This window comes from Mytilus californianus, unplaced genomic scaffold (genome assembly GCF_021869535.1).
Source record: "Mytilus californianus isolate M0D057914Y unplaced genomic scaffold, xbMytCali1.0.p SCAF_16, whole genome shotgun sequence".
Taxonomy (NCBI): Eukaryota; Metazoa; Mollusca; class Bivalvia; order Mytilida; family Mytilidae; genus Mytilus; species Mytilus californianus.
This window is the reverse complement of record NW_026262648.1, coordinates 2,670,823-2,742,911: the sequence shown is the minus strand read 5'-3', so window position 1 is coordinate 2,742,911 and position 72,089 is coordinate 2,670,823. Positions and strand designations below refer to the sequence as shown.

General features: G+C 32.2%; 1 protein-coding gene and 3 long non-coding RNA genes across 5 annotated transcripts; 3 read left to right on the top strand and 1 right to left on the bottom strand.

The window, feature by feature from the left end:
- Positions 1 to 2,612: 2,612 nt before the first annotated feature.
- LOC127726082 (uncharacterized) lies at positions 2,613 to 5,564 on the bottom strand. The gene is made up of 3 exons (XR_007993319.1): positions 5,391 to 5,564; positions 3,557 to 3,747; positions 2,613 to 2,941 (listed from the first exon to the last, which is right to left on the bottom strand). It is a non-coding gene; the product is annotated as an uncharacterized LOC127726082 (long non-coding RNA).
- Positions 5,565 to 19,122: 13,558 nt separating this feature from the next.
- LOC127726084 (uncharacterized) lies at positions 19,123 to 23,282 on the top strand. Its single transcript, XR_007993321.1, has 3 exons — positions 19,123 to 19,256; positions 19,628 to 19,647; positions 22,887 to 23,282. It is a non-coding gene; the product is annotated as an uncharacterized LOC127726084 (long non-coding RNA).
- An 11,152-nt stretch (positions 23,283 to 34,434) lies between these two features.
- On the top strand, positions 34,435 to 37,602 carry LOC127726085 (uncharacterized). The gene is made up of 3 exons (XR_007993322.1): positions 34,435 to 34,535; positions 36,517 to 36,627; positions 37,515 to 37,602. It is a non-coding gene; the product is annotated as an uncharacterized LOC127726085 (long non-coding RNA).
- A 15,481-nt stretch (positions 37,603 to 53,083) lies between these two features.
- Positions 53,084 to 71,277, top strand: LOC127726077 (uncharacterized). 2 transcript variants are annotated; one of them, XM_052233413.1, is made up of 8 exons: positions 53,084 to 53,508; positions 57,245 to 57,335; positions 60,046 to 60,180; positions 62,037 to 62,234; positions 63,916 to 64,038; positions 67,593 to 67,655; positions 69,417 to 69,495; positions 70,740 to 71,277. In XM_052233413.1, exons 1-8 carry the CDS (start codon positions 53,410 to 53,412, stop codon positions 71,104 to 71,106), a joined length of 1,155 nt encoding a protein of 384 aa, XP_052089373.1. In that variant the 5' UTR covers positions 53,084 to 53,409; the 3' UTR covers positions 71,107 to 71,277. The 2 variants fall into 2 exon arrangements, with proteins under 2 accessions (XP_052089373.1, XP_052089374.1); XM_052233414.1 differs by lacking the exon at positions 69,417 to 69,495.
- Positions 71,278 to 72,089: the final 812 nt, after the last annotated feature.

Genomic DNA, 72,089 nt, shown 5'->3' with positions numbered 1-72,089 from the left:
AAACGGGACCAAAAATTAAAAATCTAAATACACGGTCAGATTTGGCATTACAAATAAATATGGTCAAAGATTTTACAAATCTAATGCGCCATACTGTGCAATTAAAGATTACTTCTTGAAATTTTTCAATTTTTGAAATTTGAAAAAAAAAATATTTGAAGAATAATTCTTTTCAATTTCTGAAATCTGAAATGAGAAAAAATTGACCCCCACCTTTTTCCCCCAAAAAATTCTTTCCCTCAAGATATGGTCATAATCTCAATTCAAATTTCCAATGGAATTTGCAACCATAATTACCCATTTAAATTTACCATAGTGCTAACTTAATCTATTTTATAATAGAATTTAAAATATGGTGTCAAATCTTTCATATGGATTTTTTTGTAAAAAAAAAAGATGCAACATTTACAGATATATTTACTGGTCTTCCTTTATAAATATGCATTTCTTTAAACATTATTTAAAAGCAGTGTAAGGGAAGTAATCAAAATGTTGTATGTGGATTACCTCCCTTACACTGTTTTAAATTGTCTTAATTGTTCATTAACCATTACTTTATACATAATTTAAAAGCAGTGTAAGGGAGGTAATTCAAATGATGTATTTGATTGATCTCCCTTACACTGCCTTAAAATTATGTTTTGTACTAAAGTATTTGTCCATATAAAAATGCTTGTTTTTTGCCCCTTTTTTGGCCCCTAATTCCTAAATTTTTGAGGCAATTACCCCCAAAATCAATCCCAGCATTCCCTTTGTGATATGGAACCTTGTGGTACAATGTCAGAGAGATCCATACACTAACACACAAGTTATGTCAGAGAGATCCATACACTAACACACAAGTTATGTCTGGAAGTTACAAAAATGCTTACTTTTGGCCCCTAATTCCTTAACTGTTGGTACCATAACCCCCAAAATCAATCCCAACCTTCCTTTTGTGGTATTGAACCTTATGGTAAAATTTCATAGAGATCAATTCACTTAAACTAAAGTTAGAGTGCGAAAACCAATGTGTCTTCGATAAACGACGACGACGATGCCGTCATACCAATATAAGATCGCAAAATTTTTTTGCGGTCGTATAAAAACTTGACACTGAGAAATGAACCGTGAAAATGAGGTCAAGGTCAAATAAAACCTGCAAGACAGACATGTAAATCATAAAATATTTCCATACACCAAATATATATACTAGTAGTTGACCTATTGCATATTGGATTAGAAAAAAAGACCAAAACTCAAAAACTTAACTTTGACCACTGAACCATGAAAATGAGGTCAAGGTCAGATGACATCTACCAGTTGGACATGTACACCTTACAATCATTCCATATACCAAATATAGTAGACCTACTGCTTATAGTATCTGATATTTGGACTTGACCACGAAAACTTAACCTTGTTCACTGATCCATGAAATGAGGTCTAGGTCTGACAGGCATGAGGACCTTGCAAGGTACACACATACTAAATATAGTTATCCTATTACTCATAATAAGAAAGAAATTAACATTACAAAAAATGTTAAACTTTTTTTTCAAGTAGTCACTGAACCATGAAAATGAGGTCAAGGACAATGGACATATGACAGACGGAAACTTCGTAACATAACGCATCTATATACAAAGTATGAAGCATCCAGGTCTTCTAGCTTCTAAAATATAAAGCTTTTAAGAAGTTAGCTAACGCTGCCGGCAATGGATCACTATCCTTATGTCGTGCTTTCTGCGACAAAAGTGGCAGGCTCGACAAAAATCAATGAAATATTCAAAGGATACAATGAAGCTAGCCATATGAAATATTTTTTTGTATGTTGTGCACCTCTTTTCTCCTTTCAGTGGCAGGGGCTATGTTATATGGTTGGCTGTATCATAACTTGTGATAGGATATAGTTATGCAGTGTTAAATGCCGGTCCCAATGGGACACAGATCCCCAGGCAACCCCAAATTGATAGGGATAAAATAATTAAATTATTTCACTCAATCTCAACAACAGGACAAAAGTGAAGGAAATCAATCTAAGCATACTAGATTATTTAAGTATGTGATACTGTGGATTCAGTATTATTCGTTGGATACCAATTTTCGTGGGTTTTGTGGGTACAGGTGAACCACGAATTCAAATGTTCAACGAATTGAAATTTTTATATAGGCTTTGTATACAGAGATTGCTAAACCACGAAATCAAATATCCAGGAAAACGCAAGTTTTCCTCGATCCACGAAAATTGATACCCACGAAATTAAATGAATCCACAGTATGTGATAAATATTCAAAAGTGAGATTATTTGATCAAATCTAGCCTTATGATACAATTTCTTGAAAAAGTATTAAAGCAAAATTGAGCTCTTCTACAACATATGGGCAAATGTCTAATTTTCCATTAATAAAGTCCAATAATTCTGGAAAGGCAAAACTTGAATTCGCCAAAAGCAAAGTGAGCTTTCTGTAAATTACACTCATACAAAATAAAAGGGAAACACTTGAGGCCAGAGCTGAGGGAAGATATATTCGGTTGTCAAAAGTATACCAGTAAAATAAAACATATAGAATCTTATTTATTATATAACAGTGATATTGCTTTGATAAAAAATTTCATGAAAAAAACTGAGTCAATAATCTGAATTTTTTACTAAATATTGTAACATTTCACTTATGCACATTTTAATGTTTATGAGTCTGTCATATTTAAAAATCCTCTTTTTACTACACTTTGGAGCCCATAGTCTGCTAAAGCTTCATTTATTTAATCCTGCATTAGTTCAACAAAAATGTCTGCTAATAATCACTTGAACCACCTGAGTTATTTGGTGGGGTTACCTTTCTGTACATGAATATATCTCTCTTAATAAATTTCGTATACATTTTGTAAATTGTTGATTCCAGGTATTAAATTTTTTATCCTCCAGTAAAATTATTCTCTGACACGATGTGTTGTGTACTGAAAAAAGAAAATATTTTGTTATTAAATTAAAGTTTGTTAATTCAATCAAGACGTAATGAAGAATGATAATTATAATATATTGTATTTCATTGTTATGGCCATCTATGACCCCAATACAGTCTGCTTAAGTCATTCTCTTATCTGAAAATAATGACAAATTCATTAAAACACTTCATTAGGATATAATGCACATCTTGTAAGAGTTACTTCCCTTGTATTGTTTTTAATCATTTAAATTAATTTTAAATTACTGTACCCTTCATTCTTGAAATTAGGTTTTAAATCCAAATGAAACAATATTGACATTTATACAGCATAGATAATAGAATAAAATCTTTAAACTATTAAAAGTATACCATTTGGCCTTAAAGTCTGAATGATTCCTTGGCCTATATCCTATAAATTTTAAGTTCCAATCCCAATTTATTACATTGGCAACTTTCATGTCTGACTGTTAAATGCAGAATATTTTCAGTCTGTTTCCTTATGAAAACAGTTTAAATACCATGTATATTATGTTTTTGTTTCATATTTGGGGGATTGAAATCATAGCACATTGTCAATAACCCACTTTTGTAACCCTATTAAAACAGACAATTTCAGATTACTTACCCTTAATATATTGTAGTCCTATTGTTTTCTGTTAACAAAAATAATTTTGCTTTCAACATCACTGGACATTCCATTTGATTACTGTTTTCTTGTTGTATGTACAGAATATCATACATGTACAAGTATTTTTGTTTGAATAAAAAAGTCCTCTGTTTTGAATTTTTGATCTATAGTGAACATCTTTCTCCATCCTGTAAATATAAAGGAAATTTACATACAATTACTATTAATGCTTATTTACTAAATTATTCAAAGCAAAATTAAACTTTGCATTGTTATTGTCAACACATGAATACAAATTTGCCAAAAAAATTACCAAGAAAATACAAGTATTTATTAAGTATTATAGATAATTATGGCAATGCCCCCAGCATTTTTGCTCAATACATGTACATAAAAGTTTCAGACAAAGAAAACATTTCAAAAGTCTTGAAAAATAATTTTTTGGTTTAACAAGGATCAAATTTATGTTATACCAAACCTTTTGATAACATTTTTATATTTAATAGTTTGCATAAACATCATAAGATCATAACATGTCTATTGTACAATGCAAGCTGAAATTTTATACATTTTGGGGGCACTCAAAACCCAGTTTTATTTTAATTTAAATCCTGGAACCACCACTGTCATGACTGTATTGTCACTAAATTGACACCTTGAATTTGACTATATTAATGAAGTTTGAGAAAGTAATATTGTTAATGGATTATCATTTCTAATTAGATTGTTTATATAATCATTGGAAGAATATAACATGTCAGATATAACATGTATAAAGAAATTGTAAATTAATTAGTTTCCGGGGATTCATGTAATGCAAAGCAGCATGTGTACAAGCTTTTCAAATGGGTGGGTAATTGGTTAATTTCAATGTGTAAATTTCTTTTATAATTTTAGAGTTATGATTTAGAGGATGGCTATCTTAATTAATTTTTTTTATGGGAAAGATCTGGTACATGTCCATGTAATCATGGACCATGGTGATAACCGAACATAAAATAAACATTGCTCTGACAAGAGTGCTGACACAGGATGAACATGAATATTCTGTCCAATAAAAAGGAAAGAACAATTGTGTACAGATTGAAAAAAAATTAATAAGCCATAATAGTAAAATAAGAAGATGAATATAATGTCCCCTTAAATTCCTCCTACCCACCCACCCACATAAAAATAAAAATTTTCGTATGAGTATGGATAGTGAACCCCCCCCCCCCCCCCCCCCAATTGACAGAAACAAGTGCTTGTGATTGATTTCCCTTTGTATTATATGTTAATATAGTAATGAAAGTCTTTTTAAATATTAAATTTTGGTGTATATGAAATGGGACGCCTCTGATTTGATAATGGACTTTTGAGTTGAATTTGAGACGGTCAGCAAAATTCATGTGTATTTGGGGGAGAAATTACCCCCTTTTTAGAGAACTTAAAGTCGGCATTACACGTGATCATCCGTGCTTTCAAATTTGATTAATTTTGGTCCGCATTTGCTGTTAGAGGTTCACAATGTTCTATTATCTGAGCACGAAGTGATAGCGTGAATATTTTCCAGGGAGATTGTGAAGAACACTTTGAAAACGGATGTTGACAACTTGTGTGGGTATAATATTCCCGGAGACAAGGACGGATACCTAAGACCGAAATCCGAATATAATTCACCAGTGGTTGGTGTAAATAGTGTATTCAATATATGTTAAGAAATGATGAAAAATGGGATTTCAATTTTCATGTTTCATATAATTTTACACTTTATTTTTGCCGTTTAAATCATTTTTTGGGATTCCACTTTTTTGAAAATAATTAACTTGGTATAACTGAAATAATCCTTTACCTTTTATGTTGTGTGGCATTAAGTTTTAGCATCCAAGAATGTCATAAATGCATCTTTACAGCATGGAATGCCAAATCCAACGTCAAACAATGGCCGCCATTACGTGTTGTCAACGTCGTCTAATGAACCGTATCACTGAGCACCGAAATCAATACTCAGGCGCTTCCGGTTGTCCTACTGAACCGTTATTCATGAAAAGTAAAATCTGGTTATAAAGCGTATAAGGAAGAAGGTACATATTTTGATGTTTTTTAATTGACTGTCTCGATTCGCTTGATATGTGTCATAATCTTGAAATAAAATGTTAAACAATGAAAAAAGAAAAAAAAAAGAAATGAAAATCGTTAGTAATATTCTGCCAAAACATATTATATATAAATTTTGTTTTTTTAGTTCAGTGGAATTTATGGCAAGTCTTCCAGCACGGATGCAGGTAGAAATGTTGAAAGACGATTTAAACAGAAATAATGTTTCAAGAATTTATATAAGCTGGAATCCATCTGGTTTGCAGTCAGCTGATAATATAATGTGTGTATGGGGAAAACGTCATAATGGGTAAGGTTTCTATATTTTATTATACAATAGTTTTCGGAATATTTATTTACACTTTACTTTCGCCAAAAAAGTCCTGAGAGCACACATGTACACGTATCTTGTTGTGACTTTATACCGCACCTGGCCGAAAGGCTTTTATTGAAACTTTTCAACCAGTTAAAATGAAATTGCTCCTCTGAGTGTCTAGTTTATAGTTTGTTCATATTGATTTAGTTAATCAGCCAACATGACAGCCATGGCACAATATAGAACATGACGGTAAAATGCCAGTAATTGTCTAAAATCTTGAAAACCATAATCGACAAAGAAAATGTGAAGCTGGAATTGGTTCCGAATGTCAGCCATTGTATATAATCTACTGTATCTACTCTTTATATGTATACAATTAGCATACGATACTTTGTAATATTGCCTTTATAGATAACGTTTGATCAATTTTAGAGTTTTTGATATTATCTTAAAAACTATAATAGGTAGATTGTAAACAGCAAAATTGATCAGCAATACAAGATCTACTAAAATGCCGAAATGACTGAAACCATCAATTTAATTCTTATAGGACACATTGCCTGATATACTAGTAATATATTTTAACATAAGCAGTTTTGCCTACAATCTTGAAAACTAAAAACGATATACAGAAACTGTTAGCAACGAAAGATATCACAGTATAGATATACCTTTAAGACTGAAGCCACGGTTATCTCTGCCATTTGATAACGATAGGGAAAATGCCCAAAAACCCAATCTCTTTTGTTAACCCATCAAAAGGATCAGATGAAACGTTATTAAGTTAAGTGTACTTTGATACTGATTTTTTATGAACAAGTTAGAGAGAGAGAGAGCTAAATTGATAAACAAATACACTGAGATCTTTAAACGATAACTTAATGCTTTTCATCTTCGTACTTTATTTTGCCTTCTTAATGTTTTTGATTCGATCGTCACTGATGAGTCGTTTATACACGAAACGCGCGTCTGGCGTACAAAAGCTTAATCCTGGTATATATGACGAGTTTATTCATTAGTCGTTAATATTTTGAAGTCTTCGTAGAAGAGAGCCATTTGATTATTGTGAGGGAAGCTTTTAAAAATAATTCCCCCAACTTTTTAAGTAATCAATATGATATATGTTTGACAGATGAGCATCCAGACTCCTTAGTTTTAAATCTGGTTAAATTCATACCACCCACTATCTGTGGTATATATTAAAAGGGCAGTCCGTCCGTGATTCCATCTGTCAAACTTTTTTTTTATCCGCTACTGATCCTGAACAGAATTTTTTGAAACTTTCACAGAATATTATTGAAATGATGAACTTTTCAACCTCCAATTTCGTTTCTTCATCATAATGATTTTTGGATAACTTTGGCATTGTCAGTTTGTTTTCGATCTGTGAGTTTGACTGTCCCTCTGGTATCTTTCGTCCCTCTTTTGGCATGACATGGATTTTGTCATATATGCACACTACAGTTCACAATCGTATGCGCTTCCCCTCCTAAACCCGTAAAAAGAATTTGATGAATCGTTCTAAGAATTCAGAAATAATGTTCTGGTTTCCCAGAGCAAATCCTACACATTCTCATTGCTTTATCTTGGGGAGCGGACAATTCCAAAATTATATCCACAACTCCTCCTTGTTAGAAATCATTGAAACTTTCACAGAATGTTGTCAAGGAAATTACCATAGAATTTACTTGCTCAGATGTATCGTATTATTCTATAAACACATGATGATGGCAAGTTGGTACACATGAACGAAATATTTACATTTAAAAAAAGAAATGAAATAAAACACCTTATAAAGAATATTTTCGTGAATACAATTCTGCGAGTATCAGTTTGAAATAAGTGATATTCATATTTTAATTTTGAAGTAGTTGACTATGTCGACAGATCCAGACGATGATAAAGAGGTCGATAACTAATAAACATTCAAACATTAAAATCGTCTACAAGGATAGTGAGATGTTAAATTATTAAGTAACAGTGTACCATGTGTGTTGTTCACTGCTGTTTATCACTGTGTCATATTTGTAATATATATTTTTATTGCTATAGCATGTATGTGCTTTTTGCATGTTAACTCATTCAATCAATTCAAAACACTTCACTACGCATTTAGCTGCTGTTTTATACAGAGAAACAATAGTATTTTCTGTCAGTTATATTTCCGCTCCAACCTATAGAACCATGGTATTGTTATTCGTTGTGTTCATACATTTGCTTGTTATTCATTGTGTCTACACGTTGACAGTTAATGTGTATGACTTATCTTAATTATCTAATCATACATATCATTAACTGTTTGTCATATAGAATAATATATTATTACAATTTCGACCTAATTGGTAACAAGAATTGAAAAAAGTTTTTTTTTTCTATCTGAAATTCGACTCCGCTTGTACAGCCGATATATCTGTGAAGGACAAGACAATGTTAATGCAGCTTGCTTTGAAGGAACTGCGATTAACTTTTTTATCGTCTGTGTTAGATTGTATGTTTGTTTGAATTTAGTAGTCAGTTGTGTTGTATGTCTGAAATGTATGTTTACACAGTTTTGGCTGCTGGATCCCAATTATTGTCACATTTACCCTTTATGTCGTTTTGCTCACCTAATTTTGTCAATATAACTAAACTATAAACAACTGTGATACAAGTAGGAGGTTTAGCTAGGTATAAAACTAGGTTTAACCCACTATTTTCTTCGGAAAATGCCTGAACCAAGTCGGGAATATGACAGTTGTATTTCGCTCGTTCCGTTGGATGATAACGTTTGATTTTGTCTTCCACTTTTGGAATTAACATTGGAGTTTGGTATTTTTGTTATACTTTTTAGTACGGTATGATTTAGTACTGTTTTTGTGTAACTATATGGTAGCCATTTTTTTTCTTGCATTGGTTAACTGATTAGTGGAACAACGACTTTTACCACTCTTTAACCATATCATCCACCAATTAATCTTTCCCAATCTGACCAGTTTGACAATGTCTACCATAAACATTTCTGACACAGCACTTACTGTTACCAAAAATAATAGTTTGTCGAGTGCATGATATTACTAAAGACGTTTCTTTGGATATATCTGTGTTGTATTTTCGCTCTTTTTTTAGTCTCTGTGTTGTTTCGGTCAGTAACGGTATCGTCTATCCAATGTCAGAACATTATTCGTTTCAAACGTTCATATTCGTTCATGAATTGGGGTTAGATAATTTTTATATACCGATGGTTTATATTCGGGTTATATCTTAGGGTTAGGCATGAACATTTTACTAATCCACTTTTGTGTTATGTCTTGAAGGTTAAGCAAGATACTTTTACTAATCTGCTATTGTGTGATGCCTTAGGGTTAAGCAAGATACTTTTACTAATCTGCTATGTGTGATGCCTTAGGGTTAGGCAAGAGACTATTACTAATCTCCTATTGTGTGATGCCTTATGGTTAGGCAAGAGATTTTTATTAATCTCCTATTGTGTGATGCCTTAGGGTTAGTCAATAGAATTTTACTAATCTGCTATTGTGTGATGCCTTAAGGGTAGGCAACAGACTTTTACTAATCTGCTATTGTGTGCTGTTTTAGGGTAAGCCAAGAGACTTTTACAAATCTGCTATTGTGTAATGCATTATTTATTGATTATGTGTTAATGCTTTTTAGTTCTTTAAAGACGTTTCTTCATTGATATCGTAATGTTTTGTCCTTCAGGTAATTTGGTTTTGATTTTATATCTTTTATGGTACGGTAATTTTATTCAAGGTTCATGATGATGGAGAGCTTTAAACTTTTCTATTGTTGAAGGCTATCTTGTTGATCTGAATACAAATAATAAATAAAATTGCGGGGATTGTGTCAATGAGACAGCAACCAAACAAAAAAATAACAAAAAGATGTGGAATATTTTGTGTCCTTAGTTTGACTTAGTCCTCACATCTTTGTATAATTCATATGTATGAGACTTATTTTAGAGAAGCACATTACATGTTTCAGGAAAACATCTTTACCATTTAGAATAGAGACCAATAGTTGACAGTACGATATATGTGCATTTTTGTCTACTAAAATACAATAAAAAGGACATAACCAGAGTCCTCGTAATATCTATTCTATCAAATACTAATTCTGTTCTCTTTTTTAACAAACAATTTCAAAAAGACCTTTTCTTACCTTATATTAACTGTTTGTGTGTTTTTCTCTTGAAAATACTTTTGCTGCAATGGATAAAAAATCATATTTCTATGAATATGTCATTTCTTACTTTTAGAATAACATCTGATACTCGATGTGTAGTCGGATTGATAAATGGTAAGGTCATTATATCATATGAAAAAGAAATGCTTACAAATACTAAATAAAACAAAATGTGGCATTGCAGAGGTGTTACTTGGGAGGGGGAGAATAAAAAATACTTGAAAATCGGCGTTTTCCAGTCTTGATATAATTCTTTTGTCTATTGGGTCGAATTGAATTTAATAGAAAATCCATGATTTTGAAAAAAGCAAAAATGAATACTTTAAAGTATATTACTTGAATTATTAGTTTGTAGCTACTAAACAACTGCTTCATGTGTAAGTCGACAGGGACTACATTCTTGATGCGTATAGCAAACCCACTAACTTGCTAGATGTTGGGAGTAACTTGGGCGTGTAAAGTTAGATTTCTGCATTCTTGAAATATCTAGTCTAAGCTATTGTAACATATTTAGAGTTTCATTTTCAATATACAATAAATGGAATATTTCCTAAATCTATCTTTTGCAATATTCAAGTGAAAGTTCTAATAAGATCTCATTAATTCGAAAATATAAGCATATTCATACCACACCTCGTTATTTTTATATGATAAAACATTAAAAGCAGAGGCGGATCAGCAATTTTTAAAAGGGGGTTCCAACCCAGGATAAAGGAGGGGTTCCAACCACATGTCCCCATTCAAAAGCATTGTTCGTCAAAAAAAGGGGAGGGGGGAGGGGTTCCAACCCCCGGAACCCCACACACCCCTGGACCCGCCACTGCAACGGATTCAAAACCATGTCGAAGAAAGACAAAGACCATTGCCAAATCTTTCAAAGAACACCATTCAACTGTCCGCAATAAAGCGTCAAGCATACTGCCGGTTCATAATTTTCCCTCGAATATACGAATATCCGATTTTATTTAAACTCTACTTCGTGACATTATGCGACATGTAAGGAGGATTGTAGCAAATACTTTGTTTCAGCGATAGCTAGGACTGACTGCAAGTAACATGCAAATGTTACTCAGCTGTTCAGATGTGCCTTCATTTCTTTTGCGAGTTTTGTTTAGTTATGTGTCTCCTTATTTGTTTATATATTTTCGAGTTCTGTACGACATATCATGTCATAAAATGGTACGTCAAGGTATAAGGTATAAACAAACAAACAAAAAATAGAAATTATGATGTAACGTTTTTATTTCAAGATTTTAATGACTGTGACATAAAGCATATTGTATGTAAAAACAATGGAACATGCGTCAATCTATGGCACAGGACAACATGTAAATGTCAACATGGCTTTAAACCAAAAGACTGTGCAGATAGTAAGTATCCTTTTCATATCAATGTAAAACAGGGGGAAGATACCAGTGTTGATAAAAAACAATGTCAACATGGGTATTAACCATAAGACTGTACAGATTGTAAGTGTCCTTTTCTTATCACTGTAAAACAGGGGAAAGATACCAGTGTCGATAAAAAAAAAACAATGTCAACATGGGTATAAACCAAAAGACTGTACAGATAGTAAGTCTCCTTTTTACTTATCACTGTTAAACAGGGGGAAGATACCAATGTCGATAACAAAACAATGTCAACATGTCTTTAAACCAAAAGACTGTACAGATAGTAAGTATCCTTTTTTACTTATCACTGTAAAATAGGGGGAAGATACCAGTGTCGATAAAAAACAATGTCAACATGGGTAAAAACCAAAAGACTGTACAGATAGTAAGTATCCTTTTCTTATCACTGTAAACAGGGGGAAGATACCAGTGTCGATAAAAAAACAATGTCAACATGGGTATAAACTATAAGACTGTACAGATAGTAAGTATCCTTTTCTTATCACTGTAAAACAGGGGGAAGATACCAATGTCGATTAAAACAAACCAATGTCAACATGGGTATAAACCATAGGACTGTACAGATAGTAAGTATCTTTTTCTTATCACTGTAAAACAGGGGGAAGATACTAGTGTCGATAAAAAAACAATGTCAACATGGGTATAAACTATAAGTGTACAGATAGTAAGTATCTTTTTCTTATCACTGTAAAACAGGGGGAAGATACCAATGTCGATAAAAAACAATGTCAACATGGGTATAAACCATAAGACTGTACAGATAGTAAGTATCATTTTCTTATCACTGTAAAACAGGGGGAAGATACCAGTATCGATAAAAAACAATGTCAACATGGGTATAAACCATACAACTGTACAGATAGTAAGTATCCTTTTCTTATCACTGTAAAACAGGGGGAAGATACCAATGTCGATAGAAAAACAATGTAAACATGGGTATAAACCAAAAGACTGTACAGATAGTAATTATCCTGTTCTTATCACTGTAAAACAGAGGAAGATTTCAGTGTCGATAAAAAACAATGTCAACATGGGTATAAACCAAAAGACTGTACAGATAGTAATTATCCTTTTCTTATCACTGTAAAACAGGGGGAAGACATCAATGTCAATAAAAAACAATGTCAAATGAATAACCGTTTCACAGATGATATCGGATATGTTCCTTATGTCGTAACTACAATACCCTTCCCGTTTCACGAATGTGACCTACCGAATTAGACTATTTACCGGATATGTAATAACATAAGCAACACGACGGGTGCCACATGTGGAGCAGGATCTGCTTACCCTTCCGGAGCACCTGAGATCACTCCCAGTTCTTGGTGGGGTTCGCGTTGCTTAGTTTTTAGTTTTCTATGTTGTGTCATCTGTACTATTATTTGTATGTTTGCCTTTTTATTTTTGGCCATGGCGTTGTCAGTTTGTTTTCGATCTATGAGTTTGACTGTCCCTCTGTTATCTTTCGTCCCTCTTTTCAACATGGGTATAAACCAAAAGTCTGTACAAATAGTAAGTACCCTTTTCTTATCACTGTGAAACAGGGGGAAGATACCAACGGCGATAAAAAAAAAACAATGTCAACATGGGTATAAACCATAAGACTGTACAGATAGTAAGCATCCTTTTCTAATCACTGTAAAACAGGGGGAACATACCAGTGTCGATAAAAATACAATGTCAACATGGGTATAAACCAAAAGACTGTACAGATAGTAAGTATCTTTTTCTTATCACTGTAAAACAGGGGGAAGATACCAATGTCGATAAAAAAACAATGTCAACATGTCTTTAAACCAAAAGACTGTACAGATGGTAAGTATCCTTTTTTACTTATCACTGTAAAACAGGGGGAAGATACCAATGTCAATCTAAAACAATTTGTCTAAAGAAAACAGACAACTTAATGACTAAAAGAAAAACCACGAAAAGGCAAAACAGTCAACCAAAAAAAAAAACAACATAGGAAACTAAATAATAAGAACACTGAGCCCCAATATAAACAAAGGGTTATGTTAAATACATTTCATTTCTGTCGCAGATAAGTATGTTGTTTCTGGTAAAAAAAAAATACAAAAAACAATTTTTGTTTCACTTTCCTCGTCTTGAAAAATATCAATAAACTTACATTTATTTCAGATCTTTGATTTTAGTAAGACTTTTATTTTTCAAATTAAGAATACTTTATATGAAAAGATTTGATTTTAATTCGAATGAACTATATTATGCAGGAGTGACATGTGCAGATTTTCCATGCAAGAACAATGGTACATGTGTAGATACTGGAAAGGCATTTATTTGTGCTTGCATGTCAGGTGAACAAATTAAATTCCAAAATCTGAAAATATATTCATTTTTATACCTTACAATATTTGCATTAATACATATAACATTAAATGAGATTTACACAAAGCCAATTTTCTCTGAATTCTAATCTTTAACGTTAAATCTGTCCGAGTTGAACGAGAAGTAGAGTAAATGCAATTGAAGAACATACTTACCAATTCAGCACTGTTTATTGGTATAAATATTAATTTCGTTATCAGTAAATTAAAATAAAATTGAGAATGGAAATGGGGAATGTATAAAACCATACTAGATATATATATTATACACATATGAACATTCACGGTTCTACAATCTGTCGATACTTTTATTTTGGCACCAACTGGTTATGTTTTTCTCTGACTGTAAATGACGTCTATACAATAAATCCATTGGTTGTTGGATGTGTACTGATAGATATTTTGAACTTATATACATGCTTTCTTTATAAGTTGTTATTGGTTTTTAACAAGATTTCAATAAATGCGAGTACTCTCAGATCTGTTCTTTGTGTCTTTTGTTGTGAGGGATAAATTCCCTGCCACGTCCGGTCTGTGTTTTTGTTTAATGTTTTTCTGCTGTGTATTGATCTGATGTGTTCAGCCCATTTCAACTGAATTTTACAGTTTGTGCTTATGTTGTACTGTAACACCACTGTCCAAGATTAGGGGAGGGTATGGTGCCAGCAAACATTTTTAACCCGCCTTTCTTCATGTGCCTGTATAAAGTTAGGACCATGTATTTCAGTGGTTTTCGTTTGTGCATGTCTGTCATATTTGATTTTTGTAAATTGTTTTGTTCTCAATTGAATTGTTTCATATTTTTTCATGTCGGGTTCTTTTATAGCCGACTATACGGTATGGTTTATTTTCTCATTGTTGAAGGTCGTACTATTGTCTAATGGCTTACATCCACTTCTTTTGAACTTTGGTGGATAGTTGTCTCATTGGCAATGGTACCGCATATTCATGGTCTCCTTATTTTTATATTCATGCGTTTTACCTGCGGCAACATAGTCAATAAGCCAAAACTAAGTGTCAGACTGTTTGTTTAACTTTATGACATTATACTTGTCACAAACAAGAGAGATATATTTCTGGAACGTTTATTCCGTCAACTTTTTATAGTTAGATAAGACATATCAAATATCAATAATCCCAGTGCAAAAGGAGCAAACATACCAATGAAGAGTATTTTTCCACTGATATAAAATTGAATTATTTTTTTCTTTTAACTTAAGAAAAGTTTCTGCTGGGGCAACTATATTCTAATTTTGAAATATCAGAAGATGTATCACTAAAAAAACTACAGCAATCGAAAGATGAGAGGTGGTATATATTTCCATACACATGCATACAGAACTACGTAGGCAAAATAGTCATCCTTGTGCACAAATTTATTAATTCTGAATTGGCTAACTTGCTGATTTCAATTCACAAGGGAAAAAGCTGAAATACATACTTTTGACTAAAACAATTTTATTTTCCGTCGGGAATCAAACTCTCTTTCTATAATGAATCAAACACATCAATTAAACCTTTTGGCTACCAATTTATATTTTATACAATATAATAAGCATGCATTCTTGTTGACCTCGTCATCCAAGATTATTGTCAACGGAAATGAATACAGAATTGAGAAAGATGAGCAAAATTTATATGTAAAAGATACTTTCGTTTTCTTTAATAACACGAAAAGTACCAATGTTACTGCACGAGATGCAAATTTCCATAATTAATGTCTCTTCAGTGAAGATCGAAGCCATCATAATTTTTGAAAATCCAAAACGTAATACAAACGTTGAAGGGTTAATAAAACAAAAAAGAGCAAAAGAAAAGCCGATACCTTATAAAAAAATCAAATCTAAGATTTAAGTTTGAAGTCACGAGGTTAAGACGAATTTAAGAGTTAATGTTAGGTTTAAAATTAATAAACGTAAGTTCGATTTTCCGTTTCACTTTTTCAGCTTATATAATTAGCTGACTAAAGGGTCAAACTGCGTTATTTTAATCACTTGGTGTCTGTCGTCCGCCGTGGTTGTCCTCCGCTAACGTTTACAAAAATATTCTCCTCTTAAATTACTGGAGCAATTGGAACCAAAAGTGGCCACAATCATCATTGGGTATCTAGTGCCCAATGTTCCTGCATTTTAACCAACATTGCCGACATGGCTAAAAAAAGAATATAGGAGAAAATGAAACTTTTGTTTATAATTTTGAAAAACCACTATTTAAAGAATAACCTAAAGAGGCATAAATCTGGTGATTTACCTACTGATCATTTACACCAAAACTGTCAGCCGACTCTTTATAGGAGTTATCGCCCTTTTTTGTATTTTTGAATATTATTTTGAAAACTTTTATAGATAAAGAGAAGCTCTAGATTGTAAAACCTTTCATCAACGCATGATATAAGAAAAATCAAAACATTGTTGAAATCGTGAGTCGGCTTTTTTTTTAGAAGTTATTGCCCCTAATTGACGATTTTTACCAATTTTATGCGTTTTTTATTTTTTTTATCTTGGAAACTATAACAGATAAAGAGAAATATAGATTCCACCACTGTAAAAAATGTGTTACGATATTTTTCAACTTTAAGTGCGATGCTTGCCGATCTTTTTAAATAATTAAAGTTTAACTGTTGAGAGTGGAGAAATATCGTAATACACGAGTTATAGTGGTTGAATCTACTTCTCTAATGACTTTATCCTTACTTTGCAAAGTTGAGTATTTTATTTGTGACGTCTTCAGGCATGGTCGCCTTTTTTCATGACGTCACAATATTAAATTCAGAAGAAACCAAGAAAATTTGACGTCATAATTAAATTTCGACCAATCATTTGCCGAGAACAAATATTTCACTAGTGAGGTCAGGAGAACAATGTTTTCACAATCGGTTGTGAAATGTGAAAATAGTTAAAAAATTAGAGAAACTTAAATTAAATTTAACAGGACAAGATCTTTCAATTTGTTTACATTGCCGAAATCGTAGGTTGATTCTTATTGAACTTGTTGCCTCTAAATGACAAGTAAACACCGTTTTTTAATTTTTTTTTGTATATTTGGCCAAACATACAGTAGATAAAGAAAAACTATTACCAGCCTACAAAAAAAACAGGATAATTTCTACACATTTGTTAAGATGACCAAAATTATCAGTCAATATTGTGTAGGAGTTATTGCCCTTTAATTATCTTTTTTTTATCCAGTTTTTGCATATTATACAAAAACTTAAATAGATTTAAAAAGAAATGATGAATTTTACCTTTTTTATATGTTATGCAAAAAACTATAGTAGATAAAGACAAACTGTGAAAGCAAACATGATCAGTAAGACAAGATCCACAAATTGGTCAATACAGCTGAAAGCCTACTTCTTGTAAAAGTTATTGCCCTTGAATGACTATTTTTACTCATTTGTTTTATTTTGGTCAAGAACTATGGATGATGGACAGAAAAGGACAGAAAAATTAGCAGCAAAACAAGATTTACAAAACATAGATTTAAGTCATGAATTATATCTTAGTCTTTAATGTTGAAGAGCGGCCATTATTGAAAATGCACATAGATCTTGGTCATAGAACAGAAAGTTTTCTGTGATTGTTTTGGCTATTTCACATATTTTTAAAGGTATTATTACACTTTCGAATTTGTAATCGGAATTTCAACAGTTTCTAAACAGTATACTTCCAAATACATATTTGTATCTAATGAATGTAAATTTACATATATATATATTTTGTAAAATACATTTAAATTTCTAATTATAATAATTCAACCGAAATTCAAGTCAGGAAACTAATTGTTCGTTCAAGTGCGTAGGATTTTGTTTTTTATATTTTTATCATGATTTCAATCGTCTTATTGCTTGTTTTTGTCAGTGCATAGTTTAAGAGAATTGCGTGGTTATCGAAGCTTATCGATAAAAGGGCATAATTAAGAAAATAATTATAAAAAGACGTCACAGCAATTGTTCAAATAAAGGGCACAATGGATAGGCGTTACTTCATAAAAAGACATTTTAAGTACATTTAGCCAGCTCTCGGTACCTTAAATCATTTTCTAGTATCTTAATTGACGTTTAGAAAACAACAACCAATCAATCTAATAGATTATCATTTAGTATTATCCACTTATCGTTGTGTTTGTTGGTATTGTTGAAATAAGCGCCTCTTGTGCACTGCATTTTATGACGAATTTATACTTACACCTTTGGTAATATAATTGATGAGAAATAAAAGAAGAAAGGTTGAGCATTCTGGAAATTATTGTTACATCACAAATGTGTCTGTCCCATTTAAGAAAATTCTTCAATGTTTGTGTTTGTTTATTTGTTTGTGTTGTTAATGAGAGATCGTTGTTTTTCGCTGTTTAATTATTTTACATTTTGTCTGGACGATTTAGAGCTTTACATTTAACATTTTTGATAAAAACTTTCTGTTGACCTTATGATGTTCCTTTTGGTCCTGAAATTGTTTGCAGGCTGTCTTATTGACATATATCCCATTACTCCTTATTTCATAAAATAAAATATTAATGCCACTGTCGGAATGAGGATTATCTGATTATACGCCAGTTTTTTGCGGGGCTCGTTTTGATCGATATTTAGTTTTCTGTTAAGTGTGATGTGGACTGTTTTTTTTCACTTTTCGTCGTTTTCTATTTGCCATGGACTGTTGTTCTTATACTTCTGATTTTTTGTTGACACCCTTTGTATGGTATTTTCTTTTTTATATCATGAATGTAATGATGCTAGCGTATTTTACATCTGCTTCAAGTCATATCTTCCAGACTTCACGTCGTTGATCCTTTTTACATAAGACGCTTTGTTAAATTGATTAAATTCCAACATAAGTGAACAAAACATAAGACTTCATGTAATACGTACATCAACATCTCGTTTAGTAATTGCATTGCAAGCATGTACATTGTATTTTATTTTTAGAATTCTTTTGTAAAACATTTTCATGTAAATGAAAACAACAACGTGTATCAGTACACAAAAATATGATCATGCCATTATTTTTTTTAAAGATGTTTTCGATCTATTGACAATTCTAAATAACAAAGAAACAAAGAAACCTTTGATATATTATAAGCTATATATACAATACGTTCTATATATTTTTGTGCTAATAGTGCAAATTTATAAATCTTGCCAAAATTATCGTTTAGTTAAAAAGGAACGTATTATTTTGCAGCTAAGATTTGCCTGTCACAACATAATGTTCTTATTGATACTTAAGGTTATACTGGTGTCGACTGTGAGACAGAAATAGATGAATGCTCATCAAACCCATGTAAAAACGGCGGGAGATGTGTTAACGATATCAACAAATTTTCTTGTTCCTGTCTCCAAAATTATACCGGAAGATACTGCAATTGGGGTAAGAAGGAAAAGTGGAAATTGGACGGGGCGATTTTATTGATTTTCTTCTTAAAACTCAATTTCTAGGCAATCATTTAAAGCAATTATCTATGGTCATTAATTTCTTGTTTGTCTAGTTTGATAAAATAGGTACTAACAATTTTAAAAGTAAGGGCTTTTCCTGTAATAGTTAACATCATTTGAACACCAACTATTATATTCTTAATGCACTTACAACAAATTACTGGTGTATGTATGTCGACAATGTTTAAAACAGTTATTGAAAAAGGATAAGAATTCAGAAATAAAATACCCGACTGTGCTTAAGGAGAAAGGAGCTTCTTGAGAGGAAACTTAAAATACGTAATATATATATTTTTTTCATTTCAGACCCACAACAAAAACAAAAGGTATGTGCATATTATTGTAGTCATCCAATTTAAAGTTTTTGATTTTTTGCATGATTATTAAATTAAAATATAACCCTCACCTTTATTGCAAAAAGTTATAACTGTTTGCTGAGGTTAAACACTGGATGATACGCTACCCTGTATAGCTCATTTCTAAAGCAAGTGCCCTCTTCATGTTACATGAACACAAACTCATTTATTATACTTCACGTAAAAATGCAATATTTTGATTGGCTTATACGAGGGTGTTAATTTACTCTATTCTATGGTAAATACTCTATTACCCTTCACGGAGACGCTTGATCAAGTGTGCGCTTCATTAAATACGGATGGTTGTTATGTACAAGACGTCATAGTTTATTACTTTGAATTTGAAATTTAATCGACAGTAATAACAGAACATTCAGTATAATATATTAAATAATACATATCTGAGAAGGTGATAGAGCAGATTGTTACCCCTCGAAAAAACATTGTCAACCTTGGCTTCGCCTCAGTTGACAATGTTTTCTCGGGGTAACAATCTGCTCTATCACCTTCTCAGCTATGTGTTATTTATATAATATTACAAAAAAGGCGCAAGATACCAAGGGACATTCAAAATGCACTAGTCGTAGGAAATCTAACAACGTCATGGCAAAAAAAAAAAGAAAGACGACGAAACAATAAACAAGTACGCTTATAACTATATAGAATATTAAACCACTAGTGACATTCGTCATGTTGCTCTTTGTAAGTACAAATTCTGAGGTCCGAGGAAATCACAACAATAATGATCCAATGAACTAAAGCATGAATTATATACTCTTCCTAAATGTTGCTCATACTATTTAATGAATTACTTTTATTGTTTGTATGGTTTACTCGATAATAAGAGATACATATGTATTTTCAATGCGATTCTTGATTCTAGTCATCAGTTAACTCGTACCATAATATGGTTTGAAAAGCCTATATATATATACATATAAAGAGGCAACAGTGGTTTACCGAAGATAAAAATCATAAATCCGTTTTAGATATATACGACCAAGATATTAAAACTGAGATCGTATGAACGCAAAACGGAACGAAACACAGTAAGCGGCCCTTGCTATGCATGCATCACCCGATAAACAAATCCAACCTCAGTCAAAATATCACGATAGGGGAATGGACACTCGGTTGGTTTACCGATCATATTTGTTTCTTCTTGTATCTTAATATTTTGACCGCGAAACATGTCCTCCGTGAGTATAGACACGGACACGTCGTATCGCTCACCGATTAGAGATGATGACGGAAAAAAACTTTTGTAATGTCGATTTCAATCGTTTTTCCTCACAACCCTGCTGTTAGCACCAGCTCACCCATTCAATAGGAGCATGCCTGAATTGCCTATCAATTGAGATGTAACTGCCATAAGATGGTGCAGATGGTATGTTACTTCTTAGAAATGGGAAGCTAAAAATGAAAAAAAAACTGTATGCGTTACATTTGTCGGAGCACTGTTCGAAGTCCTATTGGCAATATCCTAACGGTCATGTGAGAGCATTATAACCAATAAAGGCATACAAAGAGTATTCACAATCAGATTATATCAAATTGGTTAGAGAGGTTCAATATTGTTTTAGTACAATTACATAATGTGTCAACTGGAAATTTAATATGAAAAAGTAAAATTATAAAAATATCGAACTCAAAGGAAAATTCCAAACGGAAAGTCCTTAACAATGGCAAATTCAAAAGCTCAAACACACATCAAACGAATGGAAAACAACTGTCATATTCATGACTTGGTACAGGCATTTCCTTTTTGTAGAAAATGGTGGATTAAACCTGGTTTTATAGCTAGATTAACCTCTCATTTGTATGAAAGTCGCATAAAATTCCAAATGTATAGTTTTTCATATGTCAGCATCAATCCTCTGACAACTGGAATGATGGTATCATTGGGACATACTGTCCATCTTTAGCGTACTAACTCAGATGTAGAAAAATAAATGTTCGACCCGGATTTCAGCGCGCACGGCAAGTGTTTCTTGAACTAATCATTCAACACTTACTCAAAAACATATGTCTTGAAAGCCATCAATGTAAATTAACAATATCTTGCAAGGTTACAAGAGTCGGCATCACAGCTTTTTGCAATTATGGTCTGGGTCCGCTTCTTGCACAAAATTATAACGTTGTTCTTAAACAGCAATTTTAAACGATGCATGCAAAGAACAGCGTAAAAACTTCATGAAACGTAAATAAAGTAAAACAACAAATCTATCATTTTTGCAGATGTTCCTTACTTTATTGTTTATTTGTTTCCTACTGTTTACGGTCCTCTGGAATATAATGAAAGACAATTAAATAAATAACAAAGCAAGTCGAAATATACAGACTAGTATGCATAACAAACCGGAAGCAGATTTGTTTTTATTGTGCAAGAAAAAAGATACTTTGCAAATATACGGAACTAGAATTACACTTTTCATCTTGTTTATTTGGACTGGATGATATATTGCACGTTGCTACGTTTTATATTAGTAAATTGAAGATTTGCATAATTTCTGTAATAGGTTATTCGTTGATGACTTTTTACAACCCCTGGATGGTTACAACTGCTGGTAGACGTTTCGCCACCTCTAAGAATGTCACCAGCCGAATGAATAGTCAACTCGTTGTTTCAGACATAAATGTAATACTAATGCAGTCATTTTCTGTTAATTTACTGCGTATAAGATGGCAAAATTATTTAAAAAAATATTTTTCTTATCCTAGGCATGACAAGAGAAATTATTTGCACAACTTTTGGAATTTTTGGTTCTAAGTGTTCTTCATCTGAACTTCGTGAATGATTTGACTTTTCAACAATCAACAAGTCAGGAATACGACAGTTGTTTTCCATTCGTTTGATGTTTTTGAGCTTTTGATTTTGCCAATTGTAAAGGGACTTTCCGTTTTGAATATTTTTGTTGTTTTACTTTTTGATTCCAGTGCCTCTGATAAGTCACATCAAACGCCCAGCTGTAGAACGTATTTATAAGCCTGATACTTTTGAAGAATTTCAATATCACTTGTGTCATCAACTCATTTCTATTTAAGTCTTGTATAGTTGGTGAATATAAGGAAGCATACTCAGTAAATCAGTTATAAACTTATAGAAGCTCTGAAGGCAACGGACAAACAAAACGATTTCTTCAACTTATATTTTCAGAAATCGATATTTAATATAATTCAAAAACTTGATTAACTAGTATTTTTTTCAGAATTCAGAGATATGGCCATTGGTGGTTGCCTCCATTTGTGGAGCGGCAGCACTAGCCGGGGCAACAGCTTGTTGTTGGTGGTGTTTGTGTGGAGCGGCAGCTAATCGGCGAAAGCGAGAACGGGTCCACCCAAAACCCCGTTCCGTGGAAAATAATGGAGTTGCACATAACAATGTTACATCAATAAGGAAATAAATTGATACTCAAACAACACAGGGAGCCAAGAGTCGATTTCCCCTGACTGGTACTGAGTAAATCTGCATCAATAAGAAACCCTCTGTTCATTGGCATGCATACTTTATCTTCTGTTATATATTATCCTAAATTTCTATATGTACTGAATGGATTCATTTGTCAAGTAGATATCTGTGTCGTCAATAAATCATGTTTTTACGTGTTTTGTTTTAAATAGTTTTAAACACTTCGGTGTTGACATGAATATCAATTATATGGTCATTTCTTATAAACTAACTGTTTGCAAAAGTATGAATTATTCGAAATACAAAGGATTTTCTTATCCCAGGCCTGGATTACCTTAGCCATATTTGGCACAACGTTTTGGAATTTTGAGTCCTCAATGCTCTTCAACTTTATACTTGTTTGGCTTTATTACTATTTTGATCTGAGCGTCACTGATGAGTCTAATGTAGACGAAAGCGCGTCTGGCGTATTAAATTATAAGCCTGGTAACTATTTACTACCGAGTACGTCAGTATATTTACGTTTGAGCGTTCTTGAAGAAGGTAAATCCCAGTTTCTTGAAGTGTATTGAATATTCTATGAATTTTAAAACTCATAATAATATTTTTGTCAAAACGAGACTTTTCTAATTAAATTCTGGAATAACGTCTCATAATGTTTGTCTGAAGCAGAGTTACTACAATAAAATACTTACATCTAAACACGATCAACATCATGCATGTGATGATTACCGGCAAAAATACTCCACGGGAGCATTCCAACCAAATACAAATAACACTTAATAAAGTTGGTTTCTCCGAAGCGCATTTATTGATTTATCTTCGTTAGGAAAGCTAAAACTCAAAAATCTGAAATGCAATGGTGAATACATTCGAATACTTGAGAAAAAGTGATAGAAAAAAACCAACAGACAAATAAGTGTCAAAAGGAAAAATCAATGTACAGAGCTCTTCAGTTGTACTAATGAAATAGGGCGTAAAACAAAGTGTCCATATTTAAGATTAAGCGATAAAATTATCTCATTAAATCTTTGAAACATGGCATAAATTTCCCCTTAATTGAGTTCTTTAACGAACAGAGCGATAATACCTTCTTACGTATATCTTAAATCTATTTTGACCTAACAAACTGCGTGTTCAAACATCACGCACAAACAACAGGACACCTATTAAGAAATTTGTTGTAAGGTTTTTTCTCTCGTATAAACAGCTTGACACGTGTCTCAAAGTCAAGTTGTCTGATCAGATTGAGCATGGTTCCCGCTCTTGATTTGTTATTTGTCCCTAAACATGCAGTTCAATTTTTACATGAAATTGGACAGTTGTTTGTTTTCCTTGGAAATCTTATCTTCTGAAATACATTATTGAATACATAAAGCAATCCACAGAAAAACAGAGATTAATGAATAACTTATCTTTTTTTCTTCGAATGTCAAATATTTTATACGTATTCAGGATGAAAACAAATTGACAATAAATTCGATATGATTAATAATTGCATGCTATTGTTTCTCCTTAACATCATAATAATCTAACCACGTGCACCAAAGAAAAAAAAGAGAGAAAGAGAGGTTAATACATGCAGAGATGAACATAATGTTGAAATAAACCGAGAGTAAATTGCACTGCCTTTCTAACAATTATGTTCAATTACAGTGAGTAGAGTTTGTTTAAAAAAAACGTGAAATGAAATTGGTCATGAAAATAATAAGCGTTAACAAAAACTAACAATCAACTGACATTATGACATCAACAATATACAAGCTGTATTTGGCAAAACCTTTCGGAATTTTGGGTCTTCAATGCTCTTCAGCTTCGTACTTTATTTGGCCTCTTTGACTTTTTCGATTTGAGCGTCACTGGTGAGTCTATGGTAGACGAAACGTGCGACTGGGATACAAAATGTTAATTCTGGTATCTATGATAAGTTTATGTCAGTTAACTGCTAGTAGTCTGTTGTTATTTATGTATTATTGTCATTTTGTTTATTTTCTTTGGTTACATCTTCTGACATCAGACTCGGACTTCTCTTGAACTGAATTTTAATGTGCGTATTGTTATGCGTTTACTTTTCTACATTGGCTAGAGGTATAGGGGGAGGGTTGAGATCTCATAAACATGTTTAACCCCGCCGCATTTTTGCGCCTGTCCCAAGTCAGGAGCCTCTAGCCTTTGTCAGTCTTGTATTATTTTTAATTTTAGTTTCTTGTGTACAATTTGGAGTTTAGTATGGCGTTCATTATCACTGAACTAGTATATATATTTGTTTAGGGGCCAGCTGAAGGACGCCTCCGGGTGCGGGAATTTCTCGCTGCATTGAAGACCTGTTGGTGACCTTCTGCTGTTGTCTGTTCTATGGTCGGGTTGTTGTCTCTTTGCCACATTCCCCATTTCCATTCTCAATTTTATTATATATAGAATATAGAATACAGCTATAATCCGTTTTCGACAAAATATCATTTATACAGTTTTCCATTTATTTGAAACATTTAAACAGTATTAACTTCATGATAAGTAAATCAAATGGTTATATTTCATTACTAGCAATTTAACACATTCAATGGTAGTGCTTGGAATAGACGTTTCATTTTAACCCCAAACTTAAGATAGAAAATACCAACAAAAGCTGTTGATTTGAACAATTGATGGAAATATCTGGAAAACCCAATTTTGTTGTTTTTTACTTAAATTCAGATGCTGTGCATGTATCTGTTTCAAATAACTATAAGCTATAATTTATCTATTTTTTACGTGCATATAAAAACAAGTTCAAGTCATCGAATCGAAAAATCCATTAGGAAAGTAAATTGGTAGTAATTATTTTCCCTTATTGGTTTATTTGAACCATATTAATTTTTAATATTTAATTTACCACTTATGAGTTTCTTTAGAAATAGTAGAATGTAAAGGCTAATAATTATTTATTGTAGGATAACTAATGTATATTTCCTTTTAAAATGCAAGTTCCATTACTTCGAATCAACGCAAATGACTTCGAACCCAATTCTCTTTCAATTTGCGTCAATTAACACTTAATACATGATTGCCATAACTACTTTTATTTCTGTAGAGCAGATCAAATATAACATTTTTTTGTTCTGTAAACGGGATACACAAACTTAAGATGATTAGGACTATTTTTTTAATAATTTTAATTTCTATTTGTACAGCAAACATAGAAGTAGGCTCGTTAACAAGTAATACATACAGAGATGCCTACGTTATAATTATTTATGACAAAACAGGTCTAAAAATGTGTGGACGTTACTGCAAAAAACAGGAATCTTGTGTTAGTATCAACTTTAACCCCGAAACTCTTGTTTGTGAGCTTCTGAAGGCCGGCGGAACTAGTATGACAAGAGCCGGTAACTTCTATAGCTCAGATATTACGAGCTGGTCTATGGTAAGTTTCTGAGTGTTTTATTTATGTTCAGTGTAAAAATAAGACGATGTGGTATGATTGCTAATGACACAGCTCTCCACCAGAGACCAAATGACGTAGAAGTTAACAATAGGTAACCGTAGGGCCTTCAACAATGAGCAATACCTAAACCACGTAATAAGCTGTAAAAGGCCCCGAAATGACAGAGATTAAACAGATCAAACGAGAAAACTTACGGCCTGATTTATGTACAATATAATAAACGAAAAACAAATATGATAAACAGCAACAAACAACGACTAAATTCAAAACTACTGACTTACGACAGGCACATACAGAATGTGTCGGGGTTAAAAATGCTTACAGGCGGCAAACCCTCCCCCTAATCTTGAACAGTGGTGTAACAGTACAACATAAGAACAAACTATAAAAATCAGATTAAAAAGGCTTAACTCTTCACATCGACACAAAACTAATACACAAAAGACACACATTACAGATCTGAGATTACTCGCAGTTACTGAAAGCTAGTTCAAAGACAAAAACAACTAATTTAAAAATTATGCATTAAGACTAAAATATCAATCAGAATACATCCAATGGATTAAGTGTATATACGTCATTAACAGTCTGAGAAATCATAACCTTGAGCAATGCAAACATATAGGTATCGACATATTGTAAGACTGTAAAGGTACATATGTGTATAACAATAATATTTAGTTGAGTTTTAATTAATTGATAACAAAATCAATATTTATACCCATAAAAACAATATTCACTACAGTGTTGATTGGTAACCTTTTAGAACAAGTTTATTCAAAGGATCGATAAGTTTAAACGGATCGTATCTAAATTTACGGGCTCGGTAAACACATCACCGTAAAAATTAGGATTTGCTATTCCGTTTGTAATAATTTTCTACAGGTACAGCCAACTTCCAAACCAAATCTTTGTATCTATGAGGAATTAAGTAAAAATTTTAAGTAATTTGTGGTAAAGAAATCCTTTACCCAATAATTTAACAGTTATACATTAATTGCGTTCACTAAAAACGAAAACGTCTTTACAGAAACGGGCATAGCGAATGAGTTTGGATATATAAACACCGTAAGAAGGTGTGAAAGGAACATTAACGCCCACAGAAGAAAAAAATAACAAAAGGGAACGAAAAAACGTCCTTTTTGTCGTAAATATTTTTACACAAGTTCCCGTGTAAAACTGAAATATCTAAATTTAGGAAATGACAACCTCCAATAAGTATATCAAGCATGTTTACCCTTTTCATTTGAAAAGAAGGCTTTAAATGAGTATATGTCAGATTTTTTAAACGACTATTTAATTGAAAGGTAAAGTTTAATTAGAATTACCTACCGAATTAGACTTATTACCGAATTTGTACTCACATGAGCAACACGACGGGTTCCACATGTAGAGCAGGATCTGCGTACCCTTCCGGAGCACCCGAGATCACCCCAGTTTTTGGTTGGGTTCGTGTTGCTCAGTCTTTAGTTTTCTATGTTGTGTTTTGTGTACTATTGTTTGTCTGTTGGTATTTTTCTCTTTTAGCCATGGCGTTGTCAGTTTATTTTCGACTTATGAGTTTGAATCTGCTATTTTTGGCCTCTGATGAGTCCATAATGGGCTCTATACTTCATAGTGTTTTGATTCACCAATTGGATGTTCAACTTACTTTTATATTCAGTGACACACTTTACAGAACAATTACATGTTTCGCATCTCCTATTTTATATTTTGGATATATATTTTTTTCGTTCCGATAGCACAAAATGATCTTTGACAATAATGAGGAAAAGAACGGATATTTTAGACGAGGCACAAATTCAGATAAAATCAGACAATACAACATATAAAACAGACATTCAGAGTACCCGCGTGACCTTCAATGCTGTCAGGGAACTATAAACAAATACGAAAAAAAGTAAAACAAATCAAATCAAAGGCCACATCATAATATTGGAAACTAAACATTCTACCGAGAAAAGAACGTACCATTGACCAACAAATTCCGGGCTTCGGACAGGCACATAAGATATGCGGCGGGGTTATTACTTATTTAATTGGATCCAAAACCTCCCGCTTTGTTTGGTCAGAGGTGAAATGAGAAAGACTCAGGGAGGCACTTTTAAAAAAAAATACATTAGAGTCGAAAACCGAAGCGTAGATTAACAAAAGAGAAAATTAAGAAGAAAACACGGATCAACGCAAGTACTCCGACAGGTTAAGAAGTTCCATCTTCCTGCAAGACACTCGATGTCTTCCCCCTGAAGATCATGTTTGGGAACGGGGAAAATGTATCAACAACAAAGGGACAAGGTCTGATGTCATTCTGGACAAAGACAACTTAACGATCAATCAGTTCTTGATGACGACCATAGAACCTACGAAGGGATGACAATAATTGTGAGATAACAAACCCGTATGTTTGGTCAAATGTGAAATAAAAAAGACCATAGTGACGCATAGTAAAACTGCATTTGAGTCGAAAACCGAAGCGCAGATCAACAAAATTGAAAATAAAGAATCAAATACAAATCCAGGGACAAGAAAACAAGGGCCATTTTTCTTAGAATAACAAAAGCTATATGTGAAAACACGGATCAACACAAGTGATCCGACAGGGTAAGAAGTTCCATCTCGACGTCTTTCTCGTGAAGATCATGTTTGGGAACTGGGGAAATGTACCAACAGCAAAAAAACAAGGTATGATGTCTTTCGGGACAAAGACAACTTAACAGTTAATCAGTTCTTGATGACGACCATAGAACCTACGACGGGATGACATTAATTGCGAGATAATAAACCCACAATTCGGTCCTGTCCAAAAAGACTCTGTAACTGCTCCCGTATAATGATTAATTGAGAGGTATAAACTCTATACGCAAGTGCTGGTGGAATATTGATACGGAGAACATGCTTTATTTATTTGATGTTATTGGCTTTGAACTAGCTTACAGTAACTTAGAGTACTCTTAAATCGGTGTTTGGTGTTTTTTGCCTTTATGTTATTTGTTTTGGTGCTGCGTGTCGTTATATGGAGTCAATCAATTTTCAACTGATTTTGACAGCTTTTGAATTCTTATGTTGTGCTTTTACATCAATGTGCAATGTAAAGGATTTGAGCACTCACAATAATGTTTTATCCGGCCACGTTTTTATGTGCCTATCCTAAGCCAGGAGCTTATTATTCCAGGATGTCGTTAGTTGCTGTTCGTCATATTTGCTTTTCGTTTATTATTTTATTATAAATAATGCCTTTGGTTTTTACGTTTGAATTGGTTAACTAATCATCTAGGGAGATAAACAGCAGAGATCATAAGTTCATATAATCATGTCAATTGTTAACTATCTTGTGACGTTCATATTTGTAACATTACATTCACTGACAATAATGCTTTTATAGATTTTGAATTCTATAATTCTAACGTTTTTGCAAGACGAATGGTTTAATTAATCCCCATACGACTCATATTTGTTTTTATAACTTCAGGTTTTGAAACAAATGTCATGTGCAATTTTATTTTTTTATCAAGTGAAAAAGACTACGAAATAAAGTGTTGGCCTAATTGTAATTGTATAAAAGTTCCAATAACTTGATGAAAACCCTAGATTGAAATCTCTAGTTGTATATGAAGGATTAATTTTTGTTTGATTAACGTTAATCGATATTTATAACATAATGAAAGTGTTTCTCGATGGTTCCTACTATACTTTAGATGTAATTTCAAGTGATGTAGAACTTCCGTACACTACACGAAAGACACAGGCGACACTCTTCGTATATTACTCACCATGAACCAACTTTTAGCTCATATTTATTAATAACATAAACAGTACCAATTTTTCTGCACCAGATGCGCATTTCGACAATCAATGTCTCTTCAGTGATGCTCGAGGCCAAAATGTTTGAAAATCCAAAGCTTATTAAAAATATGAAGAGCTATAAACAAGAAAAGGACCAAAAAGTATAGCCAAAGCCGGGAAAGGAATCAGAGCTTTGCATGAGGGAGATAAATTCCTTTATTTTAAATAATTTCCAAAATTTTGTAACAGCAAATTTTAATAACATAAAATCCTTATTTCCATGCCAGTACCAAAGTACTGGATACTGGGCTGGTGATGCCCTCGGGGACTATCCACCAGCAGAGGCATCGACCCAGTGTTAACATAGATCATAAAAATTCAAAAACATGAAATCCTACAATTTTTATCGGTCATAAGAACTTTACTTCATTTGTACATAATTTAATTTTGGATGAAACACATGTTCTGATTGACTGACAGTTTTTAGTCTATCAGCTCATATACGTAATTTTGTCACGAAATCGTGACGTCACCAACGTTTTTTCATGAAACACTCCTTAAAAATAGAATTTAGAATTAATTTATAAGGAATGACTGTAATATTTTTTTCTGTCTATTCGAAAAAACCTTAAAAATGTGGTGCACACTTTTGAATAACCCACACCACATTTTTGATGCTATTTCTTCATAGACAGAAAAAAATATTACAGTCATTCCTTAAATATATTCTAATACTTTATTACAAAAGATGAAACCTGTCATTGTCTTAATATTGAATTGATATTGCTGACAGATATTGTTAAAATGATCATCTAGTGTTTGACTCATCAATTCAATGAGCTAAACCTGAAATAAGGTGAGTGAAACATTATTGAAAGTGATATAGTAAAACGTGTTTGTTTTTCTTAATATAGGATATTAATCCATGCAATCCTAACCCGTGTACAGAGGAGTCTAACTGTATGCTATCAGTTAGTGGTGGATTCTATTGTCAGTCTTTACGTGAGTAAATGTTTACAAACAGAAGTTCCGTTTGTATCTTTTTTTTTATAAATCCGAAGATCAAATTTAGAATGCTGTTAAACCACTTCGCATTCAAATACCGATCCTCATGGGTAGTCAAGGTCGTTAAACACCCCATAGTAGTAGTATCAAATATGATTTGCGCAATATTTAGTGTAGTTGTTCAATTCATACAAATGATGATATATTGACCTAAAGAAGAGTCATTTAATTGCTTCATCTGCTTTCCTTTCGTATGAAAACAACCAATGCCGTATAAAAGCAACCCTGGTCATTTGAAAGCAACCAAATATTATAGAATCATTAGCTCCGCTTACCTAAAACAAAACGCATCAAAGATAACAGGCGTATAACTTTGTACACCTGATTCGCGTTTCGTCTACAAAGGCTTATCAGTGACGTTCGAATAAAAACAGAAAAAGGCCAAATAAAGTACGAAGTTGAAGAGCATGAAAAGTAAAAAAAATCTGAAAGGTTTTGCCAAAATCAGATAAGGTAATCTATACCTGAGCTAAAAAATCCTTACTTTTTTGAAGTTTTGTAATCAGTTATTTTATAAATATGACCATATCAATGATAATTCATGTCAACACAGAAGTGTCGACTTCTGGATTAATTAGTCAACAGTATTTTTTCGCATTGTTCGTTTTCTTCAAGTTCTTACAATTTCTAATCACTTGGAACTAATAATAATTAAATCGCAATGAAATAAAACAATGTCATCATATAAAACTACATTTCTACATATTAACAATAAGAATAGCAAAAAAAAAAAAAAAAAAAAAACCAAAACGTGTGTAACATTCTGTTTCTTTATTTGCTTTCCTAGATAGTATAATTATATCATAGTGTGTTATCTATTTCTCATTATCTGCTCCTGCTTAATGGTTAATGAATAATGATACTATGTTGTATCGATGACCCAAACCAACCCGTCCCAGAAGTCAAATGATTGTTCAATACTCAGATTTGTAAAACGACATACTCACCAACTATTCATTCCATTTTACACAACATTTAGTATCTACATGGCCCTTGCCGTTTTAGTTTTTGAGGCGGCGATAATGTGTTACACTAACAAATGAGATTTTGTATTCTGTTTATCGTTATTCAAATTCCTCTCTTTGACTCGGAATGTATATAAATATTATTCCCCCTCACTCTGGGCAATAATGGTGGTATTTTACAACCAATAATTAAATGACTTTGACACGTTTGACGAAGGGGAACTTTCTGTTGTTACTATTGTCTGTAGCTTTAGCTCTTCAACTGTTTCGGTTCTTATACATCCTTGGCTTTCAAATATTCGGCTTTGAGCGTTCCTGATTAAGGTAAATCCAGAAAAGCGCTTCGGACACATGAAATTTAGAAAGTGTTGTTTTCAATTGTTTATTCTATACACAGGTATACAGTGTGCCAACAGGATAGCGCGTACAAAATCTGTATTGCCAGTGTAAAGATTGAACATCATGAACTGTTAGTGGAAATATCATATCTGTAAGCATTTACTTCTTTCTTTACAGTACAACCTTGCACAGGAATTGTGTGCCAACATGGTGGCACGTGTAAAAACGGACTTTCTTCTTTTGTGTGTCAGTGTACAGTTGGAACATCTGGAACTTACTGTGAAAGTACTATAACATTCTTTTATTTGTGTCTTGTTTTTCGTTTGATAACATTTAAAAATGTTAAAGCAAAAAATAAACTTCAAAAAATAATTATATCTTTACTACACGCATTTCCAAAAACAGTTGTTATATGTAAATACTTATTTAGTTTTTATGTAACCATAATTTCCTTGAAATCTCCTTTAAATATCATATCTAAGCGAAAAGGAGTTTAAAATAACTCCTTGTTGTACGAGAATATGATATACTTATATATTTCAGCAACACCATGTTCGTCGGATCCATGTTTAAATTCAGGAACATGCAGTTTCTCTGGAACAACGTATTCTTGTACATGCACACACGAATATTACGGTACACAATGCCAGTGTAAGTTAACACAAACGTTATACGTAAAAGTATGTGCTGCATAGAGCGTTCCCATTTCTGAGCAACCAAATCAAATGCTTGATATATTTATTGACAGCTCAATAATATCTGTCTACAAAATAGAAACTAAAATTTTAGATAATGTACGTCTTAACATTGCTATGGCTCACTATAAATCTATGAATAAGACTTCGACTGCGGAGATGCACAGTACAGATGGTACGTTTGTATATTTTAAGTAACTTGGATGCTGTACATTATAGTTACAATGTATTAACTGACGTATATATATGAATTATACGTATAAAACCAGTGTTGTCATTCTTGTGAACAATCCATTAATAATGTTTACGCTTAACAGGAACAGAGAGGGTGCAGAATTTTTTAAAGTGGAGGCTTTCATAAAGTTTAAAAATGTAGTGATGTGTTACACACATGTATGACCTTAGTTTTAAGAGCTTAAGTTTACGACATCTATTTCCACTCATGAACATGCACAGCGGTAACATTGATAACACTGTCCTCATCATATCTTGTTAATGCATTTACTCAAGGGTGAGGCATCTCAAAGACCCACCGTCTTGAATTTTACACTATATTGACACGTCTATAGATACCTATCTAACAATTCTAATCAGTGTACATCGATATAACTAAATGATATACGACCACAATTCAAAATGAATAAATGGATATTGGCAATGTTGATTTAGATGCTCTCAGAAAAAAATTAACATACGCATTTATGGCCAATTGTGAACAACAAAATACCACTACAATCCAATTTTTCGAGTGATTTTCATAATTTCGTCATTCTATGCTATAATTTCTAATGAGCAAGTCAAAGTAGACAAAATCATGTGTACTTATGTTTTGTCGGACTAGCATACTCTCTTCATTAAACAATGATACCATATTTAACTTTTTCTTCAATATTTGTTGAGATATTTTTTATCCCTATATGTTTACTCGTTGATGACACATTATCTAATGCAATTGACATTTGTTGTATATTATTTGATTAAAATGACAATAATCAAATAGTTGCTTATGTTTTACATGTAACAACAGTACTTATATCTTCTTATATATTTAATGTATTCGGTTGTAGCACACGCATGCTCACCAAATCCATGTCTCAATGGCGGTATTTGTACATCTACTGGCGGATCGAGTTACAGCTGCGATTGTTCATCTGGATGGTATGGATCAACTTGTAACTGTGAGTATTTCAGTTTTAGATTAAGCCGAAACAACTGTACGTGACATCGGGGACACAACAGAGTAATATGATGACATTCGTTACATGACCTAGTATTGTCAACATTCAGCTAATAAACGATAATTAGAGACTATGTTAAGGCCCCGGAATGATCAGTTATTATTCCTTTTTATTTTGTATATAAAATCTTGCAATTTTCAATAGGAAATTGAAAGTTTAAAGTTAACCCACATTTTACTTGCATTATTTCACCTAATGGAAAATTTGTAGAAATATTGGTATCAAATATAAGAATTTAAACCATTGCAATGACAGACCTGTCAACTTTACCGATTTATGAGGGATATCCCCATGAGAGGTGTTGACCTGAATTTGAAATTCTTAATTTTATAAACTGAAGACCTCAAAACAGGCATTCGAATGAGTTAAAAGGTTTTTTAAGCACATACATACTCATTCAAACAATATAATTGTAGATTAAGAACATTTATGACAATATAAGAGGGGCATTAGGACCTCTTGCAATTAAAATCCCCTATGGAGACTTTGAAAAGATGGTAGGTATGCAATGAAAATATAAAAGTATAACATTAAGGTATTTATAAAGACATATTACACTCTCTGCATCCATTCACTGATCTTAATGGTGGCATTGGTTGCGTATAGTTCCTATTGAAACCCATTTTTTCACAATTTCCTATGACGCTATCTGGCCAATTTGAACGATACTTTGCGGGAACGATATATGAAAGGTTTTCTTCTGCAAACAATTCCAATTTCAATTTACTCGATCGAAAATCAAGGCAGTTGCAGGCATCACCCGCCATGCGATTCCACGCTCATTCAATTTGTCACAATTTGTAATAGGACACAACGGTAAAATTAAAGATTAGACGTATTCATGTGACATCAAATTTAACACTTTAGCTAGATATGAGTTACGCATAAACTAGACGTGTTCAGCTATTAAAAGGAAAAGAATGTCAATATGAAAGTGAAGCATGGGTAAACCATTTGGTTGACAGATTCGATCCACAAAAACTCCTTCTTATACAGGTAAAAACGACGATTAACGTATTTTTTAACCCATGATATGAAATCAAATAGACATAGAAAAATCCAATTGCACGTGTTCGCTATTTATTTATTTATATCTATATTTATGTTTATGTTTATATCGGGTTATATGACCGTCGGCAGTCTTCGGAGGTCATATAACCTCAATTAGATAGCGTCTCTATATTAAAATACACACGAAATGATGATACATATTATCGAATCCATGCATCGTAAATTGTTTATTTCAGATTTTTTATAATTTGGATGTACGTTTTAGTATGTTTTAAATCAAAAAGGAGAATTTGAGTCAAATCAGTGAAAATGAATTTGACAGCTAATGCCCCTTTAATTTACTGATAACTTAGCAAAATCAATATTTATACCAATAAAAACAATATTCAAAGATCTTATTACAGTGTTGAATTGGTAACCTTTTAGAATAAGTTTATTCAAAGGATTGAAAAGTTTACCCGGATCGTATCTAAATTTCCGGGCTAAGTAAACAACACTCCCGTAATAATTATAATGTGCTTTTTCGTTTCAAATAAGTTTTCAACAGGTACAGCCAAACTTGCGCACCAAATCTTTGTATCTATGGAATAATTTAGTAACGGTTTTAAGTAATTTGTGTTAACGAAATCCCGGACTTAATAATTAGCCAGTTATATATAGATTACGCTTATTGAAATTTAAAACGGTGGAGTGGAGGGTATTTATTGCTGAGAAATGGGAATTTGACAATGGAAAGTTGAAATCATCACGTTTGTCATATATATTATAGTTTAAAGAAGTTAATATGTGTCAATATTGAGGAAAAGATCAATATATTAAGCTGCCTTTCAAGATTTCGTAGGTTCGTAATCTAAAGTTCAGTGTGATCTTAGCTTTATAGATTATACTTTTTATTGTATTCTGTTTGTAGCACACGCATGCTCACCAAATCCATGTCTCAATGGCGGTATTTGTACATCTTCTGGCGGATCGAGTTACAGCTGCGATTGTTCATCTGGATGGTATGGATCAACTTGTAACTGTGAGTATTTCAGTTTAAGATTAAGCCATCGGGTACACAACAGAGTAATATGATTTTAAACCATATAAAAATCGGTCCTGATCTTGATAGGTGCACCAAGGCGGCGAACTGAAAAGCTTACACCTGATAGCCAATATGTTGACATATAAGGGGTACTAACCGTTACATGTGTTAATCAAGAAACAGATAAGAGTATATAATGAAAGGTATATAAAACTAGCAAGTTCCGTTCTCTAATACCAAAACAAAAGACTTTTTATTGTCAAAACAATTAACAGCAAACATGGTGCGAGTAACAAGTAGTATGCAGGACAGTTCGTCCAGGAAAACACACGTCAATATTTAATTTAGCGTTTAAAACGGATGGATTGCACAAAAGGATTTTAATCTACAACCTTTCCAAAATGAGATATAATGAAGATGTATACAACCAAGAGAAAAATGTTTTATAAGCAATCATTCCTGCTGGCATGTAATAGGCAAAATTTACCCCAAACACATGCATACGTTCTACAGCTTCGATACAACATAAGAAACAATTCCAGTCATAAATCACTTGTTAGAAATAACGAACTTTCTTGTCTTTTTTAATCTGCACATTTTCATGCATAGTTTTTGAATTGTTAATGAAATGCTGCCTTAATCTTTTTAATGCCAGATACCGGAGTGATATTAGATTATTCTTTCCAATATTTAAGACCGTTTTGTCATTGCTGCATCATCAAATTTGAATATGTTTCCAGAATCATTGACATGTAATGGTGAATTCTATTTAAGTATGAATTATAGCTGAACAATTATTTTCCACATTTTTCAATTTCATTTTTTTCGATCTTACACTCATGCATATTTCTATAGAATGTCTTTTGTCATTGGTTCTATTTTAGCAAACCCTTGCTCTCCAAATCCTTGTAACAATGGAGGGATATGCACTGGAACTGGAGCCACCTCTTTTAATTGTGCATGCACCTCGAGTTTTACTGGTACTACTTGCCAAAGTATGTTTTATTTTATCGCCCTTTAATGCAACTATCAACCGTTATATGTTTGTTTGATATTTTTACATTATTCATTTTAAATGTTCCTATAAGGGAGCAACCATTTAACTTTAAGGGGCGGGGGTTATGGTTTTTTGTCTGTCAGAAAAAAAATCGCGCTTGTTTTAGTTTTTCGACGCTATCAATCAAATTGTTTATTCAAAATTTAGCACTATAAGATATGGGGAAAATCTGGATACAGAATGTTTTTTTTGTCATCTGCTTGACCACAATATATTTTTCATCAAATTGGGGATCAGAATATTTTTTTTAGGGAAAAACCATAACCCCCCCCCCCCCCCCCCCTCTTGAAGTTAAATGGTCGCTCCCTAACTTGGTCGGTGTTATCAAGTTTCTATGTTGTATTACGTATAGTAAACGACTATATTTTTTTCGCCTTATTTGAATTCATCGTTTCCTTCAGGCCAAATTCATCTTAATCGTAAATGGCTTTGACTACTTTGTTTAGGTCTATTTTAACTACACATACATCTACGTGTTTAATAAAACAATATAAATAAGAAGATGTGGTATGAGTGCCAATGAGACAACTCTCCATCCAATTCACAATGTATAAAAGGTTAACAATTATAGGTCAAAGTACGGCCTTCAACACGGAGCCTTGGCTCACACCGAACAGCAAGCTATAAAGGGCCCCAAAATGACAAGTGTAGAACAATTGAAACAGGAAAACCAACGGTCTAATCTATATAAAAAACGAGAAACGAGAAACACCTATGAACCACACCAACAAACGACAACCACTGAACAACAGGTTCGTGCACATCAAACACAGAACAAAGTACATGGTTTTAATTCAAATCAACAATAAGTCGTAGCTTTGCTGCATTTCTGGTACATTTTGTCTTTAAATCTATATGTCTTACAAAAAATACTTCGGGGAATATATTTACTTTAATTTCAAATAAGAACATATATGTAAATTTATTCGGAACTTTTCTAGACTCTGGGGATTTTCGGCATGGCTTCTATTCTTTCTTGTTGAAGATCGGTTGTGTGTTTCTTGGTTTTTGTGTCGGTGTATTTGTGTCTCCTTGTATCCATATGTAATGAATATTTAGACAAGAAATCAAGAGCATGAAAAACAACAATCGCATTGACATTATTAATTAATTTCTATTATTTGATTACATGAAAAACAGACAATTTTATGAATTTTACAACTAGCTTTCACAAAATTTTATTTTATTTTAGAAAAGCTAATACAAGTTGCAAAATGTATACAATGTAGCCTCCTTATATGTGTTATTTCAGGCAATAAGAACTCCTGCTACGGTCGATGTTCATCTTACAGCTCTAGTCACAACTGCCAATGTGATTCAGCCTGCACTGGACAAAGTGACTGCTGTGCTGACAAAGCAACATATTGTTCATAACTGTCGTAGCATTGATGAAGTGACATATGAATAGCTATTGTGACTTGGATTTATTCCCTTATAATTGTTATACTGTTTTGTTTAGAGTATTGATGTCTCTGATACTATTGAGATGATTGATCGACATCTTTTATATAAAACAATAGGCTTGGTTTACTCCCGCTTCAGTTTGTTCTCCAAAAAGAAGGAAAAAACCCCCCAAAAAACCAAGTAAATAAGACAAAGAAACGAATTGAATACAAGGGTACATGTATATATGTTATCTTTGGTCCATTTCATTAATGTTACTGTAAATGTTGATTAGCGTTATTTATTAAGTTTTCTTTGGATCTCGTTAAAAGAGATATATACGTATATAGGGTCGAGTTCCCCTTATTTCATTCCTCACTTATGTAAAAATAAGAAGCTGTGGTATGATTGCCAATGAAACAACTATCCACTAGAGATCTAAAGACGGGGATGTTAACTTACATCTATAGGACACTGCACAGCCACTTTCTAAAAAAAAAACTCTTTATACTTTTTCTGAAATTCACAATATAACAGATTCATATTTTTACTTTGAACTTCTTAGAGCATTATTGCGTATTTCTAAACGTGTGACAAAATTAACGATGCCTGAATATTGCTAAGAAAAGCAATTTTGAATTATTTTTTTTTTACAATGTTGAACATTGTTTGAATATTTAAAAAAAAAAGAAGAAAAAGTAATTTTGTTGGAAAAAAGAACAAACATTCGCAATTACCGTATGTAAAGGCATCAGTCAGTAGGGATGTACAAAATCCCTATACACAATTATAATACATATATTTTAAATAATGATAAATATTCAGAAGTAATATCATCATATGAATATATATTTTTTCTTTGTAAAAAAACTAACTTTTCCTTGAATTCATAAAAATCTTTCGACAAATAATATTCTTACGTTACTAGTATTCGAGAGTAATCTACTGTTATTTTAAGTCGTAATATGTTTTGCAGAAAAAAGCCCCGTACCTTGATATCTAACAAAACAAAATTTGAATCATGAAGTCACATAAAAGACTGAAACGATAAAAATTTCCTGAATATTTGAGAATCATGTCACATGCGAAGCAAAATTTAAATCAAATTGATATCCAATCCGTGCATTCCTTATAATTATTTAATAGGTTGAGACATACAGGCATACAAGGAGGAACAGGAATAGTCCAACTAACAAATTATAAGGTTCATTCATTACAATTATCCCATACCGTTGCACAGTCGGGGGTAGTTGTAGTGAAAAATACTCCCAGTGATTAATAAAACAGCAAAATAGAGCATCAAGAATAATTTTAGATGCCCATTTCTATACGCCATCGAGAGAACATTTGACATATTACATTGGTTTAGTTTTCGAGACAGAATTTCATATTATAAATTAAGTTATAGATAATATAAAAATAAGAAGATGTGGTATAATTGCCAGTGAGACAACACTCCACTAGAGACCAAATGACATAGAAGTTAACAACTATAGGTCACCGTAAGGCTTTCAACAATGAGCAAAACCCATACCGCATAGTCAGCTATAAAAGGCCCCAAAATGACAAATATAAAACAATTCAAACGAGAAAAATGACGGCCAAATCTATGTACAAAACAATGAACAAAAAAAAAATATGATATACAGCAACAAACGACAACCACTGAATTACAGGCTCATGACTGAGGGCAGGCACATATATAATGTAGCGGAGTTTAACATGTTTATGGGCGCCACACCCTCACCTAACCTGGGACAGTGGTGTAACAGCTCAACATATGAACAAACTATTAAAACTATAATGCATATTTTAAGGTTTTCCTTGTCGTATAACACACCGAGGGGTGTCAGGATTTTTCAAATAATGACCGACCATGGGGACCATGATCTGACTTATATACCGTCAAAAACGGGAATTATTTAGAATAATGGTTTTCTCTCTTTTGCCTGGCAAATTCCTTATAATTATTTAATATGTCGAGGGTAATTAATTCCCTTACACGTGTCATTGTTTTATGCCTTGTATCACTTTTCATTGAAACTCGGAATCGTCCGGGTTGCTTCTTTAAAGAATGACCTATCGATCTGAAAGGAAATAACTCCATATCGTCATATAATTGAAGTGTATAAAAACTCCTTATTATCTGAAAACGTTGTGCGTTCAAGGCTTTGAAATAATGACAGAAATTAAAGATCTGTCTCAAAAAACTAAATGTTCGACCAAACACGAATATAATGAACAAATCCTTTGTTTACATTCTGCAATTCCTTTGAATAGTTTTCCAACATGAAAACATCAACATCTTTATGTTTATTAAATCTAAATGCTTCAAATATATCCGTCAAGCCACGCCGAGATCGATTGTTAGTTACCATGAATAATGTGCATGATAGTGATCTTATGTATATATAATTCGTCTAAACAACAGCCCAACAATGTAAGATCTGTAAATTTGCGGAAGCAAATTTTTTGTTCTTCTCTGGCTGGGATTCAAACTCATGATACTGAGATATCGTGGCACCAAATCGCCTTGCACTATGCCCGACGCGCTGGACCACTCCACCACCTAGGCTCTCTCTCTCTCTCTCTCTCTCTCTCTCTCTCTCTCTCTCTCTCTCTCTCTCTATATATATATATATATATATATATATAAGTCTAAATTGAAAACAACGTTCAAACCTATGATTGCGTTGGATAAAAACCGCAATTTTTATACGTGTGCATGCAAAACAAATTTCTTGTTGGAGAGGTCTAAATACAGCACAAACAACATTTTCCAAAAGACCAAAAAAGTGAAAAAGTATATTTAACAAAACGCATTTGACTAACAGGTCGAACAACAAATGTTCTTAAACCCTGCTGACTGCCATTGGCGATTGCCAAATAAACGGATCACCGATGTAATAAATGGATCTTAATTATAAGTTTAATACTAAACAGAAACAATAAACTTGCGGAAAAGATGATATACCCCAAACAAAAGGTGCAAAGGTTTTTGTACACCATATCCGGATTTCGACAATTAATGTCTCTTCAGTGATGTAAGGAATCGAAACGGTATTTGAAAGCCATACAATTTACCTCAATTTAGGATAGACTCTTGAATTTTGAGGAGTCAAAATAGGATGAACGGATCATATGAATCCGAAGGCAAATATAATACAAGCCCAAACGAAAAAGTATAATCAAGTCTAAATTGAAAACAACGTTCAAACCTATGATTGCGTTGGATAAAAACCGCAATTTGTATACGTGTGCATGCAAAACAAATTTCTTGTTAGAGAAATCTTAATACAGCACAAACAACATTTTCCAAAAGACCAAAAAAGTGAAAAAGTATATTTAACAAAACGCATTTGCCTAACAGGTCGAACAACAAATGTTCTTAAACCCTGCTGACTGCCATTGGCGATTGCCAAATAAACGGATCACCGATGTAATAAATAGATCTTAATTATAAATTTAATACTAAACAGAAAACAATAAACTTGCGGAAAAGATGATATACCCCAAACAAAAGGTGCAAAGGTTTTTGTACACCATATCCGGATTTCAATATATATATATATATATATATATATATATACAAGTCTAAATTGAATACAACGTTCAAACCTATGATTGCGTTGGATAAAAACCGCAATTTTTATACGTGTGCATGCAAAACAAATTTCTTGTTAGAGAGGTCTAAATACAGAACAAACAACATTTTCCAAAAGACCAAAAAAGTGAAAAAATATATTAAACAAAACGCATTTGACTAACAGGTCGAACAACAAATGTTCTTAAACCCTGCTGACTGCCATAAGCGATTGCCAAATAAACGGATCACCGATGTAATAAATAGATCTTAATTATAAATTTAAAACTAAACAGAAAACTATAAACTTGCGGAAAAGATGATATACCCCAAACAAAAGGTGCAAAGGTTTTTGTACACCATATCCGGATTTCAATATATATATATATATATATATACACAAGTCTAAATTGAACACAACGTTCAAACCTATGATTGCGTTGGATAAAAACCGCAATTTTCATACGTGTGCATGCAAAACAAATTTCTTGTTAGAGAGGTCTAAATACAGCACAAACAACATTTTCCAAAAGACCAAAAAAGTAAAAAAGTATATTTAACAAAACGCATTTGACTAACAGGTCGAACAACAAATGTTCTTAAACCCTGCTGACTGCCATTGTCGATTACCAAATAAACTGATCACCGATGTAATAAATGGATCTTAATTATAAATTTAATACTAAACAGAAAACAATAAACTTGCGGAAAAGATGATATACCCCAAACAAAAGGTGCAAAGGTTTTTGTACACCATATCCGGATTTCGACAATTAATGTCTCTTCAGTGATGTTAGGAATCGAAACGGTATTTGGAAAGCCATACAATTTATCTCAATTTAGGATAAACTCTTGAATTTTGAGGAGTCAAAATAGGATGAACGGATCATATAAATCCGAAGGCAAATATAATACAAGCCCAAACGAAAAAATATAAACAAGTCTAAATTGAATACAACGTTCAAACCTTTGATTGCGTTGGATAAAAACCGCAATTTTTATACGTGTGCATGCAAAACAAATTTCTTGTTAAAGGGGTCTAAATACAGCACAAACAACATTTTCCAAAAGACCAAAAAAGTGAAAAAGTATATTTTAACAAAACGCATTTGACTAACAGGTCGAACAACAAATGTTCTTAAACCCTGCTGACTGCCATTGGCGATTGCCAAATAAACGGATCACCGATGTAATAAATGGATCTTAATTATAAATTTGATACTAAATAGAAAACAATAAACTTGCGGAAAAGTTAATATACCGCAAACAAAAGCTGCAAAGGTTTTTGTACACCATATCCGGATTTCGACAATTAATGTTTCTTCAGTGATGTTAGGAATCGAAACGGTATTTGGAAAGCCATACAATTTATCTCAATTAAGGATAGACTCTTGAATTTTGAGGAGTCAAAATAGGATGAACGGATCATATAAACCCGAAGGCAAATATAATACAAGCCCAAACGAAAAAATATAAACAAGTCTAAATTGAATACAACGTTCAAACCTATGATTGCGTTGGATAAAAACCGCAATTTGTATACGTGTGCATGCAAAACAAATTTCTTGTTAAAGGGGTCTAAATACAGCACAAACAACATTTTCCAAAAGACCAAAAAAGTGAAAAAGTATATATATATACTGCTTGTTTGTTATATTGTTTATTTGTATGTACTTTATCATGTTGTACTTACTTTATGATGACCTCAAGTAAGATTAGTTACCGCTTTAGACAAAAACATATTATTATTATTATACTCAAAATTTTCCGTGTTTCAGTAGTGAAACAGTTTGGTGATAGTGTTGACTGTTATTTTTACGTGATACATTTTGGTCTATATCAATGCCTACATATTTATACTATGCGGTTTTTAATACATGTCTAATACAATTGATTTACAGACCTTTAAATGTTTGGGATTTTATATAATTGAAGAGGTGAATAAGGCCTGTTTCGGTGGAATGAGCTCTTCTTAATCTAGATAGAATTTCACACAACAGATTGTTCATAATAAGACAATGTAAGACAGGATTCTAGATGTTTGTATACTGCTATTTTATCAAATTTTGGATGAGACACGCAGTGGACTTACCGATAGTTTTTAGTTGTTCCGGTAGATGTTTTTCGGTTCATTTTGCTTTCAATTTTGTAAGATATACATCCATCTTTTGTCCAATTTACAATTAAAATTTCGCAATTTGCAATAGTCCGAAAATAAATGTTTCTAACTGACTTTTACCATAACAGAGAAAAAGTGTCTCATTTTATTATATGATCTAAAATTTCTGATGTCATCCACGTTTTCGAATTATGTTATATTCTTGTTTCTTTATACGGGGCTAAAGATATTAGTGTTGAATTAAATAGCTTTCTTAAAAATTCTTATGCTTGGTTCACATTTCTGCATAAACAGAGTTCTGATCAGTCAACTTGTTCGATTTTTTTTTCCGAAATCTTTTTTTGAAAAGTGCTTTAATGATTTTTCGCGAACTGTACTTTGTGTGATTTAATTGTTTTTCTAGTATGATTGGTTATTAAATGGTCACTTATAATAACTTTAACGACCCCTGATTGGCTAATTTCATCACACGTATTACATAGAATATGTTATACTGTTGAACAAGAAGACACTGCTATCCTCGTTAGTTTGGTTATAAACTGTACTGGGGAACACATATTGAGGATATTTGTGCATTTTTTATACAATGCCGAATTTAGATTTTTAGTGCAAATATTGAAATCGCCAAGAATTACAATTATGCAGTTGATTCTTATTTTATTGAGCGTACAATCAAATAGTTCTTGTTATAGGTTAGACAACACTTGTTCAAATTTTCTGAACATTTAAAGCCCGCTGCGTAGCCGAAGGTTTTGAATGTTCATGACATATGATCAAGTATTGTCTGACCATTTAGGAACATATTCGCACCCTCAAATGACATTACAAATTTATCCATTCCTATTGTTGTTAATCAAACATAACAATGAGTTTACTTTAAAGTGTTATCATGGTTAATAAAATGAATTAAACGTATAAATATGGAGTTTTTTTGTCTTCTTCAAATTCAATATTTATATTGATCAAATGTCTTCATTAAAAAAAAACACACAATGATAAATAAGCTTTTCAAAAATTGTATATTTTTTTTAATAATGAGACAGCTTAATCAATAAATATAAAAGATGTGATCGTTCCAACATCAGATACTTACTTTTCTATTGATATTTTTAAAAATTGAATTGCCTTTGCTTTATATATCAACAGTCATTGTTTCTTACAAAAATATTTCAACGTTGACTCTAAGGTCTTGTAATATAAAGTTCTATGATATTCTAGAAGTTTCTCTTCTACAGTGTTCTGGAAGTTTCCGTGACAACTATATATACAGACAGCGAATTTCAAATTAGACAGACAGACATTAATATACTTGTACTCTCAGAAGATCTCTGGAGTTGTTGGATTGACACTTTATTTACGAACATCATACTAGATTGTGAACTTATTTGGATATATATATTCCATTGGATTCAGTTACAGTTAAGAGAAGAATTCCGGATAAAGAAAAGACAAAGGATCGGACTTATATTTTAACAGTTAAGTTGACATTTCTATTTGTATAATATTTCTTGTAAAATTGAATAATAAATCTTGTTAAATTTTATTTTTGATTTGTGTCTTTTGTTGGCTACAATTTAAAGGTGATATAACAACTTCTTTAGTGCAGTTTTTAAGAGTTCAGTATAATTAATTTACAATGAAAAGTCATTCATGTAGAGCATTTTTTTTAGTGTATTGAAAACGCTGTACTAGGAAAAATAGACAGGAATAGACTGATTTTCCTTTGACCGGGAAGGGGTGAGTATGTTCCAAAAATTATTTTGCTTTGGAGACATATAACAAGTACCTTTCATTATAGGTTTGGATTTTTTGGTATTACAATTTCTATCTAAATAATTTCAGACCACCCCGTTGTTTCTGGATGTCTCACAATGCTAAAACTGTCAATCCATATTTTCTGCATCCGTCACAGAATCGTCTAGCCATGTTTCTTGCACAGATACTAATGCAGCTTTGGTTTTACATGCTAATATTATGAGTACGTCTGCTATTTTTAGCGAGCAATACGAATACTTTATTTGTCCAATCAACGACCCATAAAGGGAATGTTACATAATGATTATGAATAGACATAAGTAGAGAAACAATAATGATAATGCTAATAATGATATGAAAATAAAAATAAGGAGATGTGGTATGATTGCCAATGAGACAAATATCCTCCAAAGTTGAAACGAAGTGGATGCTTGAAGTTGACTATAACAGTTGTTTTCTTATTTATTGTAAAACATTTATATACATGTTTCAAATGCTCCACGAAACCTCTTTCTAAATTATTAACATCAATTTTATCAGAAATCAAAGCCGGGCTTCAAAGTTATTGTGAAACTGCCTATTCTAGAGGTGGCGTGAATCAGAAAAAGAATGGCCAACGTAGATACAAGTATCTTGTCTTAGGGAGGGATAAATCCTAATTTGTAAAAAATCACTCTGATTCAAACAAAAAATTCTCTGAAACTGACATTATCAAGATGATTGATTTCTTGATTGACAACATATTTGTTACGTTTGGAGGACGTGTTTTTCTACAAACGGGGGAACCAACTGTGCCCCACTTCTTGCCGACTTGTTGCTTTATTCTTATGAGGCTGACTTCATACAGGAACTTCTTAGGAAGAAAGAAAAGACGTTAGCAGTATCCTTTAACTTTACTTTCCGCTATATAGATGATGTTCTCTCACTAAAAAAATCAAAATTTGGTAACTATGTTGAACGCATCTATCTAATCGAACTAGAGATAAAGGATACAACAGATACAGTTAAGTCTGTCTCATATCCTGACTTACGTCTAGAAATTGACAATGAAGGTCAGTTGAATACAAAACTTTACGACAAAAGAGATGTTTCAGCTTCCCAATTGTGAACTTTTCATTTCTATGTAGCAACATTCCTGCAGCGCCTGCATACGGAATGTATATTTCCCAATTGATACGATATTCCCGGGCTTGTATTTCCTATCATGATTTCCTTGATAGAGGGTTGCTGCTCACAAGGAAGCTATTAAACCAAGAGTTCCAAAGTGAAGTCATCCCTTCGTAAATTTTACGGACGCCATCACAAGTTGGTTGACCGTTATGGAATATCCGTTTCACAGATGATAGCGGATATGTTCCTAATGTCGTAACTACAATCCCGTTCCCTTTTCACGAATGTGACCTACCGAATTAGACTATTTACCGGGTTTGTACTAACATGAGCAATACGACGGGTGCCACATGTGGAGCAGGATCTGCTTACCCTTCCGGAGCAAATGAGATCACCCCCAGTTTTTGGTGAGATTCGTGTTGCTTAGTCTTTAGTTTTCTATGTTGTGTTTTGTGTACTATTGTTTGTCTGTTTGTCTTTTTCTTTTCTAGCCATGACGTTGTCGGTTTATTTTAGATTTATGAGTTTGAATGTCCCTCTGGTATCTTTCGCCCCTCTTTTAAAGCAGAATCTAATATAACATGTCGTTGGAAATTCGATAAGAAAATGAATTGCATCTTCAATTGAATTCAAAAAGTCTTTTTTTATTTTTGGCACTCTTTTTATAACGACCCTGCTCAATAGCATATTTTTTAGTACGAAATGCTTAAGTCCCCTTTTTGAAACTATCCTTGAATTTGAAATAAGTTCGTAATTTACCCTTTTTTTACCGTAGCATTCTGTAAAAGATCATTTTTTCTAAAATACCATTTAAATTACCTTTAAATTAAAACACCGTTAATCTCTTTAACATTGATATTTTTAATATCTACATTCAACTGCTTTGCAATAAAAACAACACAAGAAGAAGTTGGTATACCATTCTTAGTCCAGCGGCTATGTCCAATATATTAGAATAATTGATCACTTTATGGTAAAAGCATGAAACTTTGCAAAGTGAAAGTTATGCTTCTAATAAGTTTCTTGATATGGAACCAAGTAAAATAAATCCAATGTGGTCGCCAAATTAAATATGGCCGACACAAGGTACTGGGGATACAACACCATTAACTTGATGTTCTCTACCGATATGCAAGAGTTCAGTACATATTCAAGTATTGTATCAAATGAAAGCCCCGATACCTCGGTGGCCGAGTGGTCTAATTAGTCTTAGGGAACCCGCATGTGGCAGGTGCGCTCGACTCCAATCTTATTTTACTACGATTGTCAGTTTTCCTACCGAAGGTCTGTGGTTCTCTCCGGGCACTCCGGCTCCCTCCACCAATAAAAACTGACCGCCATGAAATAACACAATAGTGCTGAAAGTGGCGTTAAACAGCAATCAATCCCAGGGTATTAGTTTCCTAAATATTATTAGGTTTTCAGATTTGTTTTTTTCACAATTCTTCTCACAATTGAAATATACACACCTACCCCATAAAAAATACTGATTAAAAAAATACACAGCTGGAATATTTTTAATTAAAAAACTACATGTATAAATAAAACTGACAAAAAAAATTATAACATTTTTACAAAATAATAGTAAAAAGTTACATCACATGTACATAATCAATTGTTGAAAGTTGATTTTTCAAAAGAGATTGTATTTGTAAATATACTCTCGTCTTCTTTTGAAATATCGTACATGCGTGTGATTATATATAATGTGAAATTTGATTACGAAATATTGTAAATACGAGTACAATAATGTGAAATATGATTATCAAAAACCGCTTATTTCTTTTTTGAAGGCTGTATGGCGACCTCTTAATTTCTATATTTATTTACCTGTCATGATCAGTTTCTGTTCAATTGTCGTTTACTCCAAATCTACACTGTTTAATTAGTTTAAAACAAACACCAGAAGAAAATTAAAAACATTCTTATTCATAACAAAGTAGATAGAAAAAACTAGTTTAACCCCTCCACATATAAGTATTGAGCCGTCCTATATCTGGATCCTCGTCAGTGGTTTTTTTTTATCTAAATTATTTTTAGTCATTTAGGAGATCTGGTATCTCTGGATGATCTTTGATAATTTCTGTTACTTATGATCTGATATAACCGAAAATGTTCAGCCAAGCCCTGACAGGTAATCAATGTTATGTATGAGGAAGATACATTCCTGAATTTCAAACTAAAAAAATTATGTCACTTCAAATTTCTGGATAAAAACAGCATCCGCACTTTTTTCCAGTTCAAAAGAACTGATCTAATGGGCTGACTATTTTAATAGATATAGTGTCTATTGATAAAGGTTGAATGGTAACCAGAAGATGTCGTTTGATTTTTTACTCGAACGAATCCGCAAGTTGTGTTTTTTTTTGTGTGTAATTTATCGTATTAAAACTTCCTAGTTCATTACAGAAATGGGAAAATTACCTTCAAAACAGACATAACATTGAAACTATGCAAATTAACAATGTTTGGATAATTTTAGATACTGAAATTTGATTTTATCTTATCAGAAAATTGAAAACCAGTTTTCATTTAAATGACTAAATAGACATATACAAGTGAGTACACCATTCGTTCGATTATAAGTATACTAAAATTATTATAGTTATTTGCATTGAATCTTGCAATGTAAATTGATAATAATTATTGTTTTTTTTTGCCTCGGTATTTAATAGCTTGAAAGTATTGGTGTATTCTACATTTTGTATATATTAAGTCATACGTATTTTCTTAATTGTCAAACTATTATTGACTGAATTTTTGATTTTACTACTTTGATTATAATATTCAATATGTCACAATATAATGGTAAACAGTTGAACAAGTTTTGCCATTCCATTTTCATGTCCATTTTATAATATGATGTTATTCTAACAAATATATAGGTCTGCAGTATGAAGTCACTGTTTCAATATTAGAAACCTCTTTCATTTGATTTCAGTTACTGTAAGTAGTTTTAATTGTAAATTTCTAATAGACACTTTTATTACAGTGTATGGAAAAATGCAACACCATCCCTTAAAAATGCATTGTAAGTCTCATTCAAAATGCTACACTGTTACCCATTGTATTATCTTAGCATGCCTGCATTGAAGTGTCAGAGGAGAACGTCTTGATTGTATTTTCACAAAAAGCTTATATACATTACTATATTCGATACTGCATCTTTATTAAAGGAAATAAGGTTTGAATGTAAAATTCAACCGAAATCATGTTGATACATTTCATCAAAACTTGTTCAAATTGGTCATCATGACAAACCTATGATATTTCCACAAAAGTGGATGTCCCTATTGGTTCGGTGGTGATTTCGAATAGGTTGACAATCAAGTTACAATTGTGACAGAACAAGGTTTTATTATTCTTTAACAAAAAACTTCAATTTTTATTTTGATTTTGAATTTAAGAAGTAATAATTTTTATGGCATTGTAGATGCTGCATTGTCTTGCCACGACTCTATATATGTGTTCATAGATACATGTAGAAATGAAATACGTTAACAGCATTATCATTAATTTTACAGGGGGAAAATGTTGCCATTAGACTGGACCATTGTTTTACTAAGTGTTACTATCTATAACTATGGTGAGCATTTGATTCGAATATATATATGTTAAGTAAAATAAATGACACATGACCATTGACAAGATAATGTAGTGCTATTTCATATTAGATATAGTTTACTAGCTTATAACCTAAGAATGGTCCCAATCTCGCATCCAATTATGTTAATTTATAGTTTGACCTCTTTATTGGTCTGTCATTCATTACATTTTGCATAATTACTCAACACTCCTGTAGATAATTTAGAAATTATACATTATAATTATTTTTTAGGCACGCTTGGATTTGAATTTCAGCTCGGAACGTGGAAACAAGCAATGGAAACATGTAAAATGCAACTATCAGTCATAGAAAGTAATGTTACAATCTTAAAGCAGCACTATATATCAAGTAACAGCATGGAATTTTGGCTTCCGGAGGCAACTTTTAAGACTTCTTGGATAGAAAATCTAGGTACCATAATTTTAGCAGATATATATGCAAATTTATATGTATAATTTATGTATATATATATATATATATATATGTAACATTCTAAAATGGCATGTGCAGTCTATATCATAATATAGATATAATAATACCTTACTAGTGTATTTAGTTATCATTCAGTATTGTGTGTTACCTATAGTTGATTAAGTGCATTTTTTCATCTTTATTGCTCAACTATAATTGTAATTTTGTTTTTGTTCAACCAGTGAAATAAAAGAGGGATAGTACGCCGTATAGTACTATCAACACGATGTCAGATTTTCCTCATGTTAATATAATATCCACTTTATGTATTATTTGATTATATTGGTGTCGGCTATCTATCAAATCATATCTGTTGATTTTGCATACAGTTTTTTTTAACTCGTAGTGATAATGTGTGCAGTTCCTTTACTTTTTGTGTTATTTGCAGTGCATGTACTGATTTTGTGTCTTGGATTGATATCCCATATCATCGTTAAAACGACCTCTTGTCCATTTTGATGAACTTGTATTGTTCCGTTGCTGCAATATTGGCGTTAATCTTAAATCTTATTTATTCATATAAAAATGTTTTCAATTTCACCAAAAATATTCAATTCGTTATAAATTAAGATGAGGCGGCTGTTTATATTTACTCATGTTGAGAGATAATGTGGACATTCTTTTACATTTCGGTAATAGCTGAACATTTTTGTTTAAAATACATGTACGCAACCAAATTTTGTAATTCAATTGTCCTATTTTCAGTAACGCGTTAATAAATTCCTTTGAAACCCAATATTTGATTAGCACATGCAGCTGTATTTTGGCTTTTCCAATTACCTAGTCCTATTGTAAGATTGCAAGAATTTATGTTGTGCTGAATTGTTTACCAGATATTCTACTGGGTTCGTATTCTTATATAAAGATAAGGTCAAAATATTTTATGTATCGCATATACTTTAGTCCTATTACAATATGATGTGTTTTACAATAATACAACTTTGTTGAAGAAATTTAATGTTGATGTCATGTATCTACATTTTTATTCCAAAGATTTATTTGTATGAGCTGTAGAAGCAGGACGAAAAGCGATGCTCGCCGAGCTTTTCTCCTATTTCGTAGCGAGTACAAATAAATTTTATATTTCCGATAATGTACATAAATTATATTGTTTTTGTCCTGCAATTTAATCTGACACTTGTAGCTTTAGTTGTTTAAATCCAAATAGTTGTCTCTGATTTTTCACAGATATTGACATAGTTTAAACGCGGACCGCGAAGAGGACCTCAGAATGAGCTGTTACGCAATAAGAAATATTCACATTACCGCTTGCTCAACATGGAAGCAGAATAACAGGATACTTTATTTGTACAATATAAAAATAAGAAGATGTGGTATAATTGACAATGAGACAACTCTTCACCAGAGACCAACTAACATAGAAGTTAACAACTATAGGTCACTGTACGGCATTCAACAATGAGCAAAACCCATACCGCATAGTCAGCTATAAAAGACCCCGAAATGACAAATGTATAACTAACGGCCTAATTTATGACAAAAAATTTAAAAAAAAACCAATGAACGAAAAACAAGTTAAGCAAAATATTATTTGTGTACCTGTTATTTGTACAATAGTGGCCGATTACAGGATAAAATTTATGTATTTATCAAATAGTTCTTTTCTATATATCTGTATACTATTATTTTAGCATTTATTTAATTCTTAATCTTTACCTAAAGGTTGCCATGAGATGACTCCATATTCACAAAAACCAGTTTATTATAAAGAAACATTAGGAGACTGTCATCATCTTTGTCAAAGTAAAGAAATATCGTTTTTTTCATACAAGGTAAAAGCATTATACTTTTTCATTCTGTATTTCTATGAATAAGAACAAATGTATATTTAGTACGGAGATGAATGAAACATCCTTACAAAACTGTAACTTAATATTTCGATGTTTTCCGTAGACAATTAATATTCCGGTGTAGAAAAATAGATTGTTGATTGAAATTGATACAGTATAATTATTCGACATTTGTTATCAGTTTGAGGAAAGGAAAAACAATCTCTTCTATGATAGATGATCTGTTAATTTTGAGTGTGTGTGAGTGGATATAGGTCTATAGATATAAATATGCTGATAATTATACATAAACAGGATAACAGGAATATAAAAAATATCCGATTCCTACAAAAAAATATAAGAAAATAGATGTACAAATTAACGCAACAACGAACAACATATGGTTAAGATAGCTTGTCTTGGTACAGTCACACAATGTGTTGGGGTTAAACCAGATAAAGTCTTAAGATATCAAGTTTTTTAAATGTTATTGTTTCTTTGTAATACGGTTGCTGTCGTAAGTTTTAAAAGAAAATCCCAGGTTATACGGTTATTATCTGGTTTATTGTTCGAAATACGAAGGGTTTGGCCTCTTTTAAAACTTTTTTGATTGGAGCGTCACTGATGAACAAACAGTTATTTAAACTAACAAAACATCATATGGGTAAACAACAACAAAACCCTCTGCCAAGTTCATACTCGGATGTTGAACTGTCAAACTCATTTGCTGATTTTTTCGTCAATAAAGTTGTAACAATAAGAGATGGACTAAGAGACCAAAACGAGGTGAATTGTGACAATATCGCATTTCTACATGCTGATCTTGAATTCACTGGCACACCTTTGTTGTCATTCAAACACACAACCAATAATGAGATACGAACTACCATTCAAAAGGCACCGAGCAAGTCCTGCGAGCTTGATCCCGTTCCGTCGAACCTATTGAAACAGTGTTCCGATGCTGTAGTGCTACTAATTTCAGATATCGTCAATGCATCCTTTGATGAGAAAATCGTGCCGTTAAACTTCAAACAGGCTCTTGTGAGACCTCCTTTTAAAAAATACGGACTTAATTCAGAATTTTTTAAAAACTACAGACCAGTGTCTAATTTACTTTTTATTTCAAAACTTCTCGAAAAGGTAGTTGATAAGAGACTAGATGTTCATTTGGACTCTTAGACTAACTCATTGTGTGATCCACTTCAGTCCGCATACAGACCACGTCATTCAACTGAAACTGCATTAGCTAGAGTACATCACGATAATGCGGCTTAAGATAAACAGTCGTCAGCGGTATTGGTGCTCTTGGACCCTTCCGCTGCATTCGATGTCATAGATCACAGATTTCTTCTGGAACGTCTGTCATTTGCGTATGGCATAACTGGTTGCGCTCTTGAGTGGATTAAATCGTATTTAACGGATAGACATCAGCGTGTAGCGATTGGAACAACTACATCTAAGAAATGTCATCTTACATTCGGTGTTCCACAAGGTTCCATGCTCGGCCCGAAATTATACTGTCGAAGCTATTTCTCGAAGCCAATTGGTGAAATATGCCATCGTCATGGTATGACATATCACTGCTATGCGGACGATACACAAGTATCCTCAAGCCGCTAGACAATTGGGAGAATTACTTTTCAAAACTCGAACTGTGTCGTTCCGATATTAGTTCACGGATGTCAAAAAATATGTTAAAACTTAATCAAAATAAAACCGAACTTATTTATCATAATTTTTATTCACACCGAAACATCTGAAGCAAGTGTACCAAATTTCAACTCAAAGTCGGCAATACTGTGATAAGTAGCATATCATGCGTGAAAAACCTAGGAGTATATTTTGATAAACATCTTACGATGGAACGATAAGTATCTGCCATAGTAAAATCTTGTCATTTTCGCATCTGTTTCAGTAATATTGGACGCACTCGCAGCTTTACAACAACAGCCGCATGCAAGACACTAGTAAACTGTCTAGTGAACTGTCTAGTAACATCCAGACTTTAGATAAGACATATTTTAGTCTTAGATGCATGGTTTTTATTATTTGTTGTTATTGGCTTTGAACTAGCTGTCAGTAACTGCGAGTACTCTCAGATCTGTATTAAGTGTTTTTTTGTTGTGGGGATGTATAAGTACCCTGCCACGTCCACTCTGTGTTTTTGTTAGATGTATTTCTGCTTTGTATAGATCTGACGAGTTAAGCCCTTTTCAACTGATTTTTATAGTTTGTTCTTATGTTGTACTGTTACACCACTGTCCCAGGTTAGGGTGAGGGTTGGCGCGCCTTCAAACTAGTTTAACCCCTCCCACATTATGTATGTGCCTGTCCCAAGTCAGAAGCCTGTAATTCAGTGGTTGTCGTTTGTTGATGCATATCATATTTGTGCTTCGTTCATTATTTTGTACATAAATCTCGTTAGTTTTCTCGTTTGAATTGTTTTATATTTTTCATTTCGGGGCCTTTTATAGCTGACTATGCGGTATGGGTTTTATTCATTGTTGAAGGCCGTACGGTGACCTATAGTTGTTAATTTCTGTGTCATTTGGTCTCTTGTGGAGAGTTGTCTCATTGGCAATCATACCACATCTTTTTATTTTATATTGATAACGGGAATATTCTGCTGTACGGTATCAACAAGACTACAATGAACAGACTACAAAAAGTACAAAGTACAGCAGCCCGTCTTATCACCAGGACAAGGAAACATGAACATATTACGCCGATACTTGCCTATTTGCATTGGTTACCCGTCCAATACAGACCACAATACAAAATACTTATTTATGTGTACTGTGCTTTGAATGGCATCGGCCCTGCTTACAATCGGGAACTAGTCAACATATACGTGCCACATCGATCTCTCCGTTCAAGCTCTACACAGCTACTTACCGTTCCAAAAGTGCGGACGGAGACGTACGGTGAAAGACAATTTGATTGGGCATTTTTTTGAACGGGTTTTTACTTGTTTTGTATCTACTTTTAATGCAATATTTTGTATTCCTGTTTAGGGTTTCTGCCTGTTTGGCATGATTTTTAGACAAGATTGTTAAATTTTTATTATTTAATTTTAATATGTATTTCCGTATTGACCTTATTTCTATGGTAAGCATTTTTGTTGTATTTTTATTTCAGTATTTGTATCTGATATATTGTATGTTTTGTGTTTTTCTCTTTGATTTGTTTTAATTACCCTGCTGCATGTACAGCGCCTTAGAGTAATTTTTATTTTTTATATAGGGCGCTTTACCAATTTTGATCATTTTTTATTATTTTTTATGAGTCTTTTGTAGACAAAACGCTCGTCTGGCATACACACAATTATAAGCCTGGTATCTTTGATGAGTCATTACAAGACTGTAAAACTATTCAACATTACCATCTAAGTTGGTTTAATTAAAATGATATACAAACCTGTATTTTTTTTTATATATTTAATTGATGAAAGGTATAATTTAGTTCAGATTTAAAAATAACCTTAAGTTATAGTGTTGGAAAACATGAAAACACCGGGTATTTTTTAAACAAAGTAAGTTGAGTTATGAAAAAAAAACCAAGACGTTGTTCATGAAATCAACATATTAACATTGACTTCTTGCAAGAAAATTAGTTACCACCGAATTAGGTTTTCATGTATGTTGACACTTTAGTAAAATGAACAGGTAAGTTTTAAGTAAGAGCATTTCAACAAATTATTTAACAAACATTATTTTTTAAATATTTCCTTTGTGTTTAGAAAACAGAATGTAAATGTCTACCAGGATTTACAAACCCGCCATACAGAAAAGGTCCAGATATATGCGGCAGTGTTGTATTTCAAACTTTAAGTAAGTCGTAAATGTGTACCTTTTGAAAAGTACAGCTTGGTTGTTCACAAAAGGAAAATGAATAACATAGAGCTACTCTATAATAATTGATTCTTCGTGTCGCATTACTCTGCTCGATGGGAAATAAACTGCCAATTTGCCCTCAGATAAGTTAGACATGATGTACGAACATCCTATCAAGGAGTTAAGTTGAAAAAAGAGGGGACTAAATCAAGTACAAGTGTAACAGACGGATAGTTTATTTATGCATATAATGATTTATATACTAGTACTTTAAAAAAATATATCAAAATAAGGAGATGCGGTATGATTGCCAATGAGACAACTATCCACCGAAGTTCAAATGAAGTCGATGTAAATAATTATAGGCTATCGTACGGCCTTCAAAAATGAGAAAAACCCATACCGTATAGTCGACATGAAAAATATGAAACAATTCAATTGAGAAAACTAACGGCCTAGTTAATTACAAAAAAATTTACGAAAAACAAATATGACTTTTAAGTCTGGTATACTTACCAATGTCTCCGGCCTCTTGTCAACGCACCCCGTTTTCCTTGTAGCGTAAGTTTCACTGTGAAAAACTTTTCTTGTAGCGTAAGTTTCACTGTGAAACATTTTTTTCTTGTAGCGTAAGTTTCACTGAGAAACACTTTTCTAAGACTTGTAGCGCAAGTTTCACTGTGAAACACTTTCCTTGTAGCGTAAGTTTCACTGTGAAACACTTTTCTTGTAGGGTAAGTTTAACCCCACTTTCCTTTATGAAGGAAAAAACCCAATGGATTGTATGGTCTGTTTTCGATCTCAACATTTTGAACTTTTAGATGTTATAAATAAAACAAGATGTAGGGTTTACGCCTATAAGATAGCAACCCAAAATAACACATAACGTAATAAAGACATCTAGATGTAAACACAGCATATTCAACAATATATAAGTGTCCAAACGAAACATCAAGATATAAGTATATGAAAGATTCATAAACACCAAACTGTTCACTTAAAAAAAACCAAATTTTTTTAACCCGAGAAATTTCATTTGCATAATAAAATTATAAAAAAAATCTATATGAAAATAAGAAGATTTCATAGTTTGTTTGCACAGAATATATCGTACAAATGTATGCAGATATTGCAATCCCCCCTTTTAAGTGTTGTGTCGTCGGGTAATACAAGTTTTGCTATAAAAATTTGACAAACAACAGTAAAGGAATGAATCTGCAATAAAAACGGGACCAATGAGTACGAATCCGAATATCAATTTCTTGGTGGTATATAGATTCAGTTTAATCCAGATAAGGCTTTACAAGACTTCTCCAGCTCGACAACACTTCCCAAGAGTGTTTTTTTGCACGCAATAAACAGTTACTATACCACAATGTCATGTATGCTCAGTATAAATATACTTTATTAGGAGCACCATTTTGAGATATGGCGTAAAGAAGGAAGTCCAGAAAAATATCGACAAAGATTAATGTAAGCGTTTGCCCACCGTTTGCCTACCCACTTCCACATCCAGGTCGTTACAAGTCATACTAACAGAACGTTAACCATCCTCAAACCACCAATAAACATAATACAATAAAACATACGAAGTCAACACTCGACTAAATCGCTCATCATAAAAAATATTGTAAAAAAATTATCTTGTATACAAAAAAGAAATAGTCAAACCGGATACGGCAACACATCTAAGGATATCAGTAAGACCAAACTTTTAATTTCGAACCGTGAAAGTGAACAGAAAAAATTGGAGAGATGCCTCATGTGTTGCGCAACGTTAAGAGGTCCAGATGGAAGTTCCGATTAAAAACAGACTCAAACAAAGGAAAGTTGCACTATTATTGTACCTATTTATGACGGAAAGTGAGTCTAGTAGGAAAGTGGCGAAATAACGTGGCGATGCACAGTGAAAGTGTACTGAAAAATAGGAGAAATGCCTTATGTGTTGTAATACCGAGTTTAACCATAGAAATTTAAACCATTGGTAAAGTAACTTATCTACTTTGCATGCTTTTCACTGTTTTACATTCTACGCATGGTTTTCAATTTTACTCTACCAGCGCGTCCCAAGATAGAGAAAGATGAAGACATTTTTTTATCATGCAGAATACTATTGTTACTCCGATATCTTTTTAGATTGGCACAAATAATTTTTTTTTGTTCATTTGACATGTAGCATATATAACCTTGAAAAATGAGGGTAGACGAAACATTGCAGCAAATGAACGATAACTTGGCGCAAACGTAGAACGCCCGTCTTATAAATCTTTATTTTAAGTATCCCAAACTTCGAACCTAAATGGAAGAATAACCCCAGTTGAAAACTTAACTTTGGTACTGCTGTAAAGTACAAGTTTTCGCAATGAGATTTTAGATTTATATAATTTTGCCTAAATACTTATAAGTCCAAATGTATAGACGCAACATGTGTAAAACATGAAAATTAAAGAAAACTGTATTTCCAACGGTATTACTATTAAATGGTAAGAACGCAATATAAATTTTTAATGTACTACATGTATGACATTTAAACGATATTTTTTTTTATAACGCTGTTCTTTGTATACACTCTGTATGAATGTGTTTTGTGCAGTGTTGTTTAAATAGTATTGTAACAGTAGGATAGTTGTACATTATATAATACTTTTTCAATGTAATAATGATTTGTTTTAAATAATAAAGATTAATGTTATCGATTTTGTTTTAGCATTGGTAAACATATTTGATGAAAATAAAGGGAACTGCGTGAAAACAATGTGTTCTAATAATGGATCACACTATAAAAGAGGTCCGCTTATTTCAGTTTCTTGCGATGGAAACTACGATATTAACAATGTGTGTGGTAAGTAGAACTTGAAATATATGCATCATATTATTTAACGTCGCCTGTGTGAACTACAATTCGTATTCTCTCAAACGAGTCACGTCTTAAAATCTGATCGTCCATCGTCATAGCCATGCTGGAGGACTTTTGTGTTAGAACACACAAAAAAGGAAGCCTGGATAATGTGAATATGCACATCCATAACATAACAATACAGATATGTAAACATCATATGATGGATTTATTATGGACTGTTGGCAATGGTGAAATTGAATTCATTACGTTTGTCTCGGAGCATATTTTGAAGTCGTCCATCTATATACAATAAGATGTGGAATTATTGCAAATGAGACAACAATCCAAGATAGTCCAAATAATGTTGATTTAAGAAATTAACAATTTTCAACAATAAGCAAACACCAAAACATATAGTCAGCCATAAAAGCCCGACATTTTAAAATGTGAAAATATTGAAACAAACAAAAAACACAAAAAACAACGGTCTGATTCAAGAAAAAAAACCAACAATAAACAAACGAAAAACAGAAAAAAACTGACATCAACCAACGACAACCACGAAATTACATGTCAGCCCCTGACTTGGGACAGGCACATACAGATTGTGACGGGGGTAAAATATGTTTGTGAGCGCTTCACCCTTTCCCAACCTGTGACAATGGTAAAACTGTAAAATTAGTTGGACATGTTTTTATTCGGCACGAAGTACAAAAAAAACGCAACCAACTTAAAGACAGAAGACACAACGTACGGATCTAATAGTAATCACAGTTAATAAAAGCTAATGCAAAGCCAATGCCAACTGATATATAAATCATACTCTTTAAGTATCAATTAGTACACATCCAACGACTTCAGTGTACAAACGTCATAAACAGTGTGAGAACAGAATGCCAAAATATAAGTTCATAATATTTACAGTATGTATTACCATAAGTTTTCATAAATGTAAAGCAATACATGATATTTAGTTATGTTTGAAATTATCAAAAACAACACCAATGTCAGTACCGATAAAACAAATTCAAAGATCTAACTACGGTGTTAAAATGATACCCTGTATTAATTAGTTCATTCAGAGGATCGATAAGTTGACATGTACCATTTTTGAATTACGTGCTTTATAAACATCACTACCGTAAAATTAAGGATTTGATATCCCGTACTAAATCTGTAGGTACAGCCAAACTTCAAAAACAAATCGTTGTACCTATGAAGGTTTTTAGTAAAAGTTTGAAGTGATTTATGTTAAAACAAAAAATCGTCTCTTTGGTCGCAACCCCTGATTTTTTTGTATATTTTTAATTATTAAGAAACTAAGGTTCCAACTGCCTCAGACAAAGTTGACATTTGATGGATTTGGTTATTATATTAAGGGTCCCTTTGGTCATATAGCTGTTTATAAATGTAGAAATTATTAAGCAACTTGGGTTCCAACTCCCACAGGTAAAGTGGACCTTAGATGGATTTGGCTATTATATTTAGGTCCCTTTTGGTCATATAGCTGTTTATAAATGTAGAAATTATTAAGCAACTAGGGTTCCAACTCCCACAGGTAAAGTGGACCTTAGATGGATTTGGCTATTATATTTAGGTCCCTTTTGGTCATATAGCTGTTTATAAATGTAGAAATTATTAAGAAACTAGGGTTCCAACTCCCACAGGTAAAGTGGACCTTAGATGGATTCGGCTATTATTTTTAGGTCCCTTTTGGTCATATAGCTCTGTTCTTGTTCTGGTACTTATTTATCCCTGACTTTCAAATATTTGGCTTTAAACGTTCCAGATGAAGGTAAATAAAAAAAAAGAACGCTTCGGACGCAGTCAATTTACGAAGTGTTATTTTAATTTTTTAGTAAATGCAAATTATTTTGGAAACAAAATATCACAAAAGAATGCCTCAAAGAATTGTATTGGGAATATGAGTTATTTACCTGGCGTCAGTGACAGTGCATGCAGTGCAATAGGTCGAGCAACTGACAGAGGGTGGAAAACAGCACCAATGTGGTCATCAATTTTTAGGAGAGAATATTCCAAACAATTCTATAAAAAAGGTACTTTTATACCAATTTTGAAAGTAAGTAATGAATAAGCTACAGAATTTCGATACATTTAGTGATCCGGAAATGACATACAGGGTTAGAACCAAAAATTCCGGAAAATGATCAGAACAAAAGTTACAGCAAGGAAAAATACGTTTTTAAGATGTGACAGGGTGAGATAAGATCTTTTGAAAAGTTATACAAGAAAAGTTATTAAACATAACATAAACATTCGAATTTTTGTATGTCCCACCTACGATAGTAGTAGGGGCATTATGTTTTCGGGTCTGCGCGTCCGTTCGTTTGTCCGGCCGTTCGTCCGTCCGTCCGTCTGTCCCGCTTCAGGTTAAAGTTTTTGGTCAAGGTAGTTTTTGATGAAGTTGAACTTCCAATCAACTTGAAACCTAGTACACATGTTTCCGATGATATGATCTTTCTAATTTTAATGCCAAATTAGAGTTTGGCCCCAATTTCACGGTCTGAACATAGAAAATGATAGTGCGAGTGGGGCATCCGTGTACTATGGACACATTCTTGTTTTTATTTGTATTAAAAGAGGATGACGACTTTGAAAATGTTTAAAACTGGAATTTAGGGGATGAAAAAGACAAATTGTGTCTAATGATTTGGCAGGGTTCAATATCGACAAAAGGCTATGCGGATTATGCGCCAATAAGACAGCAACAAACAACTGAAACAAATTAAAGCTTTTTTTATAATCTCAACTCTCTTTTTGATCTTAATTTGTGGAATAAAAAAGTGCACATAAAAGAAAATTAAACAAAAAAAGCGCCAATAATAGATAGCATATCATATGTACAAGTAAAACAATAACGAAAATACCAAATAATTACAGATATTAAAAGTAAGCTCAAAATACTAAACCTGCTGATATATTAATATGAAATCATGCCGTCCTTCGCTGTAGTATCGGTGTTTGTACTTCGGAGAAGATTTCATACAGTAACGTTGGACATTAGCAGAAAAGGAAGACACTATATAGGGCAATTCTTAAAACTTAATTATGGTTAAGAATGTATAATGATAATGTTTATGTGAGACCGAAAGTTGTGGGCAACTTGTTAAGATCTTGACAGACTGAATAGGATGTGAAATGCAACTGAACGTTATAATAAGACATTACGTAAAAGAAAAAAATCAAGTTGCATTTTTTTCCCAACATTTTTTTATAAATATAAAGTGGTGTAAAACATGTTTCCGTTTGAAATTATGGTATTTATTTTTGGGAAAGTATTGAAATGTGATATTTTCCCAAACACATACCAAAATCAAACTGAAAAATCTCGAAAGCATGGCATGTAGGTATATTTTTTTTCATTGCATCGTCTTTTATGCACGCAAATTTATATTAGATAAGATTTACAATGTTACGACGTCAAAATTACATCATAATATGTTCACATATTACAAGGTAAAGTAAGTTATTGATTATTGCAATGGTAAGCTGTTTGATGTGTCTTTTTAAAAAAATTTCTGAATCACTTTTACCTAAGTCATGTTTTGGAAAATTAAAGATTATGTATTGTAACTTTTTAAAATATCCATAAATTTTGGGCCAAACATGAGCCTTATTGTCCCTACTCCGTTTTTATAAGATTAAGCTTATTAGATTTAACTATGTAATGTCGAAAAACCAACTTCATTATGAATAGATTTGACCTTTCCTTATCAGATCACCAGCTACGTACAAGTCCTGTTTCCTGTAAATATAGAAAGTTTAACCATGACTCGCGTGAAAGTGGAGAAATTTACAGAGATTGTAATGAAATTTTGACATTTGCATGTGAACATTCAGGTATGTAATAAATATATTAAATTTTTGTTTAATGTAACGTGATGTATATAATTATATAGTATGTATTCTTCACATTCAAATCTTCTTTGTGATTCCCTGTAAAAATAGAATACAAGATCTGAATGGGATGGATAAAAATAAACAAACAGGTTTCGCTGCATCCTGTGCGCATTTCTAGATAAACGATTGTGCATAGTTTGGAGCTCGATTTTAATGCAGTGAGAGATAAGTCGTTTGAATGTATCTTTACTTTTTAACACGTTATTAAATACGTATATAGCTTTTTGTTATATTTCGCATGAACAATAGCCTCATCCCAAAAGATATTTTATTTACATCAGCAATTGTGTAACTAGCATCTTTTGCTATAACTCATGTTTTGGTTAAGGCTGTTGTTTATCATATTTGTTGGATGAGGATAATATGAGGCAGGTGTTACATGTGCATGAAGACAAAGTCCGTATGAATAATTATTTAAATACTGAGTTTTGCAAAATTAAACTACAGTAAAATGTACTAAGGACATCGATTATTGTAACATTTTACAAATAATGACATTAAAAATACAAAACAAATCACTTTCAACACAATCCGTATTATTTAGAAACCCTGCATCATTGTCTTCATGACTTATGGTTGTACAATAAATAACTCTTACCCAAATTGCCGAGAGAAAAATGACTTCCCAGCGTCTGTTGAAGTAACTGAAATACACAGAAGTATCCGATGCTGGTTCTGTTTTTAAACGCTTGAAGGTTTTTTCATTTATATAATTTATATCTTAAACGACGAAGATACAAAATCTTCGTATATCCGATTCCTTATCAGATATCAAATTATGCGTGATTGATCAGGTGAGTTTCTCCAGAGAACTCATTTTGTTTGCTAGAAAATCATGTGTTGAATAAGCAGTAGACTCATTGTAAAATGATACGGAATTTATTTTCATTGTTTAACTGCCAATATTCTTTTTGAAATCAGATACAACGCTGGAGAACGTGATTTTTCTTAGTGTTCTGCTACTCTTATTAACTCGTGGAGTCGTGTAAATGTACCTATATGTTTTAAAAATTATGTCCTGTGACAGAATTAGGAAGATCGTTTCGCTTTATGGATTTTGTTTAAAGTCATATGAAACTTCAAATTAAAAAAAAAAAGTTATATACTTGAATGGGTAAGTTCTACTCTAAATCAAGTGTACGATCTTGTAAAAGAAAATCCTTTATAGTATCAAAATCTTTATAAACGTACTGCCATGGAATTATTGTTTTCCCGTACACTAATTCTTTGACATTTTCCCGTACGCAAGTGCGAGGGAACAACCGTGATGAAAGAATGAAAACAAACGTGCAATGGAATGTAAATGGTAATAATTAGATTTTGATGTATCATGTCTTCTGATTGGCTGAAAGTTTTTGGTCTATCATCTCATAGACATAATTTTGTCATGTTACCGTGACGTCATAAAAGTGTTTTCATGACTTACTCCTTAAAAATGAAATTTAGAACTAAATTATAAGGAATGACTGAGTGTAATATTTTTTCTGTTTATTCAAAATAACCCCAAAAAATAAGGTGCACACTTTTAAGTAACTCGCGTAGCGGGTTATTCAGTGTGCACCACATTTTTGATGTTATTTCTTCATAGACAGAAAAATATTACAGTCATTCCTTAAATAACTGACTCTAAAAAAACAACATTAATACAAAAAATAATTTAACAACATTTAAGGAAAAGTTTGATTAACAAATGGGAACGCATGGACAATATAAAAAAAATCATATGGCTCTTTCAATTCACTTATTTGTCACATGCTCCACATGCTCTGTGTCAATTGATTGTTTAACAATATGACGATCCGGTAAACTTCGGCAACAAACTCAAAAGTTTATTAGCTTGCGATCAACATTCAATGAATGAAATATTATTTGTCGATAATACGTTATAGATTCATAATAAATATATAAAAGAAAAAACGTGCACACATGACTTAGTTATACATAACATTAAAATTACAAGAAACTCGTTTCATATGACTTTAAGGGTCGTTTTTTATGTGTAACGTCACAGTACCCAAATTGCAACGAGTACCCAAATTGCACCTATTCAGCAAAAATAGCAGCGGAAATCTTACAAGTTTTCTTTGAGACTAAGCAATTCGTATTTTTATGATTTGACATTATTCACGTTTTTCAACATAGGTAAATATATTTAAATATACACAAAACGTTCACAGTACATATTAACAGATGAAGTATTCACTGGCAAAAGTAAAATCTGCGGAAACGTCGCCATGCGACGTCCACAAAAAGTCATCTTTTAAAAATGAGCAAATAAAATATGTTACAAGCATCAATTTCTCAAAAAATGAATACTAAGCATGGACCAATGTCAAATTGTTCTAAATATTTGAAGAAATAGAACAAAACATCTGTTTTATTCGATTTATAAGGATGTGAATTTAAGCATGGATGCAATTTGGGTACTCCTCATTACAGAATCATGGATCGTTTGGAGGTCGGTTCAAACCCATTTTTCTTTGATTCAATATGGATTCAAAATTAAATTGGTGTGACTATATAGAAAAAAAGGACACATCTGCAAAATAAACACAGAATGGAAACTTTTGTCTGGATAATAAATAAACGTAGGTGAAAAAACTGCCAAAATAGGTGCAATTTGGGTACCGTCACGTTACGTATATAGCAGTATTGACATATATATGTTTTCCGACGATTTTACCCTTCTTGTTTTTCAAACTCCTGAAGTTACGTTTCTGTTATTTATTTTTTAATTCAAAATATCCTCAATTTGAGCATTTTGTGGTTCAGTCTTGAACTAAATACATAGTTTCCATACTATAAATCTCTGTCTTTTGTAATTTACAAAATTTTCATTTTTTTTCTACAACCTTCTAATATTAGCTGCAATATTCATAATGATGTACATGACCTGAAGGCATGACTGCCACAGTTAAAAAGCCGCAGCATTTCTTTTTCTCTATAGGCAAATGTAAAATATTTAAAGTTAAATGATACATTTTGATTGTAAATTTCAGTTTTTGAATTATGTGATTATACAAAAACTATGCTTGATATTACCTCAGAAAAGTATAATGTTAGTTGTTATGGGGATTTCTCTTTCGGGATAAAGGCTTCTTAATATGTAACTTGTACCATATGTTTATTGTAAGCGTATAATTACATTCATTCCGGTGTGTAGAAATTTCTATTCAAGAATAGCATACTGGATACGTTTATATAATACCATGCTTTCATCATTTATAAATAAAACCTTGTTTTGACTACAATTACGTTTCTTCTTTAAATTAAAGAGAGCATAAAGCTACTTAAGTTAAGATTTGTTCCGAACGGACGGATTTTTCTACATGTCCTACGATAAATTAGTACTACGATTGGATATCTTAACTTAAGTGGTTTTATGCATATCAGACCTGGATTAAAAGGATACGTCACTTTTGTATATATTTTCCTTTACAAATGAATTCTCTAAAACCCTTATGATAATATGATATGCATTATGTTAATTAAAGGCAGGTCCCCTATGACGAAAGACGTATTGACGAATTCTAAAAGTAAAGTCTCTGAAGCTACAGGTAGGTACCTATAGTTAATTTGATTTAAACAATGAAATAACATGTGCGTGATTTACAAAAAAACAATCAATAATTTCTTTCTTCGAAATTTGACCAGTGAAATCATTTCATTCATTTCGGTGTATAGAAACTTCTTAGTGTAAATCAGTAATTTTTTCGGCGGGATTTGACAACTGAATCATTTCATTCATTCCCGTGTGTATAAATGCCTTAGTTTAACCCTTTCTCATACTTGTGTGTTTCTTTTATTGCTTTTTATATTAACAAGAAATTGAAAACAACTAATTGTTACACCACTGTCCTAGGTAAGGGGAGGGTTAAGCGCTCACAGACATGTTTAATTCCGCCACATTCTTTATGTGCCTATCCCAAGTCAGGAGTCTGTAGTACAGTTGTTGTCGCTTGTTCATGTCTGTCATATTTGTTTTTCGTAAATTGTTTTGTTATAAATTAGGCTGTTGGTTTTCTCGTTAGAATTGTTTCAGATTTTTTCATGTCGGGGGCTTTTATCGACAACTTTAAGGGATGTGATTTTCTCAATGTTGAATGCCGTACGTTGGCCTATATTTATTTACTACCACTTCATTTTTACTCTAGTGAATAATTGTCTCATTGGCAATTATGCCACATCTTATTTTTATATTAATATCTGTTTTTCGAAATATGTATGATAATGTTGAGTTTATTGTTCCAGGTCAGTTTATAAATTTCTTAAGTAAGCAGTTATTACTATAAAATAAATCATTTGACCTCTTTTTACACACACTTAGATAAAAACGCAACATATACGGTTAAGTTGCAATAAAACTAGACATATATGTATTTGATCCAGCCCGTTGGTCAACATTATACACTTGTTTGATGTATTTAAATCAGTATTCGAAGTAGCTATTCAAATTATAAGTCTGCAGCAAATGCAATATTAGACCAAATGAATATATTCAAAGAAAAAAGAAGACCATTCAGATGTTATATCTCCAACATATATGAATATACTAAGGTCATACTGAAAGTTATTCTGTATGAAATTGTACAGCTCTACTTTAAGATAATATTTTTGAAGAATAAATGTAAAGAAAAAAATTATTTTCTAAATTTCTTTCAATCATTATTGTCAACTCTAAAACAATAGGACTTTTGTCAACATCTTTAAAATATTTGAAATAGAATTTAGCATCGTAGAAAACCAATATCAAATCAGAATGTACTTAATTTAACATTTTAGATAGGCTTCTATTCTATTATCACACTAAGATTCGATGGTAGGTACTTAGGAAAATTTTAAAACACATTGGTTCAGTGTGTTTTAAAATTTGTCAATAATAGGGAATAGCAAAATGTACTAGTGATATTCCTTTTTATTTTTGATTCTGTAGTGGTATTGTCAACGTATATTTGTTCCACCAAACAGAAGTTCCAATGGAAACTTGGTTATAACAATGCATTAATATCTGATGTAACAAATATATAACCTTTATTCCGTTAGAAACACATACAGTAATATTTGTTCCAGTGGATATAATATTTCATTATATTTCCCATTTAGAACTTATATTATGATGAACTTATATTTCATGACAGCATAATAGTACAATGTGTGTTTAATGTTTAAGGGATATAGTAAACAGTTGTACGTATTGTATGAGATAACATGCTTACATCCAGTCACTTTTAATTTATTATATAGCTGTTAGAACTAATATGTTGTTTCATTAAACCTTTTTAAAAGATGACATGCTATATGTTTTGCGATTTTTGCAGGCTTAGCTGTGGGGATTGCATTAGGAATTTTCATTATCACCATTTTTGTAGCTGTTTTCGTCATTTTGAAAAGAAAATGGTAAAATAGTTTTAGCAAATATTTAAAATTGAATTTCCGTAATTATATATAGCTGTCAATCAATTGTCTTTACTACAAATGTCTCCTTTTTACCGGATATTGCATGTAAAAATTACAAATAACAGATTATCATGTACCTAATACCGATGCAGGACGCGACGTCCATACTGCCACGTCGTCCATAGACCTTGGCCATAGGACAACATCGTCCATACTTTGTGAAGGCTCGTCGTCCATGTTTTTTTCGGAAATGAATTTCATTGATAACGTATTGTGATGTATAAAGGTAGATGGTTATTATAACTTGTAAATGTATTATGCTGTATTTACATTATTTGTCATGTTTTTATATGTTATACACTTGGAATACGCAATATATAATTATCATATATAAATGTGCTTTATCGAATAAAATATTTATATCTTATATATTTATATTTATATTTATATAACAAGTGTTGATGATCAAGCAAAGATAACTCTTACGAGAATAGAATATGGTACCCGGCACTGCACAGATGTAATATGCTGTTTAGTTTCTACTCTCTGTTAAAAAGTTGTCAATCAATTTTCAAAGTCATAGATAAATTATCAATAGCATTAACTTGAAACCAGTCTTCTATTAGGCGACTTATCTTGTTGAACAGCAGATGTACAGAAGTAAAAATAGATATATAGTTGACATCTATACTGACTTTTTCAAACCGGCAAACTTGTACATAATAAATACTACAAAATCATATTTATGTTATAACTATGAACTTGATGTATTATTATATTTTATGTTATAACCCCGGTAGAATAAATACTTAAAGTATGGACGATACGTCTTTACAAGGTATGGACGATACGTCCTAAGGACGATATGGCGGTATGGCCGACACATCCTATGGATGACGTCGAAGTATGGCCGTTGCGTTTCGAAAGCCCTAATACATAGTCCATATATATAAATTAAAATGAATATAGTTTTGTTATCGGATTTGAAGAATACGATATCGCGTTCGATATTACAAAAAAATATCAAAGTATACTAAATGATATCGCTTTCAGTGCTTTCATGTGTTCACTATATGATTTGAAAATCTTAATATTCTTGAAAGTAAAGTACAAATTACGTCTTTGAAATAATTTAAAAAGTATGATATTTTGTTATAATTTATATTATATAAGCAATAGAGTTTTCGTTTGCCATGCAAAAAGAATAAATAAGAACTATTAACATGACATATTTTTCTTTTCAGGAAGTGTAATCCAGTAATAATCAGCTCACATACAGCAGATTGTAATACAAGCAATATTCAATTTACTTCTGAACCGGAAATATCACACGTCCGTGGTATAATTACCAGTGATGAATATGCTGTGGTCAACAAAAGTGCAAAAGTACATATAGATACAAGTAACAGGAATATAGATGGGTTGTATACAACACCATACACAGAGTATGACAGACTTGCACATGGAAGAAATACATATAGCAAGCAATTACAAAATACATATGATACTGTCAATGGTGAACATGTGATATCAATGTATCATACAGCTTCTAGTAAACTCAGAATATCAGATAATCTTGAACATTATGATCATATACCTACGGACTGTTAACATATACGTACGGAATGTTAAAAGTGAACTGAATCTCAATGATATTTCATGAACACTGAACATTATATTTTCTTACCAAAAAATTTTAAAACAAATAAGAATTATTATTCTGTCTTTATTATTGTAAATGTATTTCAAACATATGCATGCCTCGATAAATGTTGTAATTCACTTTTTCATTTAATTTGTTATAATGGGTTTAAATCATAAAAAAATAGTTCATACATGACGCAGTTCAAAAGAAGGGATCTTGTGAGTAAATTCATTACACAAGATATCTATCTACACGCTCTTGACAAAACGCAAAGCAAACGAACAGTGGTTTATTAATCACCTCAAGGTCACATTGATGTTAAAGCAGGAAAAAAATAATTCATGAATAAAATACTTTTATACTTACATTGATTATAACATACTCACTCATTCTCATCCAATGGTAAATCAGTATTTTCCCTTTTATTTTTCATAGTACATGGCTTTCCATGCACTATAAAATGCTATACATGAATGACTTTTCATTGTAGATTAATTATGAAAGTGAACTCTTAAAATCTGCAATAACGAAGTATATATACAATCCCCCGTTGCAATTTCCATAGGAAAAGAGAAAACAAGAAAAATCATGAGTACTGTTGTTTGTCTAATTATTATAAATGAAAACAGGAGACTCAGAATAGAACTATAAAAGCATTTTAAGTTGAGATTTCAACATTGTAAACGCTATACAATGGTACATATATAGAACAAACAAAAAAGAATTGAAAAGAGGGCAAAGGTGTGGTAAAAAATATTTAATCTAATTTTTATACGAGACCTTAAAATCAATGTTTTATTTAAAAGAAACAATGACTGTTGATAAAAAAATCAAAGGAGGTTTTGAATAAAACAATACATTCATCAATGAAAAAAAGTAAGAATCAGATGATGAAACGATTGTAATTTTAAAAATTATTGATGAAGTTTTGTCGTTATCAAAACTTATG

Coding starts and splice junctions, on each gene's coding strand:
- LOC127726077 (XM_052233413.1), top strand. CDS start 53,410: ATGACTCCATATTCACAAAAACCAGTTTATTATAAAGAAACATTAGGA. Junction 53,509..57,244: donor TATCGTTTTTTTCATACAAG/GTAAAAGCATTA, acceptor CTTTGTGTTTAG/AAAACAGAATGTAAATGTCT. Junction 64,039..67,592: donor ATTTGCATGTGAACATTCAG/GTATGTAATAAA, acceptor TGTTAATTAAAG/GCAGGTCCCCTATGACGAAA.